We start from the raw sequence: 72,089 nt of genomic DNA on the forward strand, positions 1-72,089 counted from the left end.
CCATCACCCCAATGTCCTCTCTGATTCTCAGATGTTTTCTGCAAAGCCTCGCTGAAAAACATTTTGTCTCCACCGCATCCACTTTGGTATGAAGCAAAATAAACTTTTCCTACCTCCAAGCAGTGCTCGAGTCAGGAGAGCGAAGACCACAGAGGAGATCTTCATTTTCCACGACTGCAGCCTCCATAAACTCCCAGTTAAATGCCTCTGAAGAAAAGAAGCGCCAGGTTTCCTCCTCCTCCTCTTCTTCTTCTCTGTTTTTTTTCCAAGCTGGGGAGTGTAATATGAAACATTGGACGCTCTGTTTCTACTCAGAACCTCCCTCCGCCCCTCCCCCCTCATGTCACACACAGTGAAAGCCCATTTGGCAGGCACACCAGCACACACACACACACACACACACACACACACACACACACACACACACACATACAAACACATGCATGTGCACAGACACAGACAGGTGAGCATTTGCGAGGACACACACACACGCACACACCTCTCCATCCGTCGAGTGAGTGGGAAATGTAATTTCCTGTGCAGGATGGAGGTGTGTGTGTGTGTGTGTGTGTGTGTTGTTGTTGAGATTGACGCCGAGCAAATCACACTTCCAGCTGTGGAGGACAGCGGGCGCAGACCAACGTCAGGGCTTTTATTTTGGAACACACACACACACACACACACAGACACATATGCTGACACAGGAGGAGGGGGTGGGTTGTAGTCTGATGGTGGGTGGGCATCTTTGTGGCCAGTGAAATGATGGAGAAGAACATTGTAAGGAGGTATATTCTGCATTCAAAGTTTCTAAATGATCCTCAAGTGTTAAACTCCTGTGGTCGCTCATCCTGCTTTCAAAATCGTGTTTGTTAAATTGTCGTGTCTGTATGTGTGTGTGTGTGTGTTTGTGTCTAAATCTATCTCCCTCATCTCTTGTCTCATGTAACAGGATCCCACAATGAATCCTTGTACAGCAGTCTGTCAGCTCAGGGTTTTTTCGGACACTTTGCTGGCTTTTATCAAACCTCAGAGAGCATGCGTGAAGATCTGGGGCACTTTTGATTTACGGGTAATAAAGGAGACGGCCCGCGGAGGCCTCATAAGTACTTCCAGTCCGGCGACATTTGACAAACACGGCTGTTCCCGTGTTCACAAAGAAGTCCCCACTTTACCAAAGCTCTATATCCAGCATTCAGCTCAAAACATGGTACAGAATTCACCAAATTCGGACTCTAAACACAGTGCAGGACTCCTTGCTCATGCATTTCTCCTGCTTATTATCAGGGAAGGGATTTTATCATTACTATGATATGAGACGTCATGACATTCTGTGCTAGCGCCACAGTATGTTATTGTCAAAGACTCCTCAGCACACAAGCTTTGGAAGATCGATGGAATGCTTGGGGGAAGGATGAAAACATTTGACATTTTGCACAAATATATTAAATGTATTTTAATCAATATCAATGAGCATATCATTAATAATTCATAAAATCAGAAAGGAATTACTATATTAACAAATTGTGTACATTGACAGGCGGATCAGTGATGTCATCGAGGGAGGAAGGTTCCATGAGTTGTTGCAGAGATTCTATTCAGAATGTTCCGTGTTCTGCTGACATCAGCATTCATCACAAGCTCTGTGTCTTTAGCCATAACCGAACAACCTTTGGAGAGAGATGCACCATCACGGGAGAGAACAACTTTTTTCCACTGAGACAAACAGATGGAGACACAGCTGCTCATCTTCAACACATGGAGGAGATCCAGATGATCCAGATCTTCACGCCTCCAGTTTGGAGGAGCAGACGGGAGTACCGGCAGGTAAGATTACAGGTAAGTAATGTACTGCTGTAGACGGGGGGGAAATGTATTTTAGACACCTAAAATAAAATTAATATGCGCGTATTTTGGATATAGTAGCTTCTGTGCTCTGCAAGGTAAAATGTCAAGAGTGCAGCATAGCATCTTGTATGACAAGACATTTGTGATCTTGGAAGGAACCTGTTAAGATTTGTTTGTCGACGTTCACAATGAAGCCGACTGCAGTCAGTACACACAGACTATCAGAGCAGGAACAGAAATCCGATTATCCTGCAATTTACGGGCAATGCTGAAATACATACAGTATACACCTGAATCAAGGAATTCCCTTTATTCTCTAGGAGCAGCTGCTTAATTAACCTTGTTGAGATCACTATTTCTCTAATTATGATTTGAATGCATTTGATAGCTTATTCATTAATGGGGATAAATGAAGCGGTTGACCTGCTGTGGCTTTCAGAGTCAGCAGGTAGGCTCTTGTGTCCCTCAGGACATGGCTGATGATGGGCCATTTCTAATGGCGGCCTATGTACGACGATGGGACTCCAGGGCACATTGCACCCTAGCTGAGTGTACATTCTCAGTACGTTATTAAGAGTGTGTGTCACAAGTTGGGTCTGTACTTCTGCTGTTAGTGTGTATGTGTGTGTATGTGAGGAATAAAAAGCCCACGCGTACAATACAATGGTGAACAGAAGTTAGAAACAGTGTAGCCAAACACTTTCAGTTGTAACTTTATGACATATTCAACTTGACAGTCTTCTTGTTTCTGCTCCGCTCCACTGCTAAACAGATATTGTAATATTAGACTAGACCACGGTAATGCCACTACTGAATGTGAACAAACAGTTGGTTTGGAATAATCTTTGGATTTGTGACGCAACATTACTTCTGAATGTGATATCTGAATATAAAGCCATGGACGTTTTGACACTGCTCAGTAAGTCGTGCCCACCATCTAGTGTTCGGAGGAGGAAGTGAATTCTGTGATCAGTTGATTGTGCAGAGCGACTCCTACGACCAATACAGTGTTTAGAATCGCGTCATCTACCAGCTGTGCAACAAATATACTGATTTAGTTAGTTAGAGGTAGAAGAGAAGGGATTTTATCATTACTATGATATGAGACGTCATGACATTCTGTGCCAGCGCCACAGTATGTTATTGTTAAAGACTCCTCAGCACACAAGCTTTGGGAGATCGATGGGGGGAAGGATGAAAACATTTGAAATGTTGCACAAATATATTAAATGTATTTTATATTTATTTTAATGGCATAATATATATGACTATCTATCCTTTTATTCTCTATCCGTCTATCTCACTTTCATTCTCTCTCTTTTGTCTTCTTTGTCTTCTGTCTGACTTTCTGTCTGTTTCTCTGACTCTGTCTCTCTGTTTGACTTTCTGCCTGACTCTGTGTGACTCTGTCTGTCTCCCTGACTCTCTGTCTGTCTGACTTTCTGTCCGTCTCTCTGACTTTCTGTCCGTCGCTCTGACTTTCTGTCTGTCTCTCTGTTTGTCTCTCTGTTTGTCTCTGTCTCTCAGACTTTCTGTCTGTCTCGCTTACTTGCTGTCTGTCTGTCTGTTTTGCTGTCTGGCTGTCTGTCTGTCTCGCTCGCTTGCTGTCTGTCTGTCTGTCCCGCTCGCTTGCTGTCTGTTTGTCCCGCTCGCTGTCTGTCTGTCTGTCTGTCTGTCTGTCTGTCTGTCTGTCCCGCTTGCTGTCTGTCTGTCTGTCTGTCTGTCTGTCTGTCTGTCTGTCTGTCCGTCTGTCTGTCTCACTTGCTTGCTTGCTTGCTGTCTGTCTGTCTGTCCCGCTCGCTTGCTGTCTGTTTGTCCCGCTCGCTGTCTGTCTGTCTGTCTGTCTGTCCCGCTTGCTGTCTGTCTGTCTGTCTGTCTGTCTGTCTGTCTGTCTGTCCGTCTGTCTGTCTCACTTGCTTGCTTGCTTGCTGTCTGTCTGTCTGTCTGTCTCGCTTGCTTGCTGTCTGTCTGTCTGTCCCGCTCGCTTGCTGTCTGTTTGTCCCGCTCGCTGTCTGTCTGTCTGTCTGTCTGTCCCGCTTGCTGTCTGTCTGTCTGTCTGTCTGTCTGTCTGTCTGTCTGTCTGTCCGTCTGTCTGTCTCACTTGCTTGCTTGCTTGCTGTCTGTCTGTCTGTCTGTCTCGCTTGCTTGCTGTCTGTCTGTCTGTCCCGCTCGCTTGCTGTCTGTCTGTCCCGCTCGCTTGCTGTCTGTCTGTCTGTCTGTCCCGGTCGTTGTCTGTCTGTCCCGCTTGCTTGCTGTCTGTCTCTCTGTCTGTCCCGCTCGCTTGCTGTCTGTCTGTCCCGCTCGCTTGCTGTCTGTCTGTCTGTCCCGGTCGTTGTCTGTCTGTCCCGCTCGCTTGCTGTCTGTCTGTCTGTCCCGCTTGCTGTCTGTCTCTCTGTCTGTCTGTCTTGCTTGCTTGCTTTCTGTCTGTCTGTCTTTATGTCTGTCTCTCTGTCTATCTCTCTCTCTCTCTGTTTGTCTATCCTGTCTGTCTGTATGTCTCTATCTATTTATCTGTCTGTCTCTCTGTCTGTCTGTCTGTCTGTCTGTCTGTCCCGCTCGCTTGCTCTCTCTGTCTGTCTCTCTGTCTGTCTGTCTTGCTTGCTTTCTGTCTGTCTGTCTTTATGTCTGTCTCTCTGTCTATCTCTCTCTCTCTCTGTTTGTCTATCCTGTCCGTCTGTATGTCTCTATCTATTTATCTGTCTGTCTCTCTGTCTGTATGTGTTTCTCTCTGTCTTTATGTCTGTCTATCTGTGTCTGTGTCTCTCTCTCTCTCTGTGTCAGTCTGTCTGTCTTTCTCTGTCTCTCTTTATGTATGTCTGTCTTTATGTCTGTTTATCTGTCTCTGTGTCTCTTTCTCTCTCTGTTTGTATGTCTGTTTGTCTCTATCTATCTATCTCTCTGTCTTACTCTGTCTGTCTCTCTCTGTCTGTCTTACTCTGTCTCTCTGTCTGTCTGTCTGTCTCTGTCTATCTGTCTCTCTCTCTCTGTCTTCATGTCTGTCTGTCTGTCTGTCTCTCTCTGTGTCTTTATGTCTGTCTGTCTCTCTCTGTCTGTCTGCCTCTCTCTGTGTCTCTCTCTGTCTTTATTGTCCGTCTATCTGTCTGTCTCTGTTTCTCTCTGTCTTTATGTCTGTCTGTCTGTCTTTCTATCTGTGTGTCTTTCTGTTTGTCTTTCTGTCCTTCATGTCTGTCTGTCTCTCTGTCTATCTGTCTGTCTCTCTGTCAGTCTTTCTGTCTCTCTCTCTCTTCGTCTGTCTGTCTGTCTGTCTGTCTGTCTGTGTCTGTCTGTGTCTCTCTGTCTTTATGTCTGTCTCTGTTTCTCTCTGTCTTTATGTCTGTCTGTCTCTCTCTCTGTCTGTCTGTCTGTCTGTTTGTCTCTCTCTCTCCCAAATCATAGCCTCATGTCAGCAGTCTCTAAAAAAATGTGGCTTTGATAAAGTGAAGCAGTTCAAAGTTAAATAGGTTTTAGTACAGAGAGGTCAGGTGAGGTCAAGCAAAATTGTCATTTGGAACAGTGGAAACTATCTCTCTGTGTCTGTCTTTCTCTGTTTGTCTGTCTTTATGTCTGTCTGTTTCTCTGTCTGTCTATCTGTCTGTCTCTCTCTCTCTGTCTGTATCTCTCTCTCTGTTTGTCTGTCTGTCTGTCTCTATTTATCTGTCTGTCTGTCTGTCTGTGTCTCTCTGTCTGTCTTTATGTGCTTTATATCTCTCTCTCTGTCTGTGTCTGGCTGTCTCTGTCTCTCTTTATGTCTGTCTGTCTCTCTCTCTGTCTCTCTGTCTCTATGTCTGTCTATCTGTCTGTCATTGTTTCTCTCTGTCTGTCTCTCTCTCTGTCTGTCTGTCTATCTGTCTGTCTGTCTGTCTGTCTGCCTTTCTCTGTCTCTCTCTCTGACTTTATTGTCCGTCTATCTGTCTGTCTGTGTTTCTCTCTGTCTTTATGTCTGTCTGTCTCTTTCTCTATCTGTCTGTCTGTCTGTCTGTCTGTGTCTCTCTCTCTCTGTCTTTATGTCTGTTTGTCTGTCTATCTGTGTGTCTTTCTGTTTGTCTTTATGTCCTTTATGTCTGTCTGTCTGTGTGTCTCTCTCTCTCTCTCTGTCAGTCTGTCTGCCTGTCTTTTTCTGCCTGTCTGTCTCTGTCTCTCTTTATGTCTGTCTGTCTCTCTCTGTCTCTCTCTCTCTCTCTGTCTGTCTATCTGTCTGTCTCTATCTCTCTCTGTCTGTCTTACTCTGTTTCTCTGTCTGTGTCTCTGTCTCTCTCTCTCTGTCTATCTATCTGTCTGTCTGTCTGCCTCTCTCTGTGTCTCTCTCTCTCTTTATTGTCCGTCTATCTGTCTGTCTGTGTCTCTCTCTCTCTGTCTTTATGTCTTTTATGTCTCTCTCTCTCTCTGTGTCTGTCTGTCAATCTGTCTGTCTCTCTCTCTCTCTGTCTTTATGTCTGTCTGTCTGTCTGTCTGTCTCTCGCTCTCTCTCTGTCTTACTCTGTCTGTTTGTCTCTCTCTGTCTTTCTTACTCTGTCTCTCTGTGTGTCTGTCTGTTTCTGTCTGTCTCTCTCTCTGTCTGTCTGTATGTCTGTCTCTCTCTCTGTCTGTCTGTCTGTATGTCTGTCTTTCTGTCTCTCTCTCTCTTCGTCTATCTGTCTGACTGTCTGACTGTCTGTGTCTCTCTCTCTCTCTGTGTCTGTCTGTCTCTGTCTCTCTTTATGTCTGTCTGTCTCTCTCTCTGTCTGTCTGTCTGTCTGTCTCTCTCTCTGTCTGTCTGTCTGTTTGTCTCTCTCTCTCCCAAATCATAGCCTCATGTCAGCAGTCTCTAAAAAAATGTGGCTTTGATAAAGTGAAGCAGTTCAAAGTTAAATAGGTTTTAGTACAGAGAGGTCAGGTGAGGTCAAGCAAAATTGTCATTTGGAACAGTGGAAACTATCTCTCTCTGTGTCTGTCTTTCTCTGTTTGTCTCTTTGTCTCTGTCTGTCTCTCTGTCTGTCTCTGTCCGTCTTTCTCTCTCTCTCTCTGTTTGTCTGTCTGTCTGTCTGTCTCTCTCTCTGTCTGTCTGTGTGTGTCTCTCTCTCTCCCAAATCATAGCACATGTCAGCAGTCTCTAAAAAAAATTGTGGCTTTGATAAAGTGAAGCAGGACAAAGTTGGAGAGGTTTTAGTCGTCCAGTCTGGAGGAGGACGCTGCTGCTGACAGTGAGTCCTCTGAATACAGTGCTGGCAGCTGTAGGAGCTCTAGAGGCTACAGTGTGGAGGAAATAACAAGTTATCTGCTGAGAAGTAAAGATGTAAAATGAGCTAAAGTGGAGGACTACTTCTCTGACAAAAAAAAGTTCTCCAACTCTGTCAGACCACATATGAGCAGTAAAAACAGAGGTCTCACAAAGCAGGAAGGCTACAGACAAACAAATAGTTCAGAAGATAAAGAAAGAGCTGAACAATGATGGAGTTAATTGAGAACAAGGCCTCACAGTCTAAGTGCAAGTCAAAGACAAGTTTTAACCATTTTAAATGTAAAGAGACCGGAGCCCACGTGCTCACTACACTGGCTACTTCAGGAACCGCTGGTGAACAGAGCCAGGATGGACATCCAGGACGGCACGACTCCAGGTCTGAGCAGCATGCTGTGCTCCTCTGGGAACACCACCCTGAGGGCAGTGGTGGATGTAGCTGTTCCTGGACTGGGAGACGCACCTGCAGTGGCTTCTCTTCTCTGGCTGAATTCCATCCGGCAGAGCAGGAGGATCCTGAGCAGGTGGGCGGAGAGAATGACGGAGGACGAGGTCGAGATGCTGCAGAACAGAGGAGAGGAAGCTCCTGACTCTACAGATCTAGTTCTAGGATTTATTCCAGAGCTGAATGGGGTCTCAGGACCCGCATTCAATGAAACAGAGTCTAAACTCTTGGACCTCCACACAGTGAAAGGGTGTGTGAAAGTGCTTCACAAAAGAAAACTGAACCAGAGAGCCGACACTGAACATGAACAAAAGTATGAACAACATGCAGGATTTCATTGAGAAACGGTGCAACAATGAAGCAAAATGTTGTGTCTGGAGATGAACTAATATTCAACGCTCCTTTAATTAAAACATTGTGAAGAGAAACAGTTTTGATTTGTTTTTGTTTTGTTTTGTTGATTTGTCTCTAATTTATTGCCATGTCAACGATTTTTTTGTTTTTTCAAGAAAATAAAGGTTTCTAAAAATCCCCAAAAAAATCTGTCTGTCTGTCTCTCTGACTTTCTGTCTGTCTGTCTGACTTTCAGACAGATTCTGAAAAAGTACTTTCACATCAAACAGACAGAAAATATCAGCATTCATAGAGCTGTTTTTATGAAGACCTAACAAGTATAAGTTTTATATTTACTCTCCTATATTTAGCTCTCTTTTGGTCTCCACATTAAACTCCTGATAAGAAATTCTGGCTACTTTGTTCGGGATTTGAGCTAGCGGTGTAATGAGGTACATCCCAAGTCTCTTAATTGCATCCCCGTTTCCCTCACTTGCACCCCACTTAGTCCCTCCCACTAGGGATGCATGGAGAGACGCAAGGAAACCATGCGAGGAGAGAGGAAACGAGGAGATAGTTTTTAAGAGATATGAGACGTCCTTTCCTCAGTTGCGTCACGTGAAGCGACGTCTGTTTCTGATGGCGGCGGCCGCTGATCAGCTGGATCTGCTGCCAGTTGGCTTTAACAGCTGGAGAGACTTTCGAGAAGTTTGTGTCCGCTCACATGATCACTGTACTTAATAATAGTAACTAATAATACTAATAACTAATAAAGACACAGTAATCATCACTGTCAGAGTAGAGGTGCTTTCTCTCTGTGTCCTGTGTCCTGTTTATAAGCGCAGGATCGATTTCTACCGACGGAATGCGTTTGACTTATTTATGACTTATTTGCATCTGTACGTTTTAAAATTGTGACTGTGACGTCATTATAACCCAGAATATGATTATGGTTTCTCTTAAATTATATAACTCATCAAAACAAGTCATTACAAGTCATTATAAGTCATTACAAGTTATTGAGGGAAATATCAGATCATAAAAAGACAAATCTTTCTTATAAATGAAGAAAGTTGTTTGTAGTCTTTTTTATATTCCTTCTACAATGAACATATATTTAAACCAGATGGAGAATCAGAAGCTACTCAAATATAAAGCTTGAGTCTTCACTGTTTACATGTTGAAAAAAATCGTATCAGTCCGATCAGCTGCAGCATCCAATTACATAACTGATGAACAATGAGGGGGCGTGTCAGCTGTTAAAACACTTCCTGGGGTACATCCCAAGGGTACATGCCAAGTCTCTTAATTGCATCCCCGTCTCCCTCACTTGGCTCCTTTCCTTGCGTCTTAGTCCCTCCCACCAGGGATGCATGGAGAGACGCAAGGAAACCATGCGAGGAGAGAGGAAACAAGGAAATATATTTTAAGAGACATGAGACGTCCTTTCCTCAGTTGCGTCACGTGAAGCGACGTCTATTTCTGATGACGGCGGATCACAGTCGGCTTTAACAGCTGGAGAGACTTTTGAGAAGTTTGTGTCTGTTCACATGATCACTGTACTTAATAATAGTAACTAATAATACTAATAACTAATAAAGACACTTTTTATGTGTGTCTCAGAGTTTTATGATCTGATAGATTGTATAACATTATTCACAGGAAAGGGCTGAATCTCAACTAGCACTGACTCTCTGAAGAGAGATCCAATTAGAGCTGATCAGCAACAGCTGTGACACCTGCACAATAGGGTTATTTAACCTGCCATGTGGCACAGGCAGCATTTTCTGTTGGTGACTGAAGCGATGGGAGCTTTTTGGGCCTTGTTTATTTGTGTGCTGACTGTCTGGCTTACCAAAGGTATTTATATTTGTTCTGTTTGAAGCTTGTATTCAATAAATTGGTAGTTGAGAAAAGCAAAAGTTAGTTATGTTAATTTCTTTATTCTTGAAATTCCATTTAGCAGTGACGGGTTTGTCTTATGTGCCGTCAAACTGCCAAACAAATGTGATAAATAGCAAGTTCTGTGTCCATAGGCTCTTGTTTACCTGTTGGTGGCTCAACTGAAGGAAGCAATGACTGGCTGCAGAGGAAAATGAGCGGTAAGAATATTAGTACTACTTTTTTACTTTAGATTTGTCTTCCAATGAGTCTCCATAAAGAAGGCCCTTACACTTAACATTTCTGTTCACATGAGTGCAAGTTTCTGTACGGATCAGGTTCCTGGTGTCATAATTTGGTTATTCATTAATGCTGTCTGGCTTTTGGTGTTTGGATTATAACAAAATGTTTAAGCTACATTGTCTATAAGATTTCAGTTGCTGCGTATTTTATCATCGGCCACTGTAAGAGTTCAATATGTGTTGTGTTGGAGTAAAACCTATTTATTTTTAGCTGATGCCTTAACATCCACGCCACCGACGGAGGCCCCGGTGGCGCTGGCGGAGGCGCTCTGGACGCCAATCCCGACGAGGGGCCTGCCGACGACGATTCCGTCGCCGACGCCGCCGTGGATGATAATGATGGAGACGAGGCCGCCGATGGAGACGAGGCCGCCGATGATGATGATGGCGACGACGCGGCCGCCGTGGATGATAATGATGGAGACGAGGCCCCCGATGGAGACGAGGCCGCCGATGGAGACGAGGCCGCCGATGATGATGATGGCGACGAAGCCGCCTCCGCCGACGATGATGGCGACGAGGCCGATGGCACTTTGAATAAAACTTTTTTTCTGATATTTTGGTTTCCTTATTTCTCCGGGGAGGGAAGGAGGAGTGTGTTCTGACCAAGTGCTTCCTGGGATTTGATTGGCTATGTTTTTTTCAGTGCTTTGACTTTTTTTGACATACTATACATGCATTTTTTTTTTTTTTTTTTTACAGGCTATACTAGACATATAATGCATTGCCTTTTTACGAGACCATTTTCTCTATACTATATGTTTTTCGACTTACTATACTATTACTTTTTGTCATAATATACTTAGTACATAGTATGACTTTTTTGGACGTATTACACAAGGTGTAGTGGGAGCGTATCTTACGTCCTTCTTCGCCACTTCTTGCAGGATGTAAAGGGTTCTGACTCGCGTACACAACCATGTGCTACTTGCGTGCTTTTGCTGGTGTAATGAGGTACATCCCAAGTCTCTTAATTGCATCCCCGTTTCCCTCACTTGCACCCCACTTAGTCCCTCCCACTAGGGATGCATGGAGAGACGCGAGGAGAGAGGAAACGAGGAGATATGAGACGTCCTTTCCTCAGTTGCATCACGTGAAGCGACGTCTGTTTCTGATGACGGCGGATCACAGTCGGCTTTAACAGCTGGAGAGACTTTTGAGAAGTTTGTGTCTGTTCACATGATCACTGTACTTAATAATAGTAACTAATAATACTAAGAACTAATAAAGACACTTTTTATGACTTCTTTTACCACTTTGTCAACATTTAAGTGTTGTAGTTTGGCTCCAGTCTTGAATGGATGCTATATGTGTTTCAAATCACCAGGTGTCACTGTGCTTACTGACCTCAAAGGCCTGCAGCTTCAAATCTTCTTTTCATCTTCTTGATAACACATATATCTTAAGCCACGCTAGCAGCTTTGTGGCTCTCAACAACTATCAGGTGGATTGCTATGGAATTAGCTACACATATCCGATGTCCACAGAGGAAACATTCTAATGACAGTGGCTGATGGCGTGAGAGCGTCTTTTTTAATGTGACAGAAAAGGAAATAGTAACCATTGAAGTTGAATACATGTAGTAGGGTAAAAGTGCAAGACTGCAAGTACTGTAAATCAGAATAAATAGCTTTGGCGGCACTTTTCCTTCTTGTAAAACATCTTGAGTGTGTGTTGGGTTGGAAGCTGTTCATCTTTTGTAGTTATCCTCCCAAATACAACCTTCATTGCTGCTAGTTGTCTGAAAAGGAGGGGTATCTTTGAAATCTTCTTCCATTTCCCCCATTTATGGAGTATTGTCAGTGATTGGACCTAAAGTGAGATTGTATTTAAAATGATGATTGCTTCCTAACATACATCAAAAAACAGTGATAACATTCATAAATACAACATTCTCAGAGTTTTATGATCTGATAGATTGTATAACATTATTCACAGGAAAGGGCTGAATCTCAACGAGCACTGACTCTCTGAAGAGAGATCCAATTAGAGCTGATCAGCAACAGCTGTGACACCTGCACAATAGGGTTATTTAACCTGCCATGTGGCACAGGCAGCATTTTCTGTTGGTGACTGAAGCGATGGGAGCTTTTTGGGCCTTGTTTATTTATGTGCTGACTGTCTGGCTTACCAAAGGTATTTATATTTGTTTTGTTTGAAGCTTGTATTCAATAAATTGGTAGTTGAGAAAAGCAAAAGTTAGTTATGTTAATTTCTTTATTCTTGAAATTCCATTTAGCAGTGACAGGTTTGTCTTATGTGCCCTCAAACTGCCAAACAAATGTGATAAATGGCAAGTTCTGTGTCCATAGGCTCTTGTTTACCTGTTGGTGGCTCAACTGAAGGAAGCAATGACTTGCTGCCGAGGAAAATGAGAGGTAAGAATATTAGTACATTTCTTTTGTACTATAGATTTGTCTTCCAATGAGTCTCCATAAAGAAGGCCCTTACACTTAACATTTCTGTTCACATGAGTGCAAGTTTCTGTACGGATCAGGTTCCTGGTGTCATAATTTGGTTATTCATTAATGCTGTCTGGCTTTTGGTGTTTGGATTCCAACAAAATGTTTAAGCTACATTGTCCATAAGATTTGAGTTGTAGTTGTATTTTATCATCGGCCACTGTAAGAGTAAAATATGTGTTGTGTTGGCGTAAAACATATTTATTTTTAGCTGATGCCTTAACATCCACGACACCGACGGAGGCCCCGGTGGCGCTGGCGGAGGTGCTCTGGACGCTGGGGACGTGGCCGACGCTGGAGACGTGGCCGACGCTGGCGACGCGGCCGACGCTGGAGACGCGGCCGACGCTGGCGACGCGGCCGACGCTGGAGACGTGGCCGACGCTGGCGACGCGGCCGACGCTGGGGACGCGGCCGACGCTGGGGACGTGGCCGACGCTGGCGACGCGGCCGACGCTGGGGACGTGGCCGACGCTGGCGACGCGGCCGACGCTGGGGACGTGGCCGACGCTGGGGACGCGGCCGACATGGGCGACGTGGCCGACGCTGGCGACGCGGACGATGCTGACGCGGCCGACGCGGCCGACACGGGCGACGAAGCCGACGTGGCCAACGCTGGAGACGTGGCCGACGCTGGAGACGTGGCCGACGCTGGCGACGCGGACGATGCTGACGCGGCCGACACGGGCGACGAAGCCGACAAGGCCGACGCTGGAGACTTGGCCGACGCGGACGAAGCCGACGCGGCCGACAAGGCCGTCGGCACTTTGAATAAAAAAATGTTCTGATATTTTGGTTTCCTTTTTTCTCCGGGGAGGGAAACAGGAGAGTGGGTTCTGACCAAGTGCATCCTGGGATTTGATTGGCTGTTTTTTCAGTGCTTTGACTTTTTTTGACATACTATACATGCATTTCTTTTTTTTTTTACAGGCTATACTAGACATATAATGCATTGCCTTTTACAAGACCATTTTCTCTATACTATGTTTTTATGAGTTTTTCGACTTACTATTACTTTTTGTCATAATATACTGAATTTGTTGGACGTATTACACAAGGTGTAGTGGGAGCGTATCTTACGTCCTTCTTCGCCACTTCTTGCAGGATGTAAAGGGTTCTGACTCGCCTAGACTACCATGTGCTACTTGCGTGCTTTTGCTGGTGTAATGAGGTACATCCCAAGTCTCTTAATTGCATCCCTGTTTCCCTCACTTGCACCCCACTTAGTCCCTCCCACTAGGGATGCATGGAGAGACGCGAGGAGAGAGGAAACGAGGAGATATGAGACGTCCTTTCCTCAGTTGCGTCACGTGAAGCGATGTCTGTTTCTGATTGCGGCGGCCGCTGATCAGCTGGATCTGCTGCCAGTTGGCTTTAACAGCTGGAGAGACTTTCGAGAAGTTTGTGTCCGCTCACATGATCAGTGTACTTAATAATAACTAATAATACTAATAACTAATAAAGACACAGTAATCATCACTGTCAGAGTAGAGGTGCTTTCTCTCTGTGTCCTGTGTCCTGTTTATAAGCGCAGGATCGATTTCTACCGACGGAATGCTTTTGACTTATTTATGACTTATTTGCATCTGTACGTTTTAAAATTGTGACTGACGTCATTATAACCCAGAATATGATTATGGTTTCTCTTAAATGATATAACATCAAAACAAGTCAAGTTAACAAGTTATTGAGGGAAATATCAGATCATAAAAAGACAAATCTTTCTTATAAATGAAGAAAGTTGTTTGTAGTCTTTTTTATATTCCTTCTACAATGAACATATGTTTAAACCAGATGGAGAATCAGAAGCTACTCAAATATAAAGCTTGAGTCTTCACTGTTTACATGTTGAAAAAAATCGTATCAGTCCGATCAGCTGCAGCATCCAATTACATAACTGATGAACAATGAGGGGGCGTGTCAACTGTTAAAACACTTCCTGGGGTACATCCCAAGGGTACATGCCAAGTCTCTTAATTGCATCCCCGTCTCCCTCACTTGGCTCCTTTCCTTGCGTCTTAGTCCCTCCCACCAGGGATGCATGGAGAGACGCAAGGAAACCATGCGAGGAGAGAGGAAACAAGGAAATATATTTTAAGAGACATGAGACGTCCTTTCCTCAGTTGCGTCACGTGAAGCGACGTCTGTTTCTGATGACGGCGGATCACAGTCGGCTTTAACAGCTGGAGAGACTTTTGAGAAGTTTGTGTCTGTTCACATGATCACTGTACTTAATAATAGTAACTAATAATACTAATAACTAATAAAGACACTTTTTATGACTTCTTTTACCACTTTGTCAACATTTAAGTGTTGTAGTTTGGCTCCAGTCTTGAATGGATGCTATATGTGTTTCAAATCACCAGGTGTCACTGTGCTTACTGACCTCAAAGGCCTGCAGCTTCAAATCTTCTTTTCATCTTCTTGATAACACATATATCTTAAGCCACGCTAGCAGCTTTGTGGCTCTCAACAACTATCAGGTGGATTGCTATGGAATTAGCTACACATATCCGATGTCCACAGAGGAAACATTCTAATGACAGTGGCTGATGGCGCGAGAGCGTCTTTTTTAATGTGACAGAAAAGGAAATAGTAACCATTGAAGTTGAATACATGTAGTAGGGTAAAAGTGCAAGACTGCAAGTACTGTAAATCAGAATAAATTGTTTTGGCCGCACTTTTCCTTCTTGTAAAACATCTTGAGTGTGTGTTGGGTTGGAAGCTGTTCATCTTTTGTAGTTATCCTCCCAAATACAACCTTCATTGCTGCTAGTTGTCTGAAAAGGAGGGGTATCTTTGAAATCTTCTCCATTTCCCCCATTTATGGAGTATTGTCAGTGTTTGGACCTAAAGTGAGATTGTATTTAAAATGATGATTGCTTCTTAACATACATCAAAAAACAGTGATAACATTCATAAATACAACATTCTCAGAGTTTTATGATCTGATAGATTGTATAACATTATTCACAGGAAAGGGCTGAATCTCAACGAGCACTGACTCTCTGAAGAGAGATCCAATTAGAGCTGATCAGCAACAGCTGTGACACCTGCACAATAGGGTTATTTAACCTGCCATGTGGCACAGGCAGCATTTTCTGTTGGTGACTGAAGCGATGGGAGCTTTTTGGGCCTTGTTTATTTGTGTGCTGACTGTCTGGCTTACCAAAGGTATTTATATTTGTTCTGTTTGAAGCTTGTATTCAATAAATTGGTAGATGAGAAAAGCAGAAGTTAGTTATGTTAATTTCTTTATTCTTGAAATTCCATTTAGCAGTGACGGGTTTGTCTTATGTGCCGTCAAACTGCCAAACAAATGTGATAAATAGCAAGTTCTGTGTCCATAGGCTCTTGTTTACCTGTTGGTGGCTCAACTGAAGGAAGCGATGACTTGCTGCAGAGGAAAATAAGAGGTAAGAATATTAGTACTACTTTTTTACTATAGATTTGTCTTCCAATGACCTCTCCATAAAGAAGGCCCTTACACTTAACATTTCTGTTCACATGAGTGCAAGTTTCTGTACGGATCAGGTTCCTGGTGTCATAATTTGGTTATTCATTAATGCTGTCTGGCTTTTGGTGTTTGGATTCCAACAAAATGTTTAAGCTACATTGTCCATAAGATTTGAGTTGTAGTTGTATTTTATCATCGGCCACTGTAAGAGTTAAATATGTGTCATGTTGGCGTAAAACATATTTATTTTTAGCTGATGCCTTAACATCCACGACACCGACGGAGGCCCCGGTGGCGCTGGCGGAGGTGCTCTGGACGCTGGGGACGTGGCCGACGCTGGAGACGTGGCCGACGCTGGAGACGCGGCCGACGCTGGCGACGCGGCCGACGCTGGAGACGTGGCCGACGCTGGAGACGCTGGGGACGTGGCCGACGCTGGGGACGCGGCCGACATGGGCGACGTGGCCGACGCTGGCGACGCGGACGATGCTGACGCGGGCGACGAAGCCGACTTGGCCGCCGCTGGAGACGTGGCCGACGCTGGAGACGTGGCCGACGCTGGCGACGCGGCCGACGCTGGCGACGCGGACGATGCTGACGCGGCCGACACGGGCGACGAAGCCGACAAGGCCGACGCTGGGGACTTGGCCGACGCGGACGAAGCCGACGCGGCCGACAAGGCTGTCGGCACTTTGAATAAAAAAATGTTCTGATATTTTGGTTTCCTTTTTTCTCCGGGGAGGGATGGAGGAGAGTGGGTTCTGACCAAGTGCATCCTGGGATTTGATTGGCTGCTTTTTCAGTGCTTTGACTTTTTTTGACATACTATACATGCATTTCTTTTTTTTTTTACAGGCTATACTAGACATATAATGCATTGCCTTTTACAAGACCATTTTCTCTATACTATGTTTTTATGAGTTTTTCGACTTACTATTACTTTTTGTCATAATATACTGAATTTGTTGGACGTATTACACAAGGTGTAGTGGGAGCGTATCTTACGTCCTTCTTCGCCACTTCTTGCAGGATGTAAAGGGTTCTGACTCGTGTAGACTACCATGTGCCACTTGCGTGCTCTTGCAGGCTGAACTATTCTTGTTAGCTGTCCAATGATGAGGCTCGTAGTTTTATTCCATGTAACAAAAAATAAACGAAATCCTTACGCAATAACTGGAGTACCAAAACATTAACCTTCGTCTGGCTAACTAAAAAGTCTATAATCTGCGGTCAGAACAATTGTTGCTCCATCAAAGCCTAACTAGCACTGAAACCTACTTAAAGGAGTCAACCAAAAAGTATCCAATAGCAGGAAAGAATAGAGGAGCTGTTATCTTAAAAGGGCAACAACGCACATTTTACAACATGACCAATTACCTTAACTCTATTCTATGGTAAACATTCTAGAGGGCATCACGCACACTTTTATAAATATATATAAAACACAAACTTAACGATCTATAATGGCTCTTACACTCCGGTCCCTAATTGTCTTTGTTGCAAACAAAACGATTATTCTCATGCACATTAATAAGCCATAGTGTGAGCACAATACAAAGGCAAAAGTAAGACCAATGTCAGCAATACTTTAACTAATAGACCAGGAACTCTAACGTCCAATAATTGTCATTTTTCTATGAATGCTTTTGTCCATTTTGTGGACGAGAGTCAAAAGTGTTACATGTCACCTTCAAGCAATAAGCAGAGCTTGGTGATGGGTCTCGGAAGAACATTTCAATCAGGAGAGACTAGTGAATGATTAGTTAACATTTATTATGACAGATGCTGCATTGATGAGTTGCACAGAAATTCCTTGGCGCTTGAACTCAACGGGATTTGTGATTGCCCTGAGCGGCAACTTCCAAAACACATTTAAGACTTTAAAACTCACTAACAAGACTAAGAGTTCACAACCAGGCTCACAGCTCTGTGAGGCTGTACTTTGTTGGCACATCCAACACGTATCAACTCATCATATACCAACGCTTGGTCACGACCCTAAGCGTCACACTCTAACTGACATTCTACTACAGTTGCAGTAATTGCGTAGTTAATATTCTGAATTCAAAATAAAAACAACAATCCACCTCTTTGCCCATTTTTAGATTAACCAAGAGTTAGGCTGTATCGTCACTGCCAAGATGGCGACAGTCAGATCCTCCCACTTTGAGCTTCACAGCGATGCTTCAGAAAACTGAGTGACGTTACGGAGACTACGTCCATATTTTATACAGTACATGGTTTGATCCATCCACCATTATTCATCACACTCCTGGAGCATTTCCTCTGTGGGGGTCTATCAATGCCGCTAAGTTTACATTGTATACTTGAAAACCCTGTCTGTATCGTACGTTGGTATCAGACACTGGTGGTGTGACAGAGTATCTGTAATCGATGCCTTGGGAATGAGAGCGGGCTGGTGCATCTGTGCTTTAGGCTAAATGCTAACGTCAGCATGCTAACATGCTTTCAAGGACAACGCTTACATGCTAATTGTCATTTGTTTGGCAAGTATTTGGAAAAGTAGAACTGCTGGACAAAGTCAAAGTTGCAAGATTGCCATCCGTGTGATCGCATTCCGCCGGTAGAAATCGATCCTGCGCTTATAAACAGGACACAGGACACCGTTTGTTAACAGACTACAGAGAGACAACACCTCTACACTGATGATAACTGTCTTTATTAGTTATTAGTATTATTAGTTACTATTATTAAGTACAGTGATCATGTGAACAGACACAAACCTCTCAAAAGTCTCTCCAGCTGTTAAAGCCGACTGACAGCTGATCCATCTGTGATCAGCTGTGATCAATGAGTTATACCGATATATTCATATTAAACTTATATCTGTAAAGTTTAAGATGGTTTCCAAAGGTTTAACCTCAGCTTTAAAGCTATTGGCAAGAAGTCCTTTAAGGGATATTGATATTCTCGTTTAGAAAACAGAAGACAAATGAAATGTTATTGGAGTGTGAGGATTCTTCAGGTTTGCACTCTCCTGTATACTTGCTACTTTTTAAATGTGTTACGAGCAAGCCTAAAGCTGATTTTAATAAAACAATGTATAACAGTATGGTGCTGTATCTATCCATGAAATGCTTGGTGTGGAAGAAACAACACTCAGACACCCACAGTGCCATGCTATTTATTTGAACACAAAGACCCCTGCAAGCGGGAGAAATGCTTCCAAAGAGCTCAGATTATGGTACGGGAGAGAGGATTTTTGATGTCTAATATATGGGACTTCATGAGGGGAAACTGGGACCACATTATTATGATCCAGATGTGATTAAATGTCCCATCCCTTTATGTTCAGACATAAATACAAGTGATCAAAGTACAAAGCTTTGTTTACAAGGCTCCGCTGGTGTTCAGATGTGTAACTGGACTAAAGGTTTTTTTCTTATTCTTGGAGGTAAATGTCCCCTCCTTGTGGGAAATGTGTGAAGTGCTTATTAGTCCAGAGGTTTTCTGCTGAGTGATGCAAAATAATCCATGCGCAGTATGTGTGTCAGTGGAGCAGTTGGATTTTCCCAAGAAAGAGTGAAACAAAACACATGTTCAGTCTCTTAAATGGCTGAAACCTTCTATGTGTTTTCCAACAACACAACTCCACAGCCAAATAGAAATGCTATATTACAAATCGTATTGTGAAAACCATAATGATACATGTTATTGAAGTTAAAACACAAGGATGACAAAGATTTAGGTTGTCGTGAGCCGAAGCGCGAGGGGACAACGGGCCTCCTGGTTGACCTTTCACCAAGATGCCACCTCTGCAGGGTTCACGATCATCCTGCAAATCACTCCGCCTGACCTTTAACATTGCTTGTCATTGGAAACCGCCTCCTCGGGACGCTCTGATTGGCTGAGGTGGCTCAAAGCGAGCATTTCGAGCTGTGGCTGAGAGTAAATAAAGGTTATTGGAACCTGTAACTGTTGATGCAAACGTGTTTCCATCAATTGACGAAATGCAAGAAAGTTAGACAGTGTATTTCTGTGTCAGGAAATATTGTAGTTCATGGAGGACATCGTTGAATTAAATTAGTTTTGATTGTATATAATTATTATGTCGACCAGTGTTTACCTCTGAAGGTCTCTTCATGCTCTCATCTGTAGGGAAGAAGAACAGTTGATGTTAATTTACTATACAAAGCACCGAGACATGTTTTGTCCGACTTTACAACTTGATTTACATGTAAGAAATAGAAACTCCGGAGAATCTAAACGGACGAATATAAGAGGAAGAAATGAGTGGTTCAGAAAATGAAATAGTAAATGGCTGTAATGTGATCTCACAGTCCGTGCCCTTACCTGTGCTGTTTATGCTGAATTCCTTCCTCATGATGCAGACCTTGAGAACAATATATCCAGCAGCTAAGAGCAGGCCGATCCCTCCTCCGATCAAAGCATACTTAATTTCTGGAAGGAAAAGAACCGGCAGGCATCACACGGCCATTCAACAAACAAGATGCAACGTAACACCTGTGATGGAACAGAACATCATATCGGGGAACGCCAGCTCATCTTGTGTGTGTGTGTGTGCGTGTGTGTGTGCGTATGAAAGAAGGGGGGGGGATGTTAGATTTCACAACTTGTTTACTCCATGGAAGGTAAAAGTTTCAGTCATGGTATCAGGCTCCTTTCTGAAAATGGTATTGCATCACGAGTGTCTGCAATTTGAATCCTGAATGTGTAAGAATCATTGAGGGGGGTCACTGCTGGTCAGGATGAGCCAGCACTCTCCCCTCTTCAACAAAACACTGAAACGCTCTTATAAAAATAGCCCTGTTTATGAAGTCGTGACCCCTTTCCAGACAATGGAGCTTTGAAAATTGTTTAGATGTTGGAAGTTGACAGGATTCCGAGGTCAATGAGCATGAAAAGGTCAACATCAAGCATAACAAGCACAAAAACAACTGACTGCACAACATGAAGCAAATACCAGTTTTTGACAACTACGAACCCATCTCAACTTTCATTTAAAAGTTTCACAGGTATTATTTTTGCTGCAGCCTATGGTGTCTATCATCCAGTGGTCCTCTATGTTATTGGCATGTTACCACTTAGAGAGGAGAAGAAGAAGAAGAAGAAGAAGAAGAAGAAGAAGAAGAAGAAGAAGACATGCTTTATTAATGCCTCAAGGGGAAATCACATTTGCATGCCTCCGCGCCGGTGACAGCCGTGGTCGGGGGCATTATGTGTTTTCGTTGATTCTGTGCTTTGCTAAAGATTTCCTCTGTAGAGACCAGGAGGTGAACTGGTGAACCTCTCAAGCTACCAGTCCACACTCCGCACTTCGTCTGACCTGGACCGCCGACCCCTCTGGTTTCCGATCCAAGTCCCCCCCCGCATTGAGCTACTGCTGCCCCAAGAAGAAGCGGTGTCTATTTTGTGACCCCTTCGTTACTGGTTGTGACCAGTAATGAAGACTGATTCCCCCCCCCCCCCCCCCCCTTTTTTTTAATTAAAATTCTTATCATCCATTTATTTACCAAAAAGAGAGCAAAGATTAGTGGAAAGTGTCTCCTTTTCATTATCTCAGGACCCTTAAAATGTATCTTGTGACCCCCTGTAGTGGTCTTGCCCAAAAGGTGAGGAGCCATAGACCAACTGTGAACCTGTGTGCGTAACCTGTTGACCCACCTAGTTGCTCTGCAGAGTCTGCTCCATCTCCTCTCACACTCATCAGCAGGCACCCTGAAACACATTGTTCACGCCGAATTAATATCCAGGTCACAAAAACATGCTTTTCACACAGACAGGAAGGAGGTAACCACCACAGGTGATGTCGACATCAGATAATGCCGAGCTGAGTTTCAGTGTTCTGCACAGTACAAAGAGTTGCTCAATGCTCAGTGGTGAAGAGAAGCTTTCATGCTCCCGTAGTAATCTGCAGCACTCTTCAAACATTGCTGCTGCGACCCGCTTGAATCGGCCGACTGAATGGACGTTATCAGCGGTCATCAGCCTCATAGATACGGGATGGAAGGGGCCTGCTACACTAAAGATTCTTTTTTTTTTCCTTCCTTGGTTTTTGAACCTTAATTTGTTTTGTGTCAATTCCCAACGTTACGTTTCACTTTCCACAACTCGGGAGTTGCAGTTTGGACCCCTATTGCAGACTTTAGATGAAACTGAATAGATGAACAGATTTCAAAAGTTGAATTCAGTCTAAAGCCCTTTATTTTACGCTGGAAAACAAAAGTGAACATTTAGATTACCAGCTACACTGTCCATTGAGGAGTGTGTCGGCTCATGGTGAGCAACTGCGGCAATTATGTGTTTACAATCAAGGTCTTGAAATGCCCCTTTGAAAAGGCTATAATCAGACAAGCGGACTGGCTTTAGACGACCCCTGGTTCATGTTTTCTCCTCAGGCTCGGTGCACACAAGCTCCACGGGATCACAACAGCACCTCGACAGTCATTCTGACGTCCAAAGTGTCTGCTTCTGCGTTTTTAGCCGCTAAAGTGGAAAATTGAAATTGTAGAAAGAGAAATCCAAGATGCCATTGAGCCAGACACTCAGCTGCTCCTGTTTGGATGCCAAAAAGACAGAGGAGCAGTACTGTGGGTGGCTGGGCATGACTGTGACTGAGAGCGGAGCAGAGTGTTTGCTGAAACAGAGCATACACGCTCAGCAAGTGGCTATCTTACATTTTACAGCCGCGAGTCACATTCCTCTGGCAGCTCTGGGAGCTGGCCTGTTGTTGCTGAGTGTGAAATCTTAAATGAGAAATAAAAGTTAAGCGGCAATCAGCCAATCAACAAATGACCATTCCCAGTGGTCAGGATGTTGTAGGATTTGATGAGATTTTCGGGTGCAGAAACGTGCATTTCCGGATCGGTGATCTGCACAACAACCAGGAGCTCGCTGAAGGTCAAGAACTGGAGTTCAAAGTGTTGGCTGTTTGGGGGATTGAACCTGTGACTAGTCATGGGACAATCTATGTGTTGTGAATCAGTCTATGGTAATTTCAGCTTAACGCGCCCTGAGTGTTGGGAGAGATAAAGTTTCCAGTGACCGGAGCGTGACCTTTTACATAATGTGTCATGTCCAGCGAGCAGAGGGCATGGGCAGTCTGGCAGCACTCTGGGGCTTCGACTCACAGCCCAAAGTCAAGATACGTATGCAAGTTTTCAGACAATAAAACAACTTGCACTACAATGTGCTTTGGAACTGGCAGACACACACAATTTGAAAACTAAAAGCTATACTTCTTTTCACAAGCTTGGAGCATTAACAGAAGCAGTGAAATGGAGAAAAAAAGGGAATTCAATTGTTCAGGCTGGCTGACAAGCTGTGCAAAAAATAGAAAGGTTGTAATGCCTTCATATTTTGGACTTATTATTTTACTCCCAAATAATTATAGCATGCAAACACCTAACAATGGAGGTAGCTGAGTGCGTTCTACCTTTGGCTGTTCAGGGGGAAAAGCAGTTTACACAATTTTGCAGTTTGAAACTGCAGTTTATTTTTTGGGGCTTTAGCTAAGGCTAGCCTCGGCTAACTAACTAGCTCACCTGTTTTAGCTGTCTAGTTGGCTGTGTCTCTGTGGCAGACAAGGCAGTGCAAGTAAGATACATAAACTATAGTGTAGTTACAGTTTCATTCTCTGTTTTCACAGAAGTTATACTTTTCTAGATGTTGGTCTGAACTAAAAGAGAACAAGAAGTTTCTAACTTTTGGCTTTATAGAGCAGTTTATACCCAATTACTAACAACTGTGAAGATGACCACGCTGACATCGAATGGTCTTTACCATCGTCATTGTAAAAATTACAAAAAAACTCACAGGACGCTGTAGGACAATACACCGCATGCTTCACACTATCTAATTCCTCACCACCGCATCATCACATCTGTGTAAGGTTTAGAAATATAATCTTCACAACGTACAGGCGCACATCGTACTCACCAGTGATGAGGACAGCCCTGATGAGCGCTGACAAACACCCACACGTCTGAAATGCTCTCATTTCTCGTGGCGTTTCTGGTCAGCTCACTGACTTCTTGAAGTGCTGTGAGTTCGTTGTTTTTTCTCCTCTATAATGACGAGCAGTTTCCTGAGCTTGTGGCTTTCAAAGCGTTGCTGATGAAAAGATTTCACGCCGATCTGGCTTTTGTTGACTGTCCTATATGAGCTGCTGTAATGCAAGGCCCCTCGCACTTATTGGGGAGAGTTTTAGTCACCGTTTTAACATTGATTGAATCATTCTGAAAATCAAAGCAAATTTTATTTCATGCTCTACTCAAGTTGTATGTATTTATGTCTATGTTTTATGTGATTAAAGAAGAGATGATGAACATTAATTATCATTAGCCACCATGTACATGTGCCAGATTCAGCCATTCAGGCTAATTTTCATCTGCAGTCCCTGGCAGGTTGGTGATATAACATTTTTTTAAAAACACACAAGAGGACATAGGTATATGCAAAAGATCCATGAGCACGTAAGAACAATTTATTCTCTCATTTCAGCATTAAGTGGTTGGCAATGATACTTGTTGACGTAGCTTGTTAGATGTAGGTAACTGATGTTTGGATGGAAAGATTTGTGGGCCATATGTTGCCGAGATGCTCCCCAGTTTTATTACTGCCAATAAAACATAATGGGTCAAGGTCTCAGCTCAAATTAGACTGGATCCTACTGATAGTGTGTCTCGCAGTTGGTTTTCGAGCAAGTTTAACAGCTCCACTTCTTAATGCGACAATGATGTAACTGCATTTGCAGCGTGCAAATGCTCCCCTTTGATTGGTCAGCTGCCTGCCGTATCACACCTCGGGGGTATCGGTTATTGCGGTCCTGTCATCGCTCCCCTCACACGAGGCAAATAATGAGACGCTGTGCGATAAAGTTACCGTTATTGGAGCTGTGCCCATGGAATCAGAAAAATACATTTCTTTCAGACAGGTCAAAATAAATGTACTGTCTGTGTGGAAACACCTTTGTCATCTTTAAAAATAACACCGGCAGCTTTATTTCTGCAGGGACCTATTCGACAGTTCACGTCACCGTACACGGTGAACAATAATTCCATTTGAAATGTCTTCTCGTTTTTGCTGCCATGTAAAAAAAGTAACACAGGTCGTCTATAACACAAAGCTATCTTACCACCATAACATATAGTATTTGTGCTAACTGTACTGCCCACTAGGCCTTGATCGGATATATTGACATGGATCATACAGGGAGGGCAATTACATTTGGGCCCCTTGGAAATGTCTCTGACAATTTCACAAAAATAATAATAATATACATTTATAAGATTATAAATGAATAACTTATTATCATATTATTTTTTTGTCATATACAGATGTTTGCTGTGTAATATATTTGTTAATATTGTCCAATGTCAAGTCTGATGATGTGTGTGTGTGTGTGTGTGTGCATGCTTTATAACTACTAACTGCGTGCACTAGGGCCTGTCATAACTACGCCACTGCATTGACATAAAGATGAGATTTTTTTTATAGAAATAATACAATACAATTTGCGTGCCGGCAAGTTACAATGTTTCTCTGTCACTGAGTTCATGTCAGCTACTGTATGTGATCGGCGTCAGCTGTCCTAAAGTTACCATACCTGGGTTTACTAGCCCCTTAACCCTGAAGGCCATGCTATCCTGTCTGTCCCAGTTCTCAGTGAGCATGAACGAGCGTGAGCCGAGCTGTATGACGGCTCCCTGTGGTTTCACAGTCAACCAGAACATATGTGGGTGTCAGTCATAATGCCACGAACAAAGACCGAATCCTGACCCTGGTGGACTGGACTTTATTCTTTAGTGTCTGTTGTGTAAATCACTTGTCTGTGTTTGTAAGGCCGGTATATCCAAGCCAAATCAATCCGAAGCATTGGTCATTGGTTATGAATGTGACTATAAAATGCTCTACGTTGTTTCATGCATTCCTATTAAATGCAATAAACTAAATGGATAAACTAAAAAGGTAGAAAATATAACTCATGTCTCTGTTGTCCATCTGTATGCTCAGTAATATGTGAGCAACAGTCAGCACAATTTCTGTTTCAAAGTTTGATTTTGGCCAGAATTTTGCTTCAACTGCTCTTAGCCTGGATTAGCTGTTTTGGCTAGGACCCATGTAAATGGGAAGCTGGCACAAGCACTGGGTCAAATTAGCTGTCTTGGATAGGGTTGGAGGCAAAAAGACAAAGGTGAGAAAAGGGCTGGAGGAGGAGGGGGCAGGCCCATGTGAGGCGTTATTCTGGGCAAGACATGAGTGCAGACAGTAGAAGGGAAATGGTCTCACACTCAGTATCTCTGCTCACAGCAGGATATTCCTGCTCAGCAAAGTCTATCTCCACAAAACAATGCAGGGACTGTTCCGTTTTCTGAAAATGAACACACCACATTATCTGCAAGTGCAATCATGCTTTGCAATACAAGAAAATGAAATGTAAATTAGTATAAATCTGTATATCCGTTGCATATCAAGGGAATACAGTTTTAAGTGACCTTTTAAACCTAATTCATGAACTTTGACTGATACAGTCAATCACGCAAATTGACAGTATTTGTCCGTTGATCGTGAATATAATTGCCATTTTTTTGTAGAAGATTGCATGTGTTACTGCGTAAAGTAAGTCAAATACATGTGCAAGGTCAGCAAGTGTGGAGGGTGCAGTCGGCAGAGAGGCAGGCTGTTACCTACTGATATACAACATGACAGAAATAGACAGGCTTAAATATGGCACCTTGATGGAACACAGCCACACGCTGTGGATGCTGGGGCCATGGAGTTTTTGCTGGACCCAACGAGGGCTCAACAGAGATTGTGATTTCATGCTTTCAAACCTAAGTTTGTGGCTAATACTCTATTGAAACAGATGCAACAGGTTATGGTGATGCTATATGCAGGCAGTAGTCTATGCATATTGTTCTCTCATGGCATATAAAACCAGGTTGAGTCACACAGTATTTATTAAACACTCCACTCCTTTTTCTATTTAGGGAATGCACAAGGTCAAGCTTCACTGACCTCATCCATTGACTTCCTCTGACTCACGAAGGCTTACAAGTCAACATAATGCCCCCACTCCGTTGCAGATTAATCTCACAGCAACAACAGCTGCATTGGTCCTAAAACTAGACTACCCAGTAACACACGTTCATGTTTCTCAACACAGCCTCGTAAACAGAGCTTGAACAACAAGAATCAGCCCAGCCCAGCCCCACCAAAGTCAGCCACCTCCATCTACCAATCTCCACTTCAGGGACTGTTACTGTCAGTTCTGTGATGCAATGGGCTATATCAGAAAGATTGTTTCCCTGGGTGACAGAAGCCAAATGAGTCACAAGCTAAATGTTAGCCAATGGTAAGTACACCAAGCCCGTCTGTATTGTCCCCACCGAGACTCAAAAGTATTGATGCCTCATCTTCATTGACACGAAGGCCCCGTCATCTTTATAAAGGTGGATAAACGGTAAAGGAAAGAGCCTATCAGTCCTCACTGCTTAGTTACAAAAATAACCAATGACAGTGTCCATTTCATCCTGCCGGCCTGCCTTGCCCTGCCACTCGACACCCTCTGGTTTTTCCAATGTGAGCTAGCTAGCTGCGCCCTGTGTTGCTGCTCAGTTTGGCCACGCCAACTTGAGCTTCTATTTTGGTATCTTTTGAGCTCGCTCTCAGAACCCTTGCCACACCAGTGCATTTGAACATGGAACTGAGGGCTTGAGACACTTGGGTGAGTTTTCTTTGTTTCTTCAACTTCAAGAAAAAGAGTCTGTTTACTATGGATGACAACCACTAACTAGAATTCATTCTCAGCAGGTTGCAGCAGATTTTGGATTGGATTCTTCACTGATGTCTCGTGTTTGATACACCGTCTAGATTGGACAGTTACACTCAGCATGAAAGACACATCACCAAGGTGAGGAAGCTGTGTGATTATATGGATGTTACTGAGGCCCAGTGGACAGAACATAAGATGTAACAAGTTTTAAATTTGTTCGAAACATTTATGTCCAAAAAGACCTACAGCACAAGGGCCCCTGCATTTTATTGCTAGAAAATCATTACACAATATCATATAATTTAACCTAATATTTACACATCTTTAAGGAAAATAGAAAATACATTTTTGAATGTTTGCACATATATACAGTATAGTTATATAGCTGTATGGGTATAAATACACAAGCAGATGCTGGGAAAGTACCGTGGTTGTGAACTGATCTGTAGTCATGATAGCTGGTAGACTGTTGGCGGCCAAAGTCTCCTGGAAAGCCAAACATTCTGCAAGTCAGGCTAAAGATACAGTAAAGTCAATAGGTTCTAGTGATTTGACCTGATATGTTAGGTTCTAATAACAATACTAAGAGTATTAATAATTTGTCTTATGGGCTTTTGTAAACTAACCTACAGCTATTCAAATCCTTGTTAACTGTAAACATGAACTACTGTGAACAACTGAGATTGCTTTTACACTATACACTTTTAATGTACAGATACAATCAAAGACATCACTGAATCTTTGAATGACTGTGTTTATATTGGTCTCAACCCATTCTGCTTATATGGAGAGTCATGGTTATGTACTGTAGAGAGTTGAAGAGTTGAGTTATAAGGCAGTGTCTATGCTCCCAGGTCAGGACATATCAATGGGCTATTCTAAGACCTCACCCAGATAGCTAAAGTAAGCTACAGTAGAACAGCTGCTGCCAAGGGGCTCTGTGACTGATGTGATGATATTCTTGCATTTCCTGCGATTTGTGGCGTAAACCTGCAGGTGTGGATGTTGTTCCGAAGCTTTGCAGAGGCATTGTCTAGATATCGACCCATTAAAAGTGAAAATGATGTGATTGCATTTGAAAGGGCCCAATGTGTCCATAGGTCTGTCCTTTGAAATGTACACACAAACAAATGAAAATGTGAAATTGTTCTAATTATCTTCCTATAAATGAGCTAGGAGCTGTTCTCATAGCCACCAACAGTATGCTGAGTGCTCACAGCTTAAGGCACCATACAGTCCCTTAAATAGCCAAGTGCATGGTATGAAGTGTTTGTATGATGCCTGCACACGTCGTGTACATAAAGGTCATCCGTGCAACTACAGAGTTGGAAACCTTTTATAGTATTCATAAAAGCTGAGCTTTTGAACTGCACATAGTTTTGAATGTGTGACTTACAATGTGTGACTGAGTGGATTGGTTTAAAGGCAATCATCTTAAAACACTGACACTAACTTCACTGTCTCGTTTCAGGAAGTTTACATATCCCACCAACTCCACTATGTCGACCTGAGCTGGACAAAAACGGATTTACAAAGCTGCAGGAGCTGTAAAGGTGGCAAGACAGGTGATGCACGAGACTGAAAGAAGGTTGTTGACATCATGAGCTGTGTGGAAAAGCGACACATGAGCCATCGGGGGGGAAGCATGCTCCACCATCGCTTCCCCAACGGCTTCACCGACTTGTTCATGGACGAGACAGATCGAGAGGTCAGCACTCTCACCGATCGAGCCTTCCGAAGTCTCTGCGTGGGAGATGAGGCGGTTTACAATGACGAGTTGTCGTACGGATACTCGCCTTTCAGCTGCCACAAACCTTTGGTGGGGGAGCCTCTTAAAAAGACTCATCACAAGGAATCTAAAAAGCAAGGGCAAAACAAAACTGACAAAAACTATGCTCAGCCATGGAAACAGCAGCAACAGAAGAATATGTCCCACATGTCGTCTTTCCTCAAGGCATTAAGTGCTACAGAGGAAAGCCGTGAGGGGATGTTGATCAAAAATGGAGGTATGACAGACTCTAACGGGGAATCATGGGATAAATCTGCACTTCGCAGCATCCAAAGAGAGCTATCGGAATTCTCCTCGGATTATCACACTAATCTCACAGGTGGAGATTACAAGAACCATCATCGACATCACTCTGGTGATGGTTCATCTAACAAAACAGGCAAAGATGCTGCCATTGTCTCTGGGAAATCCCTAAAGAGCAAACATGGGAAATCCACTATCAAACTAAGGAAACTTAACATCAAAAACTTTTTCCTACACAGTGAGTTTAGTCCTTTCCAAACATGGAGAGATTTTAACCGGTTCCCCTTTGGCCAAGAGGACACCTCTATTCTTCCCACAGATAGTATCCCTAAATGGTGCGACTTGACTTTTTACAAGGAGCTTACAGAGGCACACATAAAAGAGACTCTGGATATAGAGGAGGTGCAGTCATGCCAGAAAGCAGCAGTTGAGCCCCCTCCTCCCACTGCTCCTAAACCCGCCCCTCCCCCTCCTCCGCCTAAGGTCTTGCCAAAGCCCTCAGCCACTCCGGCTGAGAAGAGGTGCTCATCAGAAAGAGGGGATGAGAGTGCTGCCCCCTGGAGGCGCAACAGGTCCAGGGCAACAAGTGTGATTCCAGTCAATCAACCTGGGATACCGCCTCAGGAAAACAGTTCAAAGACAGTCGATGAAAGTCTTTGGTTGGTCAAAAAGGAGGCTCGATCTGTGGAGGTGACAGCAGTTGAGGAAGTAAGCTCTTTAGCGTCGACTCCGTTCAGCATCTGCCAACTGATGACTCCAATCATTCCCTCCAGACAACCAACGGAAACATCTGAAATCCTCTCGCCCTCCTGCCTCGACCTCCCACTAAGACCACACTCTGAAGCCAAACTTACCCCTGAACCTCCAGTCAAGCGGGACAGCTACAAATCACTCGCCTCTAGCATCCTCTTCAACCTGAAGGACAACAGGAAAAGGATGAAAAGCCGTTACAGCCCTCCTAAATTCAAAACATTAGAAGTGCCTGAGTGTCGCACCCAATCTCCACAATCAGATCATCTGAAATATTCTCAAGCTGGCTCTGAAGGCTATGCATCTGGCTTAAGCACTCCTGCCATTTTCACAGACAGACAGACAGTTTGCAGTCCGGTTTTGGAATCTATCAACACCCTAACTGTTGATCATACCAAATACGATAGTGAAACACCTGTTTCAGATGATTATTTGTTATCAAATCTACTGCAAACCAAAAGGGAGGCTGCAGGTGGTCTTATTGAGGAGAATCCCATCTCCCCCTTAATACACTCAAAAAAGACCAAGAGTCCTAAGGCTAAAAAGCAAAACTACCCATCTCTAAATTTGTACAAGAAAGCCGGCCCTGTTGACAGTGATATGAAACATCTTCTAGTCCCCCTGAGCAGCGGTGCTCCTATGTACATAGACCAACCAACTGAGGCAAACAAACTTTCTCCAAGCACGTTAAGCAAAGACCTCTCCCCAAAAGCGCTGCCAACAAACAAAGGGGTTTCAGCAAATACTTTAAATGGCAACGAAGATCGTTCACCCCGGACTTCACTCAATGCACATGAAAAAGAAGGGTTTTCATTAAACGTATCAGTAGAGAAAATAGCATCAAATGCACCAGACAAATCAAAACGAACTGCGAAAGACATTAAAGAAAAAGACGTTAGCTCTAAGGAAAAAGATAACAGTGGCCAACCAATGAGTACAATGGATGTGATCAGAGCAGCAAGGGAAGCAATTAATGCAGCCAAAAACAAAGCTCTATCAGCAGCTCAGTCAAATAGCATCAATAAGCCCATTTCAGACACAGAAGAAGTAAGGGGGAGAGAAATAGATAAAAAGGTTGCAGATTCTAAAGAAATGTTTGTCAGCAAGAGTTCAACACTAGAACACAACAACACGTTATCTCAAAGCAGACATGAAGCAGCACTGCTTGGTAAAAAGGGTCATGTCAAGAAAGAGCCCCCACCAGTTCCAAAGAGACATTTTGCAAAATCTGATTTGATTCAGCTCTCTCTTGACAAACAGCAAACCCATTATGTTGACAAGCTCACCAATGGTGATTCAAAGGATGCACAATTCAATTTACCACCAAGCGAAAATGAATTTGACCAGAAACAGGGCAAACTCGAACATACATTCTCAGCCAGACAGAACAATTACATAAAACATCAGAGATACGCAGAGACGGGTGGTGAACAAGGAGAGGAGTTTGAGGAAGGTGATCTGAAGGTAAACCCAATAATGGAGGCTGATGAGGAGACAATGCCACTCAAAGAAATGAAAGATAGTGAGCATATAATTAATGACTTGAATGCTCTGAAAGGGCTGCAGAGAGCAAGGCTCGGCGATCGTGTTCTCGAGAACGCGAGGAACAAATTAGGTGTTATTAACATAGATGAGGAGGCTAGGGCTAAGAATCATTTGATCTCAAGGGAGCTAAGGAATATTAAAAAGGGTATGCTGTCCATGAGAGGGAACACAACGGCTAAAAGAGAACTATTTGCACAGAAAGAGAAGGATCAGAGCAAGCAGGAGAATTTCGCAAAGATAGACAGCAATGTTATAGTAAACAAAGCCCGCATAAATGACAATTATGACAGAGCAAAAATGGCACTTGAAGAGATCATCTCAGACAGGCAGAGAAGAAAGAATAAATCAACAGAGCAGGACGTAGATCCAATATCTGATGAGAACGCTGATGAAAGTTATGTAACAAGGGTAGAGCAACGTAAAAAAGCCATGAAAGATTCTATGACGGAGGCCATGGAAAAACAAAATGGCAGCAATCTTGCACTAAAAGAGAACAATTTAAAAGAGAGGTTAGGTGATCTAAGAGACCACAATCACATGAGACAGATCCTGTCTCAAACTGAACCGAAACTTGATGAGACTCACAGATCAGGTGGCAGGTTAGCGTTACCTGGCATCGAAGACATGTATGATCCGAGCTATGAATCAGAAGAGGAGAATATCAGGTACGTAGTGAGACAGATATCTGAAGACAGCGGAGAGAATCTGATAAACCAAATTGAAGGCAAGAAGGAGGGTGCGCCTCCTGTTCCCCCTAGGAGCAAAAAGGGAGGAAGTAGAAGAGATGGAAGTGTTACTAAGGAGACAGAGAGTTTGAAAGATGTAGCAGAAGAGGATATCTTTAACATAGATGTAAAATATGAAAATGTTGAGGTAGGGACAGAGATGCGGAGTACAGGTGCACAACAAGAAGTAGATAGTGACCTGTCCAGAGGAGAGGCCTGTCAAAGTGAAACCAGTCCTGTCAAAGAAAGGCGGGATGTAGTAGACAATGCCAATGTAAAATCCAACACAATAACTGATGTAGTTAAACGTGAGTCTGTTGTACATTCAAAACATCCACAATCTGAAAATGGGCTGTGTTTATCGCCAGAGTTTAGAGGAAATGAAAGTAAGGCAAATAACTTGCAAGCACATATGAGCCCCACAAAGGAAGCCACAAGCAGCAATTCTAGGACACAGGAAACAAACAAGGTAAAACAGAAGGCTCCTTTAAAACCAGATCATTTAAACACACCACAGGACAATATAACCACAAATGTAGTGGCAGAAGAACCTGACAAAATGAATAGAGCTAGTGAGGAAATACGTGTGGATGCAGAGGCTCTTAGTGAAATCCAGAGACATATAATATCACCCTTACTTCTGGTAAATGGTATTAGTGTCAATCAGAGTCCACCTGATCAAGCCAGCTCGTCCTCAAAATCATCCTACTTCTCTGTGGAAAGTGCATTGCACAGAAATACTGAGACCTACCACTCTCTGGAGAACTTGATTGGAGAGGTAGAGGAGGTCGATGAGGAGACGCGGAATATTTCACAAAACACAAAACAGGTTTTGGACAGAACAGAAGTGGAGTATTATTCTTTAAGTGATCATGAAAGTGAGCCAGAGGTTGTAAAGCGTCCTATAAAATCTCTAAAAAAAGATACAGAAATAAAAAAAGAGACAGAAATACCGCACATGGACAGCAATGAAAGAGACAACACCATAGCAGATCAAACCTTAGCTCATGATGAAGATAATCAGACAGCAATGTCACCCTCCAATATTTTCTCACCAACTTTGGGGATCCCTTCCTTATTTAAGGTCAAAGATAACACTTTTAGTAATAAGTTGAAGTTGAAGACTGTACAACCGTGGTCACCAAGAGGGAGTCTCAGCGGTTCAGAGAGGGGAGAGGAGGTACATCAAGTAATGGACAATCCAGAGCTCCCTCATGCTAATGAACCCGCCACCAGAGGCAGCACAGCAATCCCAGATGAAATCTTCCAACCTAAAGAGGGTCCTTCGAACAGTTCTCCTCCACTGCTGCAGTCTCCTTTAAATCGGCAAAGTGAAAACCCAAAGAAATCACAAGTTGGAGGGTTCCTTGCTGTCCCACAGGAGGAAGACAGATTGTCTGGGGTTAGTCCATCATCTGAAGGAGTGGAGAGCTTAACAGCTGCTGATGAGATGGGAATGACTATTGGACTGTCAAAAGTTCCCAGTGAACGGTCTGGGTCCACCTGCAGTGGCAATGAAAGCCAAACAGGGCTGTCTAAACCACCAGTGGTCTTACCCAAATCTGAAAAGGCTGTTCTCAAAGCCATTAAGTTGGCAAATAGAAGGATAAAGAAGGAGGAGGCCCAGAAGTCCTCCCACAAGTCGTCTCAAAGCAGCAGCAAACACCGAGGGGATAGACACAAGAGTGACAAATCTGAGCACAGAATCAGCAGCAGTAGAAGTAACAAGAGCAGTGAGAGAAATCACAGAGAAAAGACTGAAGATGGTCACCGTCACAGTGAAGGTCACCACGGCAAAAACAGTGATGACCAGAGTGAGAAACTACCCTGTGAAAGAAGAAGCCACAACAGTGAAAACCACCATCACGACCGGACAGACGTGCGTCACAAGACCCAAAGGCAGAGCCGTGATTCGGCCGAAAGCAATAACCAAAACAATGAAGCGCCACCCAGTGTTGCGACAGAGAGGCAAGGCCGCAGCACCAACAGACGAGAAAAGCCGGAGCAAAGACACTACAGTAGTGATAGGGTCATCAGCAATGTACCCGTGTACAAAACTCAGCTCAGCGATAGACCCTCATCGGACAGGCCATTCCGCCGATCACAAAGCATTGACAGGTACTTAGGAGATAAAGTAGAGCGCAGGCTCAGTGTTGATACGTCAGTCAATGAGAAGCTTGATCCGAGGACCCAGCGCATTGAAAAATCCATCATGGACGAGCTTCAGCAGAGAGGCAGAGCCAGAGACAAGACGAGCAGAGAGAACATAGTCAGAAGGAGTCACAGTATCGATGCGTACGTTAACCCTCCCCCTTCAACCCTCTCCCGGCAGTCAAGCCAAACCAGCCACACCAGCCAGCTTTCTCGCCAGTCCAGCATTGAGCACACCATTGTTGCGCAGTCCTTTCCTTTGACCCAACGTAAGCTCCTACAGGATCCAGACTCCGGGCAGTACTTCTTTGTAGAAATGCCAATACAAGTCAGGACGAAAACCTTCTTTGATCCTGAAACAGGAAGCTATGTGCAGCTGCCAGTCCATCCGCCAGAGGGTGCTGTTCCTCAGGCACCCCCCTTGGAAGTTTTGACCCCACCTCTGGTTGTTTACCACAGCTTTGTCCCGGTGCCCTTGTCCCCCATGGCTCAGAAAGCGATCATACAAGCTCCTCATATGGAGCCAAGGTTGAGGCAAATACACTGTACGGAGGGACATCCTTATTTAGAGCCGGTCTATGGCCAACATGACCACATGTTAGGGGAGTTTCTAGGCACTGAGGAGCTGGACTGTCCGAGCTGATAGGCCATGAGGTATGAAAGGAAAAATCCACACTGAGTTTAGGCTGTTTTGCCAATACCTGTTTAATAACAGTATTACAGCGTTTTAGGGTGGATTTTAAGCATCTGATCCTTGTGTTGCTTTACTTGCCTTAACTTGCATAAACACACAGAAGCTGCGCAGGCTTTGTGAAGCTACAGAGGCCTCATTGGGCTCTGTGAGGAGGAACGAGTTCGATTTGACTGTAAACTGATGGAAGATCATTATTTGGTGAACTAATGATGGTTGTTGTCGAATGGTGAATGTGGGTTGGATATGTGTAAGATAATGTGCAATTCTTGAGAAAGATAAGGGACATGGAAAATCCATGTACATAATGTATTTATGTGTAAACAGAGAGGGTACGCTTGAATTTAAATGTGGAATATTTATTGTAAATGCTGAGTTTGTTATATACATCTACAGTGGTATTGGGGTCTCCATTGCTTTTCAGGTATTGGGGCTTTTTGTTTTATTACCTGCAGTTTGTTTCCTTGAGATTCTTTTTTTTTCCACCAGACAGTTTGCAGTTCAATTATCAGTAGAGATACTTGAAACAAATAGAACTCACTTTAAGAAATTGTATTTCATTTGTATGTATGTTATTGATTTTAACTGATCGTGTTCACACAAGGAAATAACTAGAAACATATTGCATGTTTAATTTGAAATTGCAGTTACACCTGTTGAATGTGTTTGATACAAACAACTTTCGTTTATACTGGCATTGTTGCAATAAATGTTTTTTTAATTAATATGCAGAGAACATGAAGGAGAATTGGTTTTGCAAGTTTGTTGCATTGGCGTTTTTTTAAACTAGACTAAAGCAGGGCTGTATTGTGTCTGTGATCCATTCCAATAAAAAACAACTGTTGTTACAGACTCTACTGCTGTCTTTCATTTCACTGCACATTCATTATTCATTTAAAGCATAATGTCTTTTAAATAGAATGATTGGAACGGTTATGATTGGCGATTCAATTATAGTTAAAAGGCAGACAAAAATGGAGCCATTAACATTATTCTGACATTAGTATTAAATCCTTAATTCATTTTTTTAAATGACAAATTCGTTTATGAGTGAACAATTGTTGTACAAGGTTGTTTCTAACTTGGAACAGGTTTAAAGTGGTTCTATTTCGAGTCTGTTTTTCAACATATGTATCTCAACCTCATCGAGATACTGCGGAACTACAGTAATGGAGTGGGTTTGTAGACTTCAACCAGACCTCTATCACGCCATCTGTTGGTCAGTTAGTGCAACGACGGGAGTGGACTCGATGAGAAAGGGAATAACAGCCTGTGTGTTGCTTTAATGTACTAGTCTGAACAACTACATGAATAAGAACTAAGACAAAATGCAGAGTCTGTGTGGATGTGAATATTGAATAATGTTTCTTACCTCATCAAAATCCAAGTACCGGCATCCTTTCAAGCAGTGGCATAAACTAGTCATGAAGGGCCCTAGTGCATGCTACTGATGAGGCATGCACACACACACACACACGCACACACACACACACACACACACACACACACACACACACACACACACACACACACACACACACACACACACACACACACACACACACACACACACACACACAATCATCTCTTCACATGATTAAATAGACACTTTACATTGGACAACAGGAAACATATATTACCCAGCAATCATCATTGCATATTTGTATGACACAGAAAATAACAAATTAATTCTTTCATTAATTGAATAGTTTTTAATACTTTATTCAAAGTTTATGTTGAATAAGCATACGACAAGATTGTTACTGACTAGTTTACAGAAAAAAAAACATTGTGTTCAGCCCCCCGTGTTACGCCCATGCTAGCCAGTTAAAAACCGAGAGAAGAAACGATGGTCAATTATTGGATTACTTCTTAACCCCTTATTATGGGCTGGCTAAAGATCACCAAATCAAGGCCCCTCAAAACACCTGAAGAAAAAGCAAGACGAACTGTTATGATTCCACTTCAGTTTAATCTTAATGAACACTCCCTACACCAACCATCATCAACTAGTGCATCACTTATCTAAAAACAACAAATAATCTCAACAAGGGATCATTAAAACAGCATATTTTCAACTCTGTCGGCCAATTATATGTCTATTCAAAAGGATCACTGATTACTAGCTGAGGAACAGTTGTTTCATTTCTCAAAATAATACAATATTTAACATATGCACAAAAATACAGTGTTTTAATCAACTTTAAGCAAACCATCATCTCCCCATCCCTCATTGTTCCAGTGTTAAAGAGTGAAGGAGATGCACAGCCAGTCAATGGCAGCCGCAGCTTAGTGCCACCATGTCGTCATACTGCTTCAAAACCACATTCTCCTCATCGTCAAAATATAACAAACTGATGGACTGGAGTCTGTCGGGAACACAGCAGGGGGCTCCCACTTCGTCACTGGAGAGCTTGAGCGCGTGTATGATGGAGCGCACTGTGGCGTGGTTGGTCGCTCTGAGGTTCCCCCCCAGCGGGAACGGGCAGGAGCCTTTGCAGTGGTAGGCGTTGTATCCCCGCGGAGAGATGATCCAGCCGGACCAGCCGATCTCCTCAAAGTCGACGAAGAGGGGGACCCGCTGGCAGGACTGGGAGCGGCCGTGGGGCAGGAAACCTGGAGAGGCACGTCGTCTCCGGCTGCGGTGGTCGTAAGGCTCAGGTGCCGCAGGTTGGGCGTGTCCTATAGAAAGAGGAAGGTGAACATCTTGGCTTAGAACAGCAACATGTATGAAAAAAATATTCAAAAAATGTCAACTTTCAAAGTAAGATAACACTTTACTTTAAGTCCCCCTATTTAACATGTATAAGCAGTATACAGACATTTAATGAATGGTTTATAACACATTAAAATGGAGCATGAGCAGCCTTGTTTCACTAGGACTTAAAAGCCATAGAAGTTTAGCTAGCGGGCTTTAATTGGTGGATTTAGAACTACTTTAGCATCGTTGCTCTATCTCACAGGAGGTAAAAGGCTATAGCAGTAAGTTAGCTTGCTATATTAAGAGAGGCATGGGGTACTCTGGCTGGACGAGAGGGCGGTGACAATGTAATGTGAGATTATGAAATAAAAGTTGACATAAAATGTGTTATTGGGAAAAATGCCACTATGAAATGAGAACAAATATGAAAATGATTAGCTAATGTGAAACTGGACGATGAAATAACACCACATGATTGTGAAGTTTTAAGAATTTCCTCAGATATTTCACAAATTGTTGGTTCATTGTACATTTTCAAATTCATATTAATTTAATATTGTCTTCTTTTATCAAATTAAAACATATATTGTTTTGGGGTTCCACACATGATGACTATACTGAAATGCGTATAAAGTGCCCAATATGTTGCACCCATCACCTTACCCAGGTAGGACTGGTTTGATGCTCCTGTCCTCCCGTCGTCTGAGAATATGACGAGGTAGGCATTCGTGTCCGTCAGCTCTCCCTTCCGCCTGGATGAGGACACCACTGACTCCATCCAGCTCCCAGAGGGAAGTGTGGTCACCACAAGGATGCCATTGTTCTCCTGGCTGTTGCGGATCCACTTTGACACCTGGCATCCAGAATAAGAAATACTTCATAAACAATATGAAGATATCAATTTGGTGCGAGCAAATGACGCCTCTCTGCAATCAAACACAGATCTAAATACATTTATGAAACAAAAGTCAAATTAATGACCAGAATATACCAAAAATGTATTGAACAATGGGGAGGGTGTTACCGTTTGAGTGACATTGAAGACTTCCCATCCTTGTGTGTAGAGGGGCATCAGTCTGGAGGTGATGAGGTTTCCTCTCCATGGCTTCACTCGGCTGTCCAGCACCTCATACAGATCCACCTGTAGTCGCAACACAAAGCTATTAGTTCACTAAACTGTGTCCATAAAAGGATAGAACGTCCACATCTCAGTTACAGCCCTATATCAAGTGATAATAAAAGTATCTGTCAAATATTTGAAAGTGAAATATTTACATGAGAACACAATAGATGTCATCCAAAAGGCATTTTACCTTATAGAAATGTGGCCCATAAGACTTCCCAAGGAAAAACTTCTGTTTCTTTCGAAACCAACGGAACTCCGCTTTGATCATTCTCTCCTCTCTACCGAACGATGAGAGATTGAAGAAGTGAAACCTCTCTCCAGTATGACCTGCAGGGGGACGAATACAAAACACATATTTAGTTTGCTAAAATTAATTAATTAATTAATAATAATTTTGGTAAAGAAATGTCACAAAGTCTTGAACATGAGCTGTTTAACAGGGACATTCGCTGCGCGTAATCGTGCGTAATTGATAATAAGAATTACGCACTCTAATTAATCACATTAAATGCTGTATAGATTAATTTCCAAACAAAATATCACAAAACACTTGTAGTTCGTGCGCACAAGACAGTTTTACTCACCTTTATCCTCGAAACTCCGGACTATGTTTCCTTCCAGAATCTCCTTCTGGCTCTTCGGGCTCCCGTCGGAGACCGTCACCGCGTTAAAAAGATCCAACATAAACTGAGGCGCCTTCTTGTGAGGAGCCGCCACTCCTCGAGGTAAATCATGAAGGTGCAGCAAGGCGTCCTTCTCGCTCGCCGCGTTCGTCGCATCCAAACCGTCCTGCCGCTCTGCTCTCCCCCTCTCCAGCGGGAGAGCGACGCACCTCAGCGGGAGAGCGAGGACGAGCCAGAGGCGCAGAGCTCCTCTTGTCATTTTTACTGAGAGCAAGACTGAGTGAGGTTCCACACCTGTGGGACGGCGGGTGATAAGGGCGGCCCGCTGCCTCTGATGACAGGCCGTCCCCGTATACCGCTAACACCAGGAGATGATTGGGCCGTGTGATTGATGATGGTGGAAAGACAACACAAAGGAAAGGTGAAAGTGACCCGAGAGTCGGCTGTAAAAGATAATAGATAAAGGACTAATTCCCCTTCATTTGTATGTCCAGGTTACAGCAGGTCAAAGGCCATTTGTCTTATTTGACCCGTTTAACCGACTTTTATCAGGAAGCAGAGACACTTCGAGGGTTATCTAAGATACTAATGCAGGCTGTTAAACACGGATTAATCCCTCTGATAGCCTATAGGAGTCATCAAACCACGAGCCTATGAATTAGTGTCGAAATAATCCGTTTAACTTCATAAAAAATTATTCCATTTATGAAAAGGGATATAAACAGGTAATAACAACAAAAGACAATGTTGGCTACCAATATGCTGCAATTCATATGTTTAAATAAATCCATTTAACGTTAAATGGATTTATTTAAACATATGAATTGCAGCATATTGGTAGTTAAAATATGTTAAATACGTTAAATATGATGGATTAAACCTTTTAGTGTAAAAGAAGGAACGTGTTTTTTTCTGCACCACAGTTGTTTCATAGCAGGGACCAATTAGCGGGCCAACCAAATAAAGTTATCCCATTATGATGTTTTGTCGCCGCTGCACCACGTCATGTGTTTCTTGGCCCAGCGGTCTGTTATCAGTATGGGGCCAGTCGCAAGAGAGCAAACGAACAGAAGAGCCGTGACGCAAATGAAGCGCGCTTTCAAAAGCGGCTTGTTAATGCGCACATTTTCCACAAAACGCAGCCGGTCACCGTGTCGTCGTCTCCCCCGTTTCTGTTTGGACAGTGACTCAGAGTTGAAATCAGCATGACATGTTTATTCCTCCGTTAAGATGAATCCGAGATGATATTCCAATCAATCAGGTGGAACAAAAGGGATCAAATTCCCAAGACCGTCACACTGATCAATGCCTCCAGTCCCCTCCCCATTGTTCATCAAATTCATGGCGATTACACAGGAATGATGATCCCCTCATTTAGGGCCCATTACTCACGTTTAGGGCCCCATGGTGAATTGGCCCTTTTCTGATTTCTCTTGTATCCCTAAGCAGCCACGCTGTCAGATAAGACACAGGACAGATTATAGCGGTAAACACTGTAAACAGCAAGATACCAGGATCAAATGATTGGATTTTCAACAAAAAAAAAATGCATTTTTTCCCTGCATTCCATTATTTATAAGTAACATTTTCATCTTTGTTATCAGTGAGGAAATGTATGCTATGTGATCACTCGAATGCTAATGACAAACTCTAGGTTATCAGGAAGAAAAGCAGTGTCTTTGGGGGGCGGGGTACCTCCTAATCTAAGGAAGTGAGATGCTGAGGAAGGCATTACTTAAAGTGAAGATGTCTTCCTGTGACGCATGTGACTGTGCTCCTCTGTATACACGTGTACTGTATGCTCAGTGTGTGACGTCTGGTACGTGAACGTATATGAGACAGCTGGTGAGTGTGGGGTGACCTCAAATGTTTACCCTGACCATGTGCTGATAGCAGATAGACTTAAAGGGAAGTCCTCTGACGTAGTCCGGCAGCGCTTCACCCAACAGCTAAGGATGGACGGCGGTGCACGGTGGTTGTGGCTGAATTTGCAGTGCTGAGTGGTATGGAGAGGAGTTTTTGATTAAGATTTTGAGAGAAAGATACAGTAGAATGTTATTTTCAAAGAACAGTTTACTATTTTTGGGAAATATGCTTTTTTGGCTTTCTTGGATGAGAAGGTTGATACCACTCGATAGAAGAAGAGTGATACATCCATCTCTCCTCTTACTCTTCCCCAGACACACTTGTGTGTGCCATTATGGCAACATGTGGTCCTGGTGGTCCTTGTCAACGGATTTTGTCACTGGGGTAGCGTCACATCCATGCAAAATGCAGTCACGGAACTTTTAAAGGTGTGAACTTGAGGTACAAAATGAAGGCCGAGTTCAAAGCCACTTTCCTCCCCTGGCCCAATTTGGCTTCAGGGCCGGTGTGATCCCAAGATTCTCTCTATTTTCTAGATAAAGCAGCAACCTCGGGTGCTGAAAAATGAAGAGCCCGAAATTTGCAATTCCTCAAATGGCCACTTGATGCCGACTCCAAAAAGCGAGTCAGTCCCCATAGAAATCACACGTTGAAACGGCCATCTTTAGAGCAGAAATAAACATGTTTACAGCCTGGTGCAAAACAATAAAAGCTGTGGTCTCTATAGCCAATAATCCCGTTCATGACAACTTTTAAAAGGTGAAGCATGATTAAGGGAGTGTCCGCTTTGAGTGACAGGTGGGTGCCGTCTCAGGGCGCTATATAGCCGCTAGCTATTTCGTCTGCTGTGTCACCTTGACCCGCCTCAGCTCCACTGAGGATCCAACTCTTTGCCCATTTTTGGATTAGCAGAGAGACCATAGCCACTAGGCTATTTAGAAAACGAAGGTGTCAAGGTATAGGCCTTGTGGAGATTACTATACAGTAGGCTCTACATGGTCTGGTGTGACTAGATAGCATTCCCAGTTAGAAGCAACAGAACCAAGCTTATTGCCATTGGCCTTCACATCTTCTCTTATTAAGTCAAAGGGCAGGAAGTCTTACTGTAAACTCTTTTACTTATTTCACTACCGTATCTCATTTATTATGTTTAGCCAATCGCTTCACAAAAGTTCATTCTTGAACTTTGAATCCACTTGCCATGACAGTGTGGCAGCGAGCCAGCATGCACAATACGAGGACCCTGAAACTGATGCGGCTTAATGGAAGTCAGCCATCATTGATTTCACTATGACACCCGGTGCTTTTCCTATCGTGACATGCCAAATGTCCTCCATGAAATATACATTTTCCTCTCCGTCTTCCACACTGATCACACCCACACTAACATCCACACCATCATCTCAGCACTAGTTTGCCAGCGCTTCAGTAGACTCAAGCCTAAGGTACGAATGTCTTCCGCTTCTTCCTTTTGCCACTTTTAAACTGTTGACCACTAGCTTAGTTTTCACTTGATGCTGGGTCGATGCAGTGCTCTCAATTAAACAGCAGATGGCGGTATAGACTAAGACATAACGTGCTGGATCATAAGCTCATATGGCAGTACACAGTATTATTATGCCATGTGATTTGTGAGTGCAGCCATCTCGTGGTTTTAGAATGAAATCACTGTCATTCTCTCCACGTGTAAAGTTCTGTGGTTTTATTTTTTTATTTCAATTGTTGACCATTTTCAGACCCCATGGGTTCTTGGATAACGTTTGGTTTTTAAGTGGAAAAGACCCCAAAGTGATGTTATATTATGTCCATGGTAACAAAAACTAAAATGTGCTCTTGACATAGTTCAATATTTGTCCTCCACATCCATTGATCTGGTGTTAGGTCCCCAGCTGTTGAACTGGTACGCTTGTTACGGTCTTTCTTCCGTATATTTCCTATATTACATTTCAGTAATTGCTGAACTTGCAGTTTCTTTCCTCTTGAGAATTCTTGCACAGCGTGTTGGCGAGGAAGCCCTCAAGAGTTCTTTATCGGTGCACGGTGCACGTTGCATTAGCTTTAGCTTGCTGTTGGCCGCCCTGGCTCCACATCTGACAAGTGTGTCTATGTGTTAATGACTTCACCTCGTGTTAAATACCTCTACTGAGGCAATTAGAGACACATGGAAGGCATTTGCTACAAGTGCTGGCCACTGCTGCAGCCCGGTGCGAATGAATAATGACGAGGAATACAATCACACCAAAAGTGGAAACATATGACAAGGGTGTCGGAGTCAGCCACAATGCAACGTGATTTCTTAAAAATGCATCTCTATGGGCTCTGACCACAAACAAGCAGGGTCAGCGGTCCTGTTCAGTGTGGTTACCGACACTACGGGGGCACCACGGCAACTATTGTCAGTGATGAGTGTGAACCGCTTTATGCTTAAAGGAACAGTTTGACATTGTTGAATTGGAATTGAGGAATTAAGTTATTAGTTGTTTTTTTGCTGAGCTGTTAGCTTAGCATAAAGACTGTGTCCAAAGGCAACAAAACTCCACCGTCGAGCACCTCTAAAGCTCGCTGATTAACACGACGTAACTGCTGCCGGCCAAGATATAATCCACACTCACACACAGGTACGACTGTTTAAGCAGTGGAGTACTTTGGCACAAATCCTATGATGTCACCGCCCTGTCTTAGTCTTTATTACAGCATCAAAAGTCAGAGGCTAAATTCCTATCCACCTACTAATGTTCAATGTCAACCACAAACAGAAACACAGATATTTGCACTCGCTAGCTACAAACCTAATGATAATCTAACAATAATGTGCAATTTGACATTTCAGCAACGAATGATTAATGTCTCCAACTACTGTTTACCATTATCATTACACCATATTAACGATGCTATCAGCAGTAAGGCTAACGACTTTATGATCTCAAATGCAAAATACCACGTTTGTAATTGTAGCTTCTTCCGTCTGGCTACAGCCACGAATCCTTTCCCAGCTCACCAGCTTCGAGCGAGTATTTTCCAAGTAGGTTAAAGGATAAGGTTAAAGATTCCATGTATTCTTTAATCTGAGAACATAACATGACAAAGGTCACTGACAGGTTGAACCTGATTTACACACTGATGGCTATGAATAATCAGTGAACTACGTAGGTGTTTTTTATAAATGCGTTAACACCCATGTGTTGCAGCTGTTTCTATTTAGCACACACAATGTTATGAAACATAAGATCTGTATGTTATAGAAACATATGCATTTAGCTATATAGCACTTTTCAAACCGAGACAGAAGAAAATCACTGACAGCATTTCTATGTCAACCCTCTATGTGGAGACATGTTTACACCTTTATAAATCAAAGTAAAGAACAATAGCAGAACAACACTGAGAGAAAGAGCAAAGTATTAATACAACAATATGCAATGGTTAGTGCTGACTGCCCAACAAAAACTTTTTACATTATTTTAACCTTTCTAAAAAAAAAGGTGCAGAAAATAAGTGTTGTAATGCTCCAGAAGTATAACATGTGTGTCTTTTGATTTGTCCCACTGTTGAACTTTACCTTAAGTCCAACTGAAATGACATGTTTTTATTTGGGCTACAGCATACACAACTGTTCTGTAAATCATTGTATTTTAAATCACTTTCCCTGTGTTCTCCTTTGAGAGAACTTGAATTGCCGACTCGCAGAATGACGGACGTATGAATAGATAACCCGAAAAATATAACGCCTCCAGTCACAGCTATTGCCGGCGCGGAGGCATACAAATCTAAACCAAAGGGGAGAAGTTTTTATGATGCCACCAACTATTTTTGCATAAATTTGTTAGCATAAGATAACCTCTCTGTCTACCTCGCTGGAGAACATGTTTCCTTTGAGCATAGTGTTCCATCAGAGCCTCTGAACAACAACCCACAGCAGCTTTCCTGCTATAGTTATCTAACTTACAAACATGAACAGATTAAACGCACCTGCAAATGTCACTTCGGTCCGGTGAGATGCTGGTGAGGTCCTAACGCTTTACTACAACTAACAACACACTGTCCACCCATGACATGGAGGCTACAGCGCACGTTGATTTGCTCTGCTCACTGCTGTCAATTACCCACTGACACTTTCCTCGAGCCGGCGGAGACTAAAAAGAGTATTTCTGATATTTCTCTCTTTTTATAATAATAATAAAAAGATATAAACAACGCATTAATGTATATATGTTGCCATTATTATTGATGGCAAAAAGGGATGACTAAATGTGACTTCATTTAGAGTGTAAGTCATTCAGAGCGAGTTGTGCTGAGACGTTGTGCTTTATTTCAGTGATTGAATGTCGCTCCTTCCTATTCTGTTTCCTCAAAGTCATTGAGCTTATTCCTCATCTTTGCAAACTCGTGAACAGTTTTCTCACACTGCAAGGCTGAATCTGTGATATAGTTTCTCAACGTTGTGTCAAGCTCAGCAGGTGGAGTGATTTGGGCGTCACTGACAATAACGTTTAGTTCCCTCACTTGACTCATCATGGCTAGAGTCACATCCATAACCTCTCTGCTCCTTTCTGACAGTTCAGCTGTTCGCTGCAGAACCTGCTGGAGTTGTATTGTTTTGTTCTGAATTTCTTGTATCTCTGCTCTGGTTTTTTCCACCAACTTCTCAGATGTCTTCATAATATCTTTCAGGATATCCTTTTGTTGTTCAATGATAACCATGAATTCTTTCCCCAGCTCTTCCACAGTTTTTACACCTCTGCTCTCTGTCTCTGTCTGTTTTTGATTTGCGGTTATAACAACAGCTGCACCTCCACCAAAAGCTGTCAAAAGTCCTCCGAGTATTGCCACTCTTTCCACTCCTGTATGCATAGCTGCACCTATTCCTACAACTATTCCACATCCTCCTAAAACTGCCCCCAATATTCTGGTTGCTTTTGCCGTTTTCTGCGTGTCTTGCACTAATTTAGATGTACCCATAAGGTCCCTTGCAATGGCTTGCATTCTTTCTTTCTTACTTTCATACTGTTCAATAAATAACCTCCCAGTGTCCCCTAGTTTGTGCAGCAGATCAGACAAATAATCTGGTAGCTGTCTGGCCATTTTCAGAAAGTCTTCAATCAACCGATTCTGCGTGCGTGTGTGTGTGAGAGGGCAAAGGCCAGTGTTTCAGTCCGCTGGGTGTTTGGTATCGATTGTCATTCAGAGCTTTCCAAGTGCCTGCCTGTAATTTGAAAAGAAGTTTATTAGTTACACTTTCATCAAGGTACAACAAATACCAGATACCATTTTTATCAATTTGCACATATTTTGCACAACTTTAAATAACAGCCCAATTCAATGGCAACAGACAGCAACAGAGGTGGCTTGTCCGTGCGTTGTGCTGCCCTCATGGGCCTATACTGTACTTACATGGAGAAGCTATGCTGCATCAGATGTTCACAGTGCCGCTTCAGCTGTTCTCTTTCCGGCAGCCTCGAAACACTGAAAGATGAAGTACAGAACGGACATTTGACATGGTATCAACATTTGATTCAAACACGCTAATGTATATCAGAGATGCTGTGGCAAAGGCATCGTGCAAAGTAGTCGAAACCATCTGCAGTAAATATGACCTTGTTCAACTTGTTTTGTCGTGACGCGATCAAGGGAGCAGTTAAAAATAGATGTCTTCAGTAGTCAGTCATTTTTTATTCAGAAATCTGGATGACGTAAGGAGATACAGTAAGTATGCCACAAAGCTGTTGCCCATACATGTTTCTTGATGGTCCAACTTGCCCCGATTCCTCTTCATCCCGTAACTCTCATGCGTTTGCATTCTTAAACTCAAATCACGCCACATATCCCAAACATAATAACTTCTTTTAAGCCACTTACATATTTAAAGAAAATGTAATTACCAGTTCAAAGTGCTAGCACTACCTAAATCAAATAGGTCAAATCAGCTAATAATTGAGGAAAGGACACAAAAACAATCATGTAAAATGAGAAAGAAATGGCTTACGTGAAGGTTCATCCTTTCTGTCATCTGTACCTTCTCACAAAATACTTTCCCTTACAAAGGCTCTCTGTCTCTATGCAGTTCCTTATATAGAACACCTCAATCACATGACTCCTTTGTCAAACATACCAGTGGTGTCATTGGTCAACCAGGTTTATGAAAACTAAAAGTGAAAATAAAACAAAACCTTGAACTAATAATACATGCATATGAAAGAAAAAACACAAGACACATCACAGATTAAAAACCACAAATTAGCATATCGCGATGAAACATGTTATTACTTTCCAGTTTAATTTCCCTTAAAAGTTCAAATTTTGAAGGATAGATACTAAAGAACTTCTTCAGGAGTTTAATATACTAAATGCCATTTAGACAGTCAGGGTTGGGCCGACTTGAAGCAATCTGCCCAAACCAGAAAAGCCAGTGTTCTACCTCTCTCATGACAACTAGGAAAATCCACGACTAAGTATTATTATATTCGTGTTTGGAAATTAAGACAAGCCAGCATGGCGTGGTTGGAACCAATAGATTCATCGGGTCGTTCAGTTTTATAACTGAGGCAGCTACAGTCTCCGAAAGAAAGTATGTCAATCCGGCGGGCCTCAGAGGTTTGCCAACATGGCCCCCACTGGCAGCCAACATCTGAACCTGTGACGGCCCCCAATGAGCAGACACACATCACCTGAACGTGGACAAATCCTTTTGGTTCTATTTTGAGCCAAAATAATGTCCAATGTCCATGGGACCTTAATAACAAACCTGGTGACCTGGTGGTGAGCATGACCTCTGTAAAATGTATCCTTCTGTGAAACTAATTTAACATATCATATTCAACAAAGTAGTGCTCAGAGCCCCAAACAGCTAAGAACAAAAGAAAATCCAGTGTTTTCGTGGAGTCTCGGGGATGGAGCAAAGTATTGGTCCTACAGCTAGTAGCCTACTACAGGACTCCTACTGCATTGATTGTACAAACACCGATATGTCATTCCTTTGTCTGCCTTTCATCCTACACAATTTCCTTTCCCATTTCCCTCTATTTACTCCCTTTAAGGTCAATCTAGACATACCTTCTCGTAAATCTCTGCTTCATAAAAATGTCAAAATGCAGTTTAAGTACATTTTGCAGTAAGGCGAGAGCTGAAAATGAGAGCGTTTAGAGACAGACACCATAAAAGGACTAATAAGAGAAAAGACAGACATTGATAGGGGACGACAGAAAAGAGAGACGACCGAGACAGAGAAAAAAAGACAGAGCGAGACATAGAAAAGTGAAGATTTAAGACTGATGCAGCCGGGTTTCTGTAAGCCTCTATCGCTGCACTTGAGACAGGAGTATTAGATTAATGCTCACTGGAGCCATTAGGATGACTAGAGGATATCCTCCTCAGCTCCAATAGAGCTGATGAGAGTAGGAGTGTATGTGCCGGTCAGGTAGAGACTAGAGGACTTCCTGCTTCATCTGTCCATAAATGAAGGATTGGCTCGACTTTAAATCCATCATTTTCATGATGGAAGAAAGCCCAAAAGTTATAACCGTGTGCAAACCCCCCAAAAAATGTCTATGTGTGCATGACCACTGTAAAGCCTATGAATACATAGCCTATATAGGCTACATTGAAGTTTTTAATTTGGTAGTTTTTACGAAAAGTAAATCAACGGTAGAGATCACAAAACTTGGACAGGCTAAGCCTATAGAAAAATGACTATATGTATAAATACTGTTCATAATAAAGCCTCGGGGTTTGTCTTCTGATTTAGGGGAACTGCTTTAAAAGTTCTTGTTCTACAACTCAGTTTCATGCTGAGAGTCAGATGATCCGCTTCAAGTCTTCAGGCTCTAACTCCGTATTTCGTGCTCAGACATGAGCATTGGGCATTGATTGTTTTTCACGCAACTCTTGCAAGACAGTGCAGTGAATGTGTATTTAGGAAAATGTCGAACTACAAGATGCTTTGGCGATATTGTTTATCATAGAGCAAGAAACACTAAAGGTGAGGAGGAATATTTAGAGAAAGCTGCATTTTATACGTACATGTAATACTAGAATACATACATTATATGTGTGTTTAATATATTTGAATCCATCACCACAACAACATGTGGACCATATGGTCATGCGCATCTCGTTTTGCCGTCTTGCCATTCAGTCGGACTGTTTGTTTGTACTTCCCGTGCCGTCCAGAACATGTTGTCCGTCTGCCTGATTCCATGTGGATGCAGCATGAAGATGAGCGTGGATAACATCCCACTTCCCTTCCCACAGATCTCAACGTCTTTTAGCCAGTGTCTGAATTCAAGCTTTCATCTGAAGAAACAGGGAGAACATTTAGTCATGGCTCGAGCTCCAGAAGCAGTTGTATTGTACGTGGCTGCGGACCAAGTTTTTTTTCTCTTTAAAAAAAAAAAAACTCTCCATCTCCCCCCCTCCCCCCCGCTCAGCATGGCGACCTCACCTTTCTGTCATTAAGTCAGCCAGACGCTACTTCATCTCGCAAATTGTTGCGGTTTAGATGATATTCCTGATCGCTACAACATACTCGTTTCCCTCATGGCCCTGCGTTCATTCGTCCAATATTTGCAGTAGAAATTGCCTCATAACGTTCACCTGTTCCTAATTATGCTGTTTGTTATCATGCTCAGCCACCTGCATGGTCTGTGTGTGTGTGCGCCTGAGAGTTTGCTCGTAGGCATACATTCATATTTTGATTGCATAAGTGTGTTCATGACCACGTGCACACGCTCGTTCAAATGGTTGTCCTGGAGCGGACTGTGTTTGGTTTTCGGTCTCCATTTTTACTGCTGAGCTCTCATTGCTGGGATTTCTTTTGCACTGCAGGTAGGTGGGTGGGAGCCTAATTCTTCTGTTGCGTTTCAGTAGGTGTGACTCATGTTAGTTACCTCTTGTTCCTGTGTTTACAAATTGGAAATACTTCTTGAAGATTTTCACCCTTCAAAAAAAAACACAGCTAGAGCGTTGACAACAGCATATAATCCAGTGCCAATTCAGCCAGTTTGGCGCCAGCGATGGTGGAATGGAGGACATCATTGAGTAAATTGGTGGCAGAAGGATGAAAGGAGGGAGCAGCCTAAAGGCAGAACGGAGGAGTTAAAGCCGGTCCTTTTTTCTTCTTCTTCAACCAATCACAACAGCAACAGATTCTACACTTGTAGAGAGAAATGAATCACTGTTTGCTCAATATTAGGAACAAAAAGCGAAGTAAACAAATGACAACGTAACAGTTAAAGTAGAATGATAAGCATGTATATATTGGGGTTAGCGCAAGACTAAATCTATTTTAAGGTTAAATAAATCACAAGCAAATATTTTACTTAAAGAAAAGAAGGGCGGTTGGAAAAATATCCGGGCTTCAACAACTATTTGGACAATTTTTATGCAGAAAAGATCAGCCATTAAAGAAGTAAACAACATCACAATTAGATTAGACAATGTCTAAATTACTAGATAACTAACCAAATAGATAACAAAAAATATATAATAAAACAATGATCAAACACAGAAGAAGGAGATATATAGTAAGCAAAATATACAAAATATAATTGCGAGCTTTGTTACGCATGTTGTTGTTTAATTATACCTTTGAAGATTCAGTAATACGTATTTAATCCTATCAACAATGGATCAAATGACTACGTACTATGTGATTGGGGTTGCTTATAGTACATTTTTTATTTTTAACAGCGGGGATGGTGCATTTAGCTAGCTAGAGGCTAAACACAGCTTAGATGAGAATTCATATTATGCTTCTTTTTTCAAGTGGCCTGAAACATGACTCTAAATGAACTCCATGTCTGCTGAATGTGTAAACAGGCAAACAGAGCAGCTATTCAAGATGACGATATCTCAAACGCTGTGTTTACGATAATTCCCGACGCCCCCCGTGTGTCCAAACAATAACTGAATGCAGCTTTAACTGTGGATAGTCATTGTTTCTCACAGTGAGACCGATGAAGAAATTCAAGATGTTTAACAGAGAAATGGAGGAATTGGTTGTGTTGAAGGGACGGTTGGCAGGAGGGAAATTTCTGCACTTCATTATGTGCCAACATCCTTTGGCTCCTGACAGACTGATGTAGATTAAGGTGGACTGGCCAAATAGACTGAAGTAGCCCAGTAGTTGCAGTTAAGGCTCCAGTGGCTCCAGGGAGCCAGGCACGTGGAGTAGCAAATGTTTGTTAATGCCATATGGGCTGTACCACTGTGTGCACATACTTAGATAATATGTGTGTGTGTGTGTGTGTGTGTGTGTCAAGTTTCCAGATGAAGTGAGGGTTTATGCTATTTAAATTGGCTCATACATCATACTACCAGCCCATTATTACTGAGGTCTACTATCTGAACCACACATCTCCGGCTCCCTTTTTATGTTCTTTATTTGCATAAACTGGTCACTGGTTTGAAGAAAGAAAAAGATCACAAATGGTGCGAGGAAAATCTGGAGCTTTGCCTATCTGCTTCAATTTGTTCTTTCCATTTTCTTGACCGCAATGCTGCAGTATCTGAGACTTGAATCAGGGGGAAAAACACAGGAAAAAACTTTACTCTGTTTCCGTCTTTCAGCGGTCTCATGGCTACGGTCCCAAAAGTTGACCAAACCCACATCGGACCAAGCCCTCGGGCCGGGATAAACTGTAAAACCTAATTACAGCGCAGCGCGAATCTAGAAACCTGCATCACGGTACAAGCCAGTCAGCTAGTCTCAGTCAGCCCACAGAGCACTAGACACGTCATTTTGTATTAATTATTGATGGCTGCATTCTATTTAGGTGTTCCCCAAGGTCCCGACACTCTGCTCTGCTGACGTGGCATACGGAGAAACTTGAAGGAAGCACAGCCATCGTCAATGACGTTATTAAACACCTGTGCTTTTCCTGCATTGGCATGAAAAAAGATGCACATTCCAGCTTTTTTTCAGATGAACAGCTTTGACAAACATTTGAATTGTGAAGTGAGGTTGCTTGGTTCACTCTAGTTTAAATATTCAAACTCACGGGTTTGCTGAAATTTACTTGAGAATGTACAATAATGCCTGTATTTTTAAGCATTTCAAGTTACTGGGAGGAACTTTTAACTGTTTATGAAGCCATTTTAATTCAATACTGGTGATTCTCTATGACCATCAGGACTCAGGCGCTCGGTAACACTGCCACTTTTGTCCACAGGGGCCGCCAAAATCAACACAATTTAGAGTTCCTCATGGTAGCTTTAACTTCAAATGAATATTCAATAATACATTCAATTTGTTACTGACTTTGTCTTATCACTCAAAGCTGAACAATTTTTGTTGTTGTAATTACTGAGACAAGGGGAAAAGAAGTCCAAAATCAATAGAAGGAGATTAAGATGTCTGTGATCACAAATACGATTTTAAAAACAGCCAGTTCTTCTCATTTACGTTTTTTTTTTTTTTTCTTACAATGAAACCAGAAAAAAAAAATCTAATCTCAGCTTGTAAATAATGTTCTACATGATAACCAGACTGCGCAGTGGTGCTGATCACATCATTCTTTCAGGCAAAATAAACAAAAGGTTAATGACAGCAGCTGTGCTATGTGACCACCAACATATTGACCAGTGAAATGTACCACATCTAAATGAGCTGCATCCGAACCCAAACAATACTAAGGGAACCCTTTAATAAGACGTATCCAAAGTACTCAGGCTAAATAGATGCTGAAGAAGTACATAAAGAGGGACCTAATTGCGATCGGTGAACAAATAAACTAGTTGGGATGAGTTCGTCTGTCTTTGAAACAGGAGATAAAGTTATAATATCACATCTCTTTGTATTTGAAAAAGCAGAACATTTTGCTCCTTTGCCTGACGTGACAGGGCCGAGTCGTTAACAGTGTCAGATTGCCCATGAGCAAAAGCTTGGTGCACTAATGCTCTATGTATGTCATTTTGAATAAAAATATAAAGTCCATGCATTAATGTAATATTTACAAGCTCGATGGCTTCGGATAAAGAATCTCTAGATGCTGATTTGTGGTCAGTTTTCTTGCTCTCTCACTGATGGTCTAGTCTTGGGATTTGGGATGGGGAACCCGATCCAGGCCTGTTGCTCCCGTCTGAGCTGCATATGGAACGCATCCACCACATACATCCATTTTTCATCATCACCCTCCTCTCCTTTCTCTATTGTTGTGCTGAGTTGGGACTCTGGTTGACCGGTGGGCCATTTACACGCCAAATGCTCTGCACTCTTTCATCCGCACGGCTCCAGGAATGGCTCTCGTCCTCTAAAGTGGCCTTAAGCGTTAAGTTTCAATACTAAGTTTCAATACCCAGAAATCCTGTTTGGTTAATCAGTTAACTGGCTCATAAAGTCCTTTATTTAATCGTATGTGCATGTATGGGTCAAATTAAACGCGGCTGGTTGATTTGATTTACTGGCCTCTTTTAAATTACGAAAATAAAGTTTATCACTGACCCAAGTCTTTTTGAACCTCTTCCTTTTGTGGGTCATCTTAGAAGTTATTTTTGGCAGCTACATGCACCTTGAGGGTGCTTTCACATGAGGGACCCAAGCCCGGATCCGAGTACACTTGACCCCGAAGTCCAGCTCGTTTGATAAGTGTGACCACTGTGTACCTTACCGTGCCCGAGTCTACTTGAAAAGTTTGTCTCTGGCACCGATCATCTGTACTAGTATACGGATCGCATCAGATGTGAAGACCAACTGAACCAAAACAAGGGAAGTATTTAGAACGTGTTGTCATGACTACGCAACTGTCCCGACATGACATGTCCGCAAAAAGGATCTCTCAAATGCTTGAGGAAATTTGGGCGGAAGGAAACATCACAGCACAACTGGACAATGCATATACAAAAATGCTGAGATTTGTGGGACAATTTGATACTATATACATGCACGTGGGCACTAATGCTATTTGATGTCATCTTTTCTAAAGCCGATGATGATGATGATGATGATGATGATGAGCCGCTGTAGTTTGCTCCACAGCTGCTCCGGAGGGTGGGATATGTGATGGAGAGACAGCGCTGATGAAATGTTTTTTTGATGGGAGATTTGGGAGTTTTATATATTTTGAAGTTGTAAGGTTCTTGTGGATTAGCTTTGCACACCGTGGTAGCGTGAGGTAACCGTAGCGACATAAAAAAAATGGGTAATCAATCACAGGGGCAATCGTACTCAGTATGAACAACAACTCATTTGTTAACACCATCACCACTTAGCTTTATTATTTTACACAGCTACAATACAAGCTTTATCTGTACTTTTTATATCAGTATTTTGTGTGGAAGATTCCATACCGTCCATAGTTTTACAATAGTATGCGTAGGGATTGAGTGATATTTCATGTGAAACATTCTTGATGTTGGAGGTCTTGTACTTTTGCTATACAGCTGCATATTCTCAGAGATACTGGAGGTCAGTTAGACTTAGAATCAGACATCTCAAATGACGATAACCAGACTATCACTTAATTATCACGGTATTCCCTCAAGCAGTTTACTAAAGGAGCTTGTCACGCAACACGCGGGGTGTGTCAGACCAGTTCGTTGCAGCAATGGGGAGGTGTGGCGTGGCAAAAGCCTCAGTCCAGCCACATGAGAGCAGCAAACAAGAGGTCAAGAGTGAAGAATGTCACATCTGCCCAAGTAAAAAGGAGTGTAATGTTAACGTTAAAATGCAATATACAAAGTGTGCAATGATCGCAGCCAGAAAACGGTAGTTTGTCTAAAATGCAAATACAACGTGACACATTACAGATTTCTAACAATTCTCGAGTGAAAGTAGTTATTTTTCTCCAAATTCATAAAAGTAGCATATTAACAAAAAGCACTGATTGTGATACCGAGGATTTTTGACGGGTCATTTTTGTAACCTACACTCTACCAAAGCATATCCAAGTTAAAGTTAGAGAGAAATGTGGGCAATCAAAACAGTAAAGAATTGTCAGAAAGTAGTAAATCAAAGTTGGATACCGAAAGTAAAGGTGGTTATTTTCAGCGGTGGTATCTACCAGAAGATGAAATGTTTGACATTATTTACCTGAATCAGGATACATGAAGTTAATCAGTTAGTTTTTCCAAACTGTACTGTAGAGTCCGTCGGTTAAACATTACAATGAAAGAAGAACATGTGAAACTAAATATTCCTTTTATGTAAGCTTTTGCTTCTTCAGAAAAAGAAAAGAAAAATCCTGGCCAAGGCTCTTTACCTCTTTGGCTTTTCGCTTTAGGCAGATTGTGGTTTTGTTGCAAAGCCTTCATGAACAATCTGAGACAGGCCTCATTTATAAATAAGTGCCTTGATTGCTTGGAAGCAGGACATACTTTGTGTGTGTGGACACTCATAGTTAGAAGGATTTACAAAGTGTTTATAGGAAGTGTGAGTGGGACAGCCGGGGCCAAGTGTAGCAAAGGATCTTGAGTTTCAAATAAACTGCATGTTTGAGGAGAAGCCGATAACAGTTCGGTTTGACTGCAATTACATTTAATTAATGACCAAAAAGTCTTTTGCCACTGCCAAACCCAATTCTACAGAAACACAAACATGCATAGACATACATGAGTTTGGCCCGAGGTGTTGGGCCTGGCTTTGGAACAACTACTGCTATTTGACGTCTTCTTTAATGGATAATTACATTGTAGGAATGTTTATCACCACTCAGATTGCTGAGCAGCGTGGATCAAGTTCCACCCTCTGTCGAAGCTCTAATGAGTGACGATCATTGAGTTTGTTTAAACAAGAGAAAGTGTGTTCAAACATGGAATAAAGTCTGCATGATGGTTTAATCGCTACAATTTCTTTACTGCCAAACAATAACTAATCTTTCAAATGTTTACATCACAGCAAAGTTTGAGTCGACAGAGGCAAGCGGAGAAAGCAAAAAGCCATAAATCAACAAAGAACACACCTCATTGCCTCTTGAGTTTATGTTTTATAAATAACGTGAATGATTACATTATTGAGGCGTAATTCACTATCAAGAAATCCTCAAATGTGACTTAACTTGTGTTAGGTTCAGAACCTCTCAGAACTGTGGAAGGCCGCACGGTGAAAAGCAGCCCAGAGGAGAAGAAGCCCCCCCCCCCCCCCCCTTGCTCCCATTCTGATGGAGGACAGGAATCTGCAGGTCCAGATCAAAATCACAAGATATTTAATAACCAACAGAAGCCAAAACAACTGCAAACTGAAGTACACCATGAATGATAAAACAAACATAATATTCCATAAATGTGAGACCCCGTTCAGGCCACCCAGCAAACTGGTGTGTTCACTGGATGGCCCCAAGGAAGTCTGACTCTCTCCTGGGATTCACAGCTCTTTGTCCCCCCAAAGTTACATCCCTGAGCCCATCGATCAGCTCCCACGATTGGCTCATCCAATAAGCCCCTCCTGGGCAGATGATCCATTGTTCTGTTCTTCTCACCTAGGTCAGCCAGCTTCGTTCCAACCCCCGCTGGCAGACACCTCCTTACATTCTTGAGGCCAGTTCCTTTGTTTGATTCGCCAAACCCAGTACACTCCTCACACCTTCCTCTTACAGCATGAAATTACCTCTGATGATGAAATTACTTCTTGGTCTAAACTCTTACAAGTAAACACACTGTAACATATAACATCCAGCACTAGGAATGCTCTAAAACTTAAATCCCTTACACTTTACACCAAGAAGTAACCATCACAGCTGAATGTCAAAGCCAATGGTGAATGTGCCTTATTTCCACTTAATGGTACGGCTTGACTTGACTTTCTTGGTTTTGCATTGGCAAACGTTTTTTTTTTACAAGCAGCATCACTATGACGATCTGCTAAGAATCCCGCCGACAATGAGGACAGAACAGTACCTGGTACCAGAAGATGAGTTGAGCCGAGCCATACCATGCAGTGGAAATTCGGTAAAAGTCTGCTAGTTCCTGGCAGATTATAGTAATGATTTCAGGGATAAACAAACGTTTTATCTGTGGCTCATACAAACATTTTACAAGTGCTGTAGCTGCTCTCAATAGAGGTCCAAAGATCAGAAGTAACAAAGTGAACTCCAAAGTATGTTAGCGGACAATCTTTGTGGTGATTTCAAGAGTTTAAATTGGAAAAGAGTGACCTCACATCGGAATCCCCCTAGCAACCAAAAGAATGGTTTGGATAGGATCCTTTGTAATGACAACTGAATGGGAGACAAGTATTACGTTTTCTTTGAATGTAATAATGGAAGGCAAGGAAATAGCAAGGAAAAAATAACTGCCAAAGTAGAATTTAAACCATCCATCTATGTTCCACGTCATTTATAGTGCTTTCTTTTCTGCCATGTGCCATTGTTTTGTCATTATTGCATTGTACATGTTGTTTGTACTCCATATATATTTTCCCAAACCCAACCATATTTGTTGCAGAAAGTTTCTGCATTTCAGGAATTTGCACAGGCGCATTGATCGCTCTTGTTGCTGGACATTCGTAGGAGAATGCACTTTTCGAAAGATATCATAGGAGCCGATGCATGATAACACATTGGGTACGCCACATAAGGAAGAATGCATTCCATTTGCACCTGATAAATTGTCAAAATCTACGCCACTGTGACCTCTCACATGATGTTCTTGTAATATCTCAGTAATTGAAAACAGACTTGGATTCCTTCAAGTGGAATAATCTTATCATCATTACACCTAGTCTGAGATCAGTTGTGTAGTTTGTTGTTGGAGCCAAACATGTCTTGTGTGAGAAGCACAGCAGCTCAGAGATCTTATAAATCGTGTAGTCTGCACATGGCTTTAATAGAATCGAATGATGATTGTTATGACTAATAGTGAGGGAGTGGTGGTGTTGGTAGATTTAAGTCAAGAGAGTAATTAGTTGAACTCAGCGTCAACTCATTACACCCTCTTTATATCAACACAGACCTCTTTATATCAACCTAAATACAGTGTTCAATTATTTATCTGCAACCGTGTATATCAACAACTTATTATGGCATACACTGACCAGTATAAAGAAGCAACAACCCAATTTAAATTATTTGTTCTATTTTTTTCATTTTATAGAAGTTTTTCTGAACCTAGTCTGGTAACGTAGGGAGTCCCGCAGGGAAGTTGCTTAGGACCGTTGCTTTTCTCTACATTTGTTAATAATACGCCACTCGTTTTAAATGAAACCAATTCAACAAGTTGGTCACTGTGCAAACATTCAACTATTGTTGTTCATATAAAAATACTTGAAGAATTCATTTTTAGATTATTATCGTTGTTTTGTCAGTCATTGTTTTAATGTTTAATGTATAATTCATATGTCATTTTATTGTTGAATGCAATTTTAATGTCGGTGAACTGTATAAATTGCAAGTGCACACATTCTTAACTATATGCATTTGATTTCAGGCCAGGAAGAGTAGCTGCTGCCTTGGCAACAGCGATGGGGGATACCATTAAACAACAGTTACTCTGCTGAGGCTTGAGTATGCAAGTCAGGAGCCTGTCGTCAACACAGGCCAGCAAGTGTTGTGAGATAAAATATTCAGTCAAAGCTTGGCTGGCTTGCATATACTATAATTTGCACCTGCTGAAGTGCCAAACTGTAAATATTTATATTTCTTTGATTAATATTACATTTTTACAACTAAGTGGCATGTGGATGTATAACTAATGAGCATCCAAGCTGGTAGTCCCAGATGTGTGACTCCTGCCAGTAAATAGTACGATACCAACAACAACAATCTAGAAATCAGCAGCATAATTTAGTCCTTAAATCAAAGGGGAAATGACTGCTGAAGTTCAGCTAAATCATCATTCCGAGAAATCTTGCTGACAAACAATCAAACAGAGGTAAGAGATTGTACCCTACTTCCACATTTACGCATGAAAAAACAGAAGATGAGAATGTTATACAGAAGTGCCACCGCCAAATGAAAGCTCAAAAGTCCCCAAAAAGATGGTGTGATTTCATTACCAAATACTTCCCGCTGTCATCTCATTCTTACTACAACCCACGCTGACCACGGGGGGGCTCATTACATAACTGAAGAATGGATTGCAGATGAAATGACTTGTTTGGTGTTTTAGATTTCTACTTGGGAATCGGACATTCAAAGAAGGATGAATACAACTCCTGTAATGATGGAGAGAAATGAATACAGACAGAGACAAGAGGGGAGACATGGTGAGGGAGACAGACGGATAGAAGATGAGAGTCTCGATTATATGAAGAATATCTGTTGAATTTATTTCCCTGACAGTCCTGTCTATGATTGATACCAAGTGAATAAAAACAAAAGAAAAAAAACAACTTATATACAGGTAAAGAGAAAGAAGCTGACTTCTAGTTTACATCACGGTGGATTGGAATTTCTGAGCATTAGTTTGATGTTCAGCAGATCAATATTGTTTATAGATTATTATCATGAATATTAGTACATCTGTCCAGTGTCGGAAATACCTGGTGGTTACCGGGGCGTCACGTCCAATCACTTTATTAGCCTTGGAAAGACACTATTGCTTATTGTGGTCTTGAACAGGACTCGATTTACTCTGGGTCTTGACTGGGTCTCAACTGCACTTTGGACTTGGTCTTGACTCTGACTTGACCGGACCTGGTCATGGACTTGACTTGGACTCAATTAAATTGGTCTTGACTACAAGCCCTGGTAATTACTGAATTTCTAAGTGTAATCCTTATTACTGTCATGCGTAACTGCCAAAGCCGATCACAAGCTCTGTAATCAGTGTATCACTTAATTATGATCTCTTACGCACTCAGGAAGAAGCAAAAATCTCTAATAAGTGATGAAACTGATGAGCAGTGCTATCTGTCCATCTGTGGACCAGATGACAAATATTGCGCCAGCTTTGCGGCTCAGTCCGTAACAAGTCATCTTACGTTATGTATGAAAGCTGGAAAGGAGCATTTTGGTCTGTCTGAATGACAAAGAAATCCCATCACTTCAACAGATACTGCAAAGGAAGCCGGTGATGTTACGTATTCCATGTCTGAGAAGGGCTTTTCGAGAGTTGACACTTATTGGTTAAACCTGAAGTTTAAAGTAACACCCGAGGTGCTGAGATGTTGTGAAAGTGGAAGAGAATGACAGTATGAGTGAGTCAAATGGTCATAAGCTAAAGTAAGAGGTGAAGCAAAGTTGAGGGATGAGACTATATGAGAGAATTAAGTGTATCAGATCTGATAGAGCCGAGACAAACTAAATACTAAGCCCACCACATGGACTCTCAGTGTTCTATCCTGCAGAGGTGAGAACGAACATGGTTTCAAGTAGACTTCATTTCTTTCATCGTGTCCTTGACACTCTTTTTAGCTTCCAACACTTTATTCACCTTACTGCCTTTAATGACAATGATACACAGCCATTAGACTAGAATAGGTGTTATATTGTAGTTTAGGATCCATTTGGTGAGAAGTTATTACACACACACACACACACACCACATCGTTAACTGTAGAGTTCACTGGGGTCATCCGTGTGTTGCTGTAGCTGGTCCAAGACAAACAGAGGAGTCTGGGGCCCCGACAGCGCGGACGTTGCATAGCAGGACAGCAGTCTTGTTATCTTAACATCTACTTCACTTGTGTTTATGGCTGTACGTCTGTATTTATGACATGGAGCTCTGCTTGTGTTGGTTCCTCGGAGTGCTGGTCCATCCAGTGATACACAACGGTTGCAGCTTCTGAAAATGTTTCCTCAAAATTCTGCCTGAAGCTGGTTTTCGTCACTAGTCCTGGGTGTTCTCGCAAATGTTCTACGCTAGCATGGTCGCGCCAAATCAGTGGGGTTTTTGGGGGGGGGGCTAGAGTCCAACAATTCTGCATCCAGCCACACTAGTAACTTAAGCTTTGCAGACTTAATGTCAAACACATTGTTTAAGACACGTAAACATTTGCACAGGAGCACACAGACCTTAAAACTTCCATTTTGCCTGGTCTGATTACTAAATTGCTGTTGAGGTTCTTCATTCACTTGTAGAGAGATGGTTTCATCGGATGTGCATTAGTGATAAAAAGCAGTTAACTCTGGGTTTCTTTTTAGCTTGCTTAGCAATGCCTTTACTACTATTTCCACCAACATGGTCAGTCATAACCAGCCGGTTTTAACTTTTCATTATATGATGTTGGACATGAGAGAAACAGCTTGTGTGTGTTCGGGTGAGTGTGTCTTTGATTTTCGTCCATGGGTTCGAAATGCCAGGATTTATTGATATGATAACCTATTAAACTGTTGGCTTTGACATCCAAGCTTGGCTGGAAGTACAAAGTGCCGGCCCACCGCTTCTTATCGGTTGTGTACAAAAGGCAAAAAGTGCCAAAAATAATACATAGAAACTGCACAAGCCTCTGTTTTAGCATGCATGCTCTTTTTTCTCCCACCAAAACTTCCCCCAAATTCACACACATGAATTATAATCATTATCAAAATGACCTTTGTCAGGGTGCATTCTACTGCGGCAGCATCATTTTACTCCACTCTTTATAGTGACATATTACTGCACTGTTTCTGTTTTTCACCATGAGTTTTAAAGAATTACACATTACTGAGACTCGTCCACAAACGGTGAATCCCATTCTCCAAACAAAAATCTGCAACTGAGGTGCATAAATAGAGTCCACAATTATAATTACTCGTGTAATGCCGAGTTCACATTGGAATTAAGTTAAATACAACTTGCAGCTGACAATCTTTTTTGGGTTGTAACTCTAAGCATAACATGAAGGAGAGCTTTTGCCTTAAAATTGCCCACTTGATCGACAATGAGACAGAAACAAGTAATACAAGCTCAATCTTACAAATAAAGCGTCAATTTCATTAGCAATGAAACTCTTGTTGTGTAATAATATGAGACCGACTGCTCTGTGTCGTGTCTTTGCTTCCACCTCTCTATTAGACACCGTTGCTCTGTTTGCTCTGTCTCTCTAATCCAGGATGCTTCACATTGAAAAGCTGAGGGAAGCGGCTCCAAGCTCACTTGGTGGAGTTAACATTTTGACTTTACTCTCTATAAATTACGACTTTAATCTTGTAATGAACGTCCTTTCACTCAAAATAGTACAACTTCTCAGAGAACGCCAATATGTAGGATATGTTGCCAATGTGCAGAACGTTTTGAACATGAGCAGAAATCTTGTCAGAAGAATGAAAACGGAGTTACTGTGGGGAAAAATATTCGTAGAGCCCGATACTGCCTGATCATACACAGCACATGTCTTGCATTGCAGGAGGGATACCAAGGTGTGAAATCCGACGCTCAACTATCAATCAAAACGTACGATGAGACCCCACTGTGATTTGAGTGTCTATCACATCTTTTCCACCCTCTGACAGACGACAAGAGATGCCATAAAAGAGAAAGTGTGAAATTCCCCCCGAAGGTTCGGCAGAATCGGTGAAATTTCTCCCATCAGACATCTGCTCCGTCTCTCCTCTGCGGTGTCATCTGGCACGAGACTTGATCATTGCTGTTGCTTTGTTCCAACTGCTGGGAGACAAAACTTCGGGAGTTTTTTGATCGCTCTCATCCAGAACAATTCACAATGAGTGCAACAGCACAAAGCACTTCAATCTATTGTTTGAACACTTCTCCCTGAAACTGCTGTAGCCGGCTCAAAAGGGCCTCATTCATCCCCTGATGATTAAAGCCATTATGCCTCCTAATACTCATGAATTATAAATGAGCAAAATGTCGAATGTTACTTTTCATTTTGTATTTAAAGATGCAATGTTTAAGATGTAGCCGCATATGCTACTGAGTCAGAACAATCTAAATTTACAGTCATCGGTTATATGAAGACAACTGCTAACTAACTAACAGCAGGGCAAGAATATGTCAAATCAAACCAAACAGCTGGAACTCATAGAGCAGGTTAAAATAGAACAGACATCTTATAATCTTCATGCTCTGGCTCTGGTTTAGCTTAGGTTAGCCAAGCGGCAGAAATGAGAGAACGACGTGTATTTTCGTCTCGTTCAAGACAACGTCATCGGGAGGAGAACTGGGGGGGGAGGGGGGCAGCTCCAGGAGACAGACCTCCAGTTAGCGGAGCTGTAGTAACAAGAGAGTAAACATCTCTGTTGCTGCCGTTCGACAGGTTGGACCCAGCATCAGCCCGCTGTGTCTCCCAGTGTTAAGGTCCATCTCTTGGAGACGCCAGCCTCCCCCCTCCTGGCCACATCTTACACCTTCAATGGCCAATGAGGGGTCTGACTAAAGGTCATGCCACCGACAATTTCTGTTTCCAACTGTCTTCCATAACAATCCAGGGACAAAAGAACCCCATCTACAACAGGTAGGTGTCTCCCATTAAACTGATACATGTTTCGAGCTTATTTCGGAAAGAGATGAAGAAATGAACATGAGCTGCAGTGCTTTTAAAAAGAAAGGAGCAACAGAAGTCCTTTTAACACCTGAGAGGATGTTTTTGGTGTGTTGTAAACTAGTCAGCAGGCAGTGAATCACGACAAAATGAAGCTAAAAGTCTATTTTATTATGAGAGGCTGTTATAGGCACATAGTTGCCAAGTTCCTTTACAACTACAGGGACATGCAGAGCTACAGACTGTGCTCACCACAGGCTTCGCTAAAACTCACCCATCAGCCCAGACACCAGCACAGACACTCCCCCTGCAACGATAGATCCTAATGAGAACGTGACTGATGGTGTGTGTGTGTGTGTGTGTGTGTCTGCAGGCAGCATGGCTTCTACTGCTAGTGCTTCGTACTTAGATTTCATAGAGTACAGTCTGTGTGTGTGTGTGTGTGTGTGTACGCGCACAATCTCAAACATGTATTTCCATGAGAACCATTTGCGCTAACAGGGAGTCAGAGCCTAATGATTTCAGTTGCAGACTTTTTCAACTTTTGATAGGTAATCCATCACAGTTGAGTGTCCTAATGCTACCGAAAGTGCACATTGATTTGAAAAGCATGGCCAGGCACTGTGTGGCGGCGTGCTCCAGTGCTGATGAAACAAGCACAGAGGGCAGCTTACAGCGGAATGTGCTGCGATCAAATTCACAAGATCCTTTTCGTGAAGTCTGTGTTTAGTTCTTGGTTGTTATCGGATTTTAATTTTCTGACATTGTACAACACTTGAGCTTTTGAATGCAGAAAACAAGTATGTTTTAGATACATTTTTATATTTTTCCATCCTCTCTGTCTGTCTCTCCGCTGTCAGGTGGATGAGTCTAGCAGATATGTAGAGTGATATGTGTTATGGGCCTTTAGGACCTATAGAGTGTGTAATCTGTTATAGTGTCCAGCTGGCTCTTTCAGTGCGGGAAGAGATAATGCATTTTCCATCACAACAGTCCTCATGTTTATGGTCAAATGCTCTCATCGTGAGTCTCTCTGTCAGAAGTCATATTGGTAGATACGATCTTTGTCGTGAAGTCACAGAGGACGATGGTAGCGCCGTACATTGTGCATCACTTGCCACCGCTGTCTGCCCCATCTCAAGGTTCCGATTCTCAAAAACGATATTTCAGCGCATACATGCTCATTAATTAAGTTGTACAGTTAATTGCAATTTGCCCAATTTTTAAGATTCTTTTTTGGGGGGGGAGTTTTATGCCTGTATTTGATAGTAATAGTGGAGCGAGACAGGAAATGTGGAGAAAGAGAACATGACATGCAGCAAACGATCCGGACAGCCAACGATCGAACCGGAAACTGGCAGTTCAGGATAGATGCGCCCGTGTAGTATGCGGCCTAACTACTCGGCTATCTGGGTGCCCTATTCGCCCCCTTATCTTTGCGTCTGATGGCAATTATCCTTGTGGCTCATTTCTATATCAGGGGCTGATTTTGCACAAAATGCATGCATATTACCAAAGGTGCAAATAGCACAGGGAGACTATTTGCTTGGCAGCGCAGTGAGGAATGATTTTCACCCTTTGCGGGTGCTTTGAGAAGAAATAAAAAAACTTGGAAATAAATCTCTTTATCATTACTGCACTAATCTGCTTAAAACTGAACTTATCTGTGATTTATGATTTTGTATGACCAAATAACAATATTTGCTTTTTAAAAACTAAAAACCATGCAGAGGAGGAGCAACATTTTTCAGCACTGTCTATTAATCTGCAGCCCCAACAACCTCCACCATTGGGGCAAAGCAATCCTTATCAACTCAGGGCATAAAACAAATGGCTGTACAAAAACTACATTCCTATTCCCAGAAGAAATTGTTTCCTTGGTTAAGCTCCAGTTGTAGCTCCAATGTAAGAACTTCTGTTTGTGGTCTGTCATCCTGAGTCGATATTTCTGTTGAAAAATGTAAATTTCCCCCACCATAACTCAGGTAATTACAGTCGGCCGGTAGAGGTTTTACCGGATTGAGAGCAAGTGATCTTTCTGGTCAGGTGAGGGCGATGACCTCCCTCTTAAATCCATACTGTCTGACGGTTTGCGACTGTAATGGTTAAGTCCTTTGGGGGAGACACCTTACTCATCAGTCCATGTTGGAAACAAATGTCACATCTTCAATGTCAAATGTCATTTCTTTTTTTCCTTTTTTAAAGCTGCACTTCCTAACCTGACCTGATGGGGGTAGTAAAGGACCATGTAAAAGCCCAGTTCACTTCGCCGCAGTAACAGATGTGCGCCTCAGCACGTCTGTTACAGGAAAGAGATAATTAGAGGCAATAAATAAAAGAATATAAAGTATTGACACCATATGCTCTCTATTTGTCTACTTCTCTTTTTCTCAGCTTTATACCTTTTGCAGAAGTCCCCAAAAAGATCCAACAGATACAGGTGTTCACTGGAATACACAGCGTATGAGGGAACTGACCTCTAGAGCTTCCAAAAAAAGGCCACCCTTTCCCGTCTCTTTCTCTCCAAATCTTCCCGTTCACAGCTGGATGGGTCGCTATTGTTTTTACCAGCTCATTGTGTAGCCCAGAGGAACTGACAAGCACTGGAAGGTGAGCCAATAGCTCGTAGACAAACTAGACTATCCCACTCACCACACACACACACACACACACACATGTGCCATCTGAGTGGGAAGCATGTTTTGAAATAAACACCGAGGTCCATAGTGTTCTCAGGAAGAACTCAGGCTGAGCTGCCATATGTTCAGACACTATAGAGTTAGTGAAAAACACTTATTTTTTTAACTTTTTACAAGAACTTTATTGTGAAGTTGTGAACTATTCTCTATGAAGAAAACAGATGTGAGTAACTTAATAAAAAAACTAACTGTCATGATGGCCAAATAGTTGAGAACAAGGAATTGGCTCCAGAAAGTTTTATCCGACTTTTCTGTAGAAAATGTTATGTAGAATATGTTGACTTCTTTCTTGTAGTGAGAGATCCTTTTAGCCATCATGACACTACTCAACTCAACTGAGACACACAGCTGTACATAGTTCCATCATTTTCCGCCAGCTCTGTGCATTTACGGAGATTATGATGCTGTTTAGAAACGATGTGTCATTCTTTCAAGTCTGTCCTGGAGCTTGCCGTTCATGCTTGCCAGCAAAGTCATGGTCCAGTGCATCTGAGATTGGCAAGGCTGTCGGATCACAGATGGAGAAAGGGATGATGTTTGCTATTAGCATGCTTCTGCTGTCTGTTGGTGGCAGGCTTACCAGCACATCAATACTCCAGCAGCGTGGCTCTAGAGATGGCAGTATTGGTCAGTTGGTCGGTCGGCCGATTCACCACTTTGGTCCAAACTGAAGTATCTCAACTACTACTGCATAGATGACATTTTGTTAAGGCATTGTTGGTGTCTCGAGGATAAATTATAATGACTTTATATAATGAATTATAATTCTCTGACATTTGTGGTATTGAGTCAAACGTCTCGACAACCATTGGATGGATTGCAAAGATGTTTGGCACAGACGTTCGTGTCCCACGGCATGTAATCATTTTGGTGATCCTTCAGCTTATCACCATCAATCCTGTTTTTTGACCAAACTTTTGCAAAGCTGATGACACTTCAGTTTCGTGCCAATTAGCAAATGTTAGCATGCTAACACACTAAACCAGGGGTAGGCTTAACCAATGGCACATTAGCATTAAGTGTGCGAGAAAGATTTTGACGGTAGTTTGATTGTTTTTTTTCCCCACTCGCATTCCGAGAAGACCCACCCTACTCTGCATCTGATTGGCTAGAATTTGTTGCCTTCTTCGCAGAATTTGTTAAGTTTATTGCTCATTCACAAGATTGGTGATAGGGTTCATGATTTCAACTCAGATGTGAATGATTTCATAAGTAGGGCAGGCTTTTTGTACAGTGCTCTCATATGTTATTACAATCTCCTGATCATGGGGAAAATATAAACAAAGTTTAAAAATGTTGCTTTGCACGTAATAAAATGACAGATATCTTAAGAGATTTCAATTTTTACATCATAATCATGATTAAACTTCAGGTTAACCTTAATGTTGACATGGTAGACTGATTAACAGGAATATGTACTAATGGCACTTCATATGTTGCTGACCCATGCTCTAAGGTGGTGAACATGGAAAAGTATTGTACCAGCATGTTAGGATTCATGCTAATGTTAGCATTTAGCAAGCGAGTGCCAAAGTAAAGCCCATCGACGACCTCACAGAGCTGCTAGCATTGATGTTGACTCTTCGTCTTGTTAGGTAACAGTCGGTGGGTGGATAAATAAATCAGTCCTGCATTTTCCTGTTTTAATGAACGCACATATGCTGGCTAATGGCATACGGACATTGTATCATCAAATCTTGAGAGTTTGATAAAGAAAAGCAACCATTAAAGATACAGTTGATTGTTTGTGGTTGACAGTTTGCATAGTGACTATTTCTTTGGGAGAAATAGGTGCAATGAAAACTGTTAGTGACAACAAGCAATGGGAACATTTCTGGAAAGAAACTCTATTGGGAGAGCAGCAGTAACCTCAAATACAGATATCTAAGATACAGATGTACCATATTTAAATGTGTGGATGCCAACACATTTTTTGTTTTTGTATTTTTGCAGTAAAGGTGAACTAAACCTTTCAGCCTCTCTTTTGGTGGGGCTGTTGCCTCCGTCTCCATCTCTTTCCTTCTCTCTCACACTCACGCCCACCATCGGGATCTGCCCTCGTCACTTACAGTCCATGATCTCAGGGATTATCAGCCAGTATACTTGGCGCTTGTTAATGATGTCATCACAAGGTCCCTGTAGGGATGTTGAGGTCAGCCGAAGGAATGATAAAGGGCCTTTAGTTAAACACCAGAATCGTGTTGTTAACCACTAAATTGGCAGTACAAACAAGATGACTGTGTTTTTGGAGGAAGACAGTCTTTGGAGACTTGGCTGTGGTGGCGTATATATGCTACACCAAGAGTCTGGGTTTCTGTGGGTGGGAATGGGAAGATGGGTACAAATGTGGGAGGCCGACACAAAGACTGACTGAGAAGAATTAGGACTGTGCTATCTTCTTTTCATTTTCTGTCGGCCATTCTCCTAGCAGTTGAGACTTTACTACACCAAACTTCGCTGCTTTTCAGTTTAGCTCTTTTGCTATGAAAACATTTGAGTTAAAAGAAATTCAGCTGCACTGATTTGTTGTCCATCCTATTGAAAATATCCCTTCGCCTTCTACATACTTATTTGACAATGACGAGTATTGTCCATGTTTTCCTCTGTGATTGTCTGGGCTGCATGCATACTGTTAATGGAGTAGTGCAGAGTTTTGTGTAATATGCTATTTCCCTTTCTTGTCAGGATTCAGACGAGAAGATTGATACCACACACATGTACGTGTGTTCATTATGGATCCATGAGGTGATTAGCTTAGCTTAGCATAATGACTGTCAGCAAGGGAAAACAGCTAGCCGAGCTCTCTTTAAATATGTGGAATACGTATTTTCCAAACTGTTAAACTATTATTTTAAGTGCGAAAAGATTCCCATGCACTTGAGAATAAACTTAAATAAGGTCTTTGTAAAGTTAAGTGTTACTTTGGCTTCTTTCCCGAACCTGCGGATAAAGGAGGACGGCTGCCGTCTAAATACAGTGTACAGGTGTATCGCCGTCCTCGTATCCAAGTAGCTAGAGAGTGGGAAAGCCCCCGTCTGAGCTAAGGACTGCTGTCGATCAGCTGTTTGTCTGAGTCAGCACGTAATCTCCCTCTACTACAGCCGATGACTGACACTTCAGCAGCCTCCCTCTCAACCCCCCCACCTCACACCCTCTTCCAGGTGTGTAACATAGGTGGGTTTAATACTGTGTGTGTGTGTGTGTGTGTGTGTGGACATAGATGACCCTCGCAGCTGCAGTGTCACTGACATCAGCGCTGCAGCTTTTGGAAGACCTCTCTAATTAGACCTGGGTGCCCTGTCATCACCTGCTGCGGTTATCCCCCCCAGCAGCTGTCTCACGTACACACAGAGGCGCTCACGCCCCCACACAGGTGTCCCAGGCTGAGGCAAATATCATAGCAACCTTTTTGGGAGGCTGGATGAGACAAAACACAAGACAACAATCGTAAAAGGAGGCGGCTTGTATTTTTTGCAGGAAGAATATCAGATAGAAGATGCATCACTTTTGACTCCTCAGTTATCAGTGTATCCCTATTTGCATTGTTTTTAACAGTCTACACTTATCTCTATTCAATCTATTTACTAATACAATTCATTTTATGAATGGAGTTAGCCATTTCAGTTTTATTAATAGTATATTAAAATGCAAAAAAACTAAAATGCATAACACTGCAAGCCCCCTGTAATAACCTGTGAACCCAACCGCTTTAATTAAAGCTGCAGTATTAAATATTTGAGCTGTAATCAATGGGTCAAATGTGAAATGTGAAAGGTGTCACTTGCAGTGAGGAACCCACAGAGAATTAACACCAGACTCTGCAGTTCTAACTCCGTTCTACTGAGCGGTTTAGTGCCTTTAAGCTCATTGTTTTGGTTTCCCTGCTCGCAACCTCACTGTTGTGGTTCAGTGTCATGGCTCTCATCAACCTTGTTTCCAGCAGCAGCAGGTATCTGGTTTTATTGAAAAGACCCACCGTACGCCTCCTAGCAACTAGCTGGTGAACGACAGGGTTGGATAATAACAGATGTAATCAGGATCATGTAATCAGATTACAAAAATAAGTAACTATAGTCAACCCAGATTACAACATTTTTTTATTACGTCTCTAAAATATGGTCATTTAAAAATATAAATTACACTTGTAATTTGTGCCAGTGCTGTTTTTGTAAAGGTAATTTGATTTGACCAACTGTTAATTCTGAATATGCTATATGCATTTTATTTTCACTGAAAATGTTTTCAGATGTTTAAAGAGTGCACTCGTTTCAGTGTTTGATTTTGAAGTGACTCAAAAGTAATCCAAGAGTATTCAGGTTAAATCACTTTTTTCTAATCCAATGGATTACGCCATTTATAATTTTTTACTTACTATTTAGTAAGTGACTACATGTCAAAGTAATGTGACCCAACCCTGGACATATAGTGGAGCATGTAGCATCTAAATAGGCAGATCCTTCCCCTCCCGAGTAGGTGGAGCTGAAATGAGAGGGAATGTTGAATTTATATTCACTGATAGAAACAAGAGTCCAGATAAATGATCATGTTTCTCCGTGTCTGCTGAATGTGTTAACATGCATCCGTTTGTCAAAAGTCAAAGCTAAATATCCAAACAGATAATGGTTATTAAATGATTCTACAATACCAAAGATCACATTTGAATGAAGATCAATGTTAATTCATGAGAAATATTCACCAAGATATTTGTGCATGACAGCTACACCATGGGTATGCTACATCCAGCATTAAGACTTAAATGGCCTTCTTGCATTTTTTCTATACTGTTTCTTGATCCATCTTCGATGCCTTTACTGCCACTGACATCATGTCCTATACTTGTCATCTCAAGTTTTCTTCCTTCCGCTTAAGAGCAATGTGTGATTTGGTTTATTTTGATAATCTTATCATTTCTGCATCTAAAGCAAACTAACCCCTGTACAGAGGCAGCCTGCGTCACAGCCAGCTGCTAACACATCGGTTGGTGACTAACCTGGCAGGACGCTGACTGTGGCAGCTGGTAGTGATTCAGCAACACGGAGCGTTTAAAAAACGGTTTGAGCCTCTGAAACCACACGGACCGTGGGCCAAATGGCTTCAAGATAACAGGCGTCACAGCACAATTCCTCATCTGCATTTAAAGAGGGAATTTGGTGGTTCTGTTTCAAGAGCTCCACGAAAGCATTTATTACTGAAC

At 42.4% G+C, this 72,089-nt stretch overlaps 4 protein-coding genes and 1 long non-coding RNA gene across 5 annotated transcripts in view; 1 reads left to right on the forward strand and 4 right to left on the reverse strand.

Annotated features, from left to right (window-relative positions):
* vstm4b (V-set and transmembrane domain containing 4b) overlaps positions 1-165 on the reverse strand; it is a gene marked incomplete at its 5' end in the record, with an annotated part of 14,414 nt that extends 14,249 nt beyond the window's left edge. The window contains one exon of the mRNA XM_079182529.1: positions 114-165. Within this exon, the coding sequence (XP_079038655.1) occupies positions 114-165 (52 nt within the window). The remainder of the gene's footprint in view (positions 1-113) is intronic.
* An 18,904-nt stretch (positions 166-19,069) lies between these two features.
* LOC306713013 (uncharacterized protein) lies at positions 19,070-23,953 on the reverse strand. Its single transcript, XM_079182530.1, has 5 exons — positions 23,861-23,953; positions 21,587-21,640; positions 20,255-20,362; positions 20,028-20,053; positions 19,070-19,843 (listed from the first exon to the last, which is right to left on the reverse strand). Exons 1-5 carry the CDS (start codon positions 23,919-23,921, stop codon positions 19,760-19,762), a joined length of 333 nt encoding a protein of 110 aa, XP_079038656.1. The 5' UTR covers positions 23,922-23,953; the 3' UTR covers positions 19,070-19,759.
* A 3,663-nt stretch (positions 23,954-27,616) lies between these two features.
* Positions 27,617-36,413, forward strand: LOC306713008 (uncharacterized protein). Its single transcript, XM_079182524.1, has 3 exons — positions 27,617-27,650; positions 27,734-27,836; positions 29,170-36,413. The coding sequence occupies exon 3, from the start codon at positions 29,299-29,301 to the stop codon at positions 35,542-35,544; it is 6,246 nt and encodes a 2,081-aa protein (XP_079038650.1). The 5' UTR covers positions 27,617-27,650; positions 27,734-27,836; positions 29,170-29,298; the 3' UTR covers positions 35,545-36,413.
* Positions 36,414-37,864: 1,451 nt separating this feature from the next.
* On the reverse strand, positions 37,865-40,757 carry LOC306713011 (bone morphogenetic protein 2; the record flags this gene model as incomplete). The annotated part of the gene is made up of 5 exons (XM_079182528.1): positions 40,004-40,757; positions 39,607-39,746; positions 39,318-39,434; positions 38,957-39,146; positions 37,865-38,274 (listed from the first exon to the last, which is right to left on the reverse strand). The coding sequence occupies exons 1-5, from the start codon at positions 40,299-40,301 to the stop codon at positions 37,865-37,867; spliced, it is 1,155 nt and encodes a 384-aa protein (XP_079038654.1). The 5' UTR covers positions 40,302-40,757.
* A 4,199-nt stretch (positions 40,758-44,956) lies between these two features.
* On the reverse strand, positions 44,957-47,937 carry LOC306713015. The gene is made up of 3 exons (XR_013767573.1): positions 47,892-47,937; positions 47,300-47,371; positions 44,957-47,111 (listed from the first exon to the last, which is right to left on the reverse strand). It is a non-coding gene; the product is annotated as an uncharacterized lncRNA (long non-coding RNA).
* Between the last annotated feature and the right edge of the window lie 24,152 nt (positions 47,938-72,089).

The sequence above is a fragment of the Pholis gunnellus genome, assembly GCF_910591455.1.
Source record: "Pholis gunnellus genome assembly, chromosome: 21".
Classification (NCBI taxonomy): domain Eukaryota; kingdom Metazoa; phylum Chordata; class Actinopteri; order Perciformes; family Pholidae; genus Pholis; species Pholis gunnellus.

Excerpts from the sequence above, each read along its gene's own strand:
- LOC306713013 (XM_079182530.1), bottom strand. The coding sequence starts at position 23,921 with ATGAGAGCATTTCAGACGTGTGGGTGTTTGTCAGCGCTCATCAGGGCT. Across the intron at positions 20,054-20,254 it reads ATTCAGCATAAACAGCACAG|ATGAGAGCATGAAGAGACCT; the intron begins GTAAGGGCACGG and ends TCTTCCCTACAG. Across the intron at positions 19,844-20,027 it reads GCATGAAGAGACCTTCAGAG|CCACAGCTCGAAATGCTCGC; the intron begins GTAAACACTGGT and ends ATTTACTCTCAG.
- LOC306713008 (XM_079182524.1), top strand. The coding sequence starts at position 29,299 with ATGAGCTGTGTGGAAAAGCGACACATGAGCCATCGGGGGGGAAGCATG.